This window comes from Phoca vitulina, unplaced genomic scaffold (genome assembly GCF_004348235.1).
Source record: "Phoca vitulina isolate PV1807 unplaced genomic scaffold, GSC_HSeal_1.0 scaffold4, whole genome shotgun sequence".
NCBI classification, from domain to species: Eukaryota; Metazoa; Chordata; class Mammalia; order Carnivora; family Phocidae; genus Phoca; species Phoca vitulina.
Genome location: NW_022589707.1, coordinates 19,673,911 through 19,745,999, shown reverse-complemented (window position 1 = coordinate 19,745,999; position 72,089 = coordinate 19,673,911). Strand labels below are relative to the sequence as shown.

The window sequence follows — 72,089 nt, the reverse complement described above, 5'->3', positions numbered from 1 at the left end:
CGAGCTAAACCCTGCATCATGGTGAATTTATCCATGTGCTGACCCTTGAAGGCTCTGTAAAACTGGCCAAATAGCTGTCCCTGTATACAGCCCCACTTGCCATTATATCTTCTGTCAAGTATCCCAATATCATGAGATTATATAATAGTTTATAATTTAAAGAACACCTTCACATAGGTCATCTCCTTGACATTGAGAAATCTTGCAAAGAAAACAAAACAGGTATGACCTCCATTTTACCATCTGTAAACTGAGAGGCAGAAACCCTAAGTTGGCTAACTTAGTTGCATGGAATTCAAATAAAAGTCTTTTAAGTAAGCATTTATTTGATTAACTTATACAATAATGCTTTCTCATTACATACCATCATTTATGTTTAAGATGATGAATCAGAAGCAGTTAATATCATGCAACAAAGAAGGGTTAAATTGCACCTACTATTATTATAGTTGAAAAGCAAACTAATATATTCTAAATGATGCTTTAAGGTCAAATCATAAATCTCTGCTTAACTATGCATTAATTAGAAAATGTACATAAACATATTTCTGGAATACTGGCTTTATAGAATTTTTGCTTGACTAGGGAAATATATTTCATATTTTCTTCATTTCTAGAGCTCAGTTTGGATGGGAGGCAGCATGGAAAGGAGCCTATGGTCCTGGGTATTACAGTGCACTCTGTCTCTAACCAGCCAGGTTACTTGTGGAGAAGATAATTGATCTTCTATAACCTCAGTCTACAAGTTATTAACATTAAAAGATTGAACTAGATGATTTCATGTTTTTTTCAGGTACAACATTCTCCAACCAAACAGACATACTTTTTTGAACTCTGATTCTGGTTCTCTTGATCTAGGGTTTCGCCTAAATGATAACAAAAAGTGTTTTATTAAATTACCTTGTGGTGGATTGTGTCAATATTCTAGACATATCAAAAGAGCATTTATTTATTTATTTTAGAAAAAGAAACCATATGGAGAAAGAGAATTTGGAGATAGAATAAAAGCATAATTTGGTCTACAATTTCGAAAAGTGGGCAAAAAGGAAGCTCTCAAATAATTCCACTTAAAAGGTTAAAGTCTCTTATAAAAGTGCATTTGGTTCATTACTACATATTGAAAATAAATTATTTAAAATAACTGGGAGAGAAGAAATTTCCAGGCAATTGTCTCCACACTGAGCTTACTTTATACTTCATTAAAATTATGTGGCCCCAGAGAGAGGCCGCAATAGAAATTTTATAGTTTCCTCTTGAAATGCTAAAACTAGCATATGAATTTGTGAGCCAGGAAACCTTGAGAGAATAGAGAAGCAAATCTAGAGGAAAAACAACATTAAGAAATCTGAAATCTTTTTATAATTCCTTGGCACCATATTAGCTCACAAAACACCCACTCAGGCTTATTGTATGCAACAGATACTGTATACGATAGTATTTTTGCAATGAAAGAATATTAAACCTGTTTCTCAAGTCACTAAGCACACTCCTGCTTTAAACCCATAGCTATCCCCAAAGCACGCACATTTTGTTGTACTTTAATTTTTTTCTACCATTAATCGCTTTGCCAATATTTTATCCTAAAGAAGAAGGAAGTGATATAGAGATCACAGTTTCCAACAAAGGAAAGAGAGTAGGGTCATCTTCCTCATTCATCTTCATCCTTTAGCCAATGTTAGCTATGTGTCAGACACTGTTTCATATATATCCTAATTTGATCCTCGCAATGGCCCTAAGTGCTGAGCATAATCATTATCCCCATTTTACATTTAATATACGAGGGGGAAAGGATTCTGATGGGGTTGTGTTTCTAGGAGGTGAACAGGTGAAAGAAGATGGGGGGGCAGCTGCCATAGGAGGATGGGTACCTTTTCTACTTTAGTAAGAGGGAAGAAAAGAGAGTGTGTGCTGTGGTGAGTCACAGAGTTTCAACAGGAATCAAGGCAGTTTGTCTCTGATTACTTCAATTTCTTTGGTTCCTCATTGTAAACTTGGGAAAAGTAAATCCTACCCTTAGTATAAGATTATTTGGAGGATAAAGGGACATTATATTTTTAAAAAACGCTTAAGATGTCTGGCATGGATTAAGGATCAAAATTTATAATAGCTATTATTATTGTTATACATTATTGATGTATATTATATATTGGTAGATAAGTACAGTTATATGTAGTATTATTACCTATAATACTATTACTGTTATTCTTACCACTATTATATCTAAGCTAGTGGCTAAACTATATCTGATATCTACCTGGTAGGTATCTATTGAAAGTCACTTAGAATTATACCTGAAACTAAAGTAACATTGTGTGTCAACTATATTCAAATTAAAAAAAAAAAAATTTAAGCCACTTGGAATAATTTTTTAAAAAAATAAAATCACTTGGAATGAATAAGCCACAATTTATTATGACAAAAACATCTCTAGAGAATAATCAGAAGAAACATACCTATGAATCCTAAAAATGAAGTTTTAAAAAAGAAGCCAATTCCTATCAGTGTCAATCTCAAAAAACCAAGAAATTATATGCACTCAAGTGCATACAATGAAAACAGAGCTACATTTTTTTTTTCTCTTTGAATTCCAAACTAGCTATTGGAATGGACTTGCTGAGTATCTGAACATATGTGTTTCTTCAAAGAGGTAGCTTCAAAGAAAAAAAAATCTGACAATATTCATGTTGGTGTATTTGATTTCATATATTTATAATCAATTAATGTTGTTATCACTTCTTTTTTGTTGTTGAACATTCAAGACTCATTTGGCATGCACAAACATGAAAGTCTTTGCCCTAGAGGCATCTGATGTAAGCTGACCCCCCCCATGATCCTGAGTCCCATCTACTGCACAGACTTCCTTTCTGTGTTTTTCTTTGTTTCTGTGTCCAAGTAGGATACATTGTGGCACTTCCCACAAGGAGCCAAATATGTCCCCTTTTCTCTCTACAGAACAGAGTACTGAATTTCAGTGAGATAGCTTTATCATTCAATTAGTTGTTCCATTGGCCTAACTATTACTATATAAAATAGTTCAGAGTTACAAAATTAATTGCCATCTGGAAAGGGAAAGAACAACCAGTAAATTCCTACATTATCCTCAGTTTAAATGTCACATAAATATATTAATTGTTTACTTAGGTAGCAAATTACACCTTAAGGACAGGTTAAAAAAAAACCCATAAAACCATGTTTCAATTTCATGAGCATATTTGCATTTTGTGGTCTTGCACTTTACTCCCTCAGAGCCATGCTCAGCCAACTTGAAAATAGCTGAGGACATAAATATTATGAAATATGATTTTTAAAATTAGCATTTATTAATTGGAATTGAAGTGTGTCTATATGCCTATACTCCTCTTTGCCTTTGGAAAAATTATGAGATTCATGCTTGCAGAAAAAGGCCTCTGTGTTTTTTACTCAGGGTACTTTTCCTACTCTCCATCCTGTTCCATAGGCTGCAACGCAGATTCTACAAATGAAGAAAAATCTAGTCTTCAAATCTTACTTAATACGTCTTTTTGTTGATTTGTTTGTTGGAACCACAGCTTATTCCCCATTCATGCAAAAAATCTCTAAAATGTAGCCAACAGCTATAACATTAAGGAAAAATTTCTCAAGATAATTTTACTTCAAGTCCTAAGAAAGTAAGCCTTCCATTCCAGGGGTGGGGTCCATCATGGACTAAAGATTTTGGAAGTTGTGTGTCCTATCTCCTGACTCCTTCTGTGGACCTTTCTCTTCCCCAGCATCTCTTAGGTAAAACTTTCTGACTGGAAGGCTTCGAGTCATCCCATAACCTGCTTGTAAACCCTGCCTGAAGCAAGAGATATCCATTAGTTTACCTTCATACTCTTTCCCTAAAAACATATACATCACAGAGTATAATTACCAAACGAAACAGAGTAACTGTCATTCTGTGAGTCCCAATCATGATTATAATTAACATAATTATAATTAATCAGACCAGTTTTATCTGTTGCGAGACTCATGGGCCTTATTCAGTCACAGTTCCTAGCTATACTACTGTCCCTAACTCCTGTACCAACTCCAGCCTATAGTTGGGGTCTTTGGAGATCTGCTTTCTTTTGACAGGTCTGGAACTGGAACTAAAAATCTAAAAACAGATCTTCAGAATGGTGGTGTGCTAGCTGACTCTTGAGAACCAGTCATTATTTTGCCCCACTTTTCTGACTGGAAGCAAGAACTGGACATACATGGAGGCCTGACTCCCAAGGCTACACTTCTATAGCTAGCTTCTGCTGCTGGGTCAGTTCCATTGACCTTGGTACATATGCTTCACTCCAGGTATCACATAGTGTCCTTTCTTTCATGCTTTACCAACCCAGCCTTAGCTAGGGCAGGTGAAGCAGCTACAGGAAGTGTCCCATGGAGCTTGGAAGAAAACCTTCATTTCTTCTCCCATATAAATTACCACAGAATTCCCTCAAAATGGACCAAACAATGAGACCATTACATATGCATGCAAGTTATATAAATTTGAGACACAGAAAACATTTTGTTAGTCAAGATTGTAAGTTTTTAACCTTTGGAGGTTGTTATGAGAACAAGGGTGAAACTTTCCAATTACAATTTATAGCCAGCTACTCTGATTAAATTGATAACACTTAGTTATTATTGCTGCCGTGATTATCTTCACCATCAGTATTTTGTAAACAGGCTGAAATTGAATTGGAAAAGACTATTGCTCTCATGATTCCCCAAAGATGAATGAACACAGGAAAATAAGAAAAAATATGTTCAACTACCAAACTGAAAAATTTAAACCTCAATTTCTAGGGAAAAATGTTTTCTTCAACCATATTCTGATGTGCAAATTACAGTTTAACACTAAAGATGCCATCTGAGGGAAATGTTGGTTTTATATCTTTTTAAAGTAGAAAGTCATCATTATTAGGGGCTCCTGGCAGAGGCATAAAATTATGACTCTTATTTTGTTTTCAAATAATTGTGTAAAGATGTTACAGTAAACTACCCTGCCGTTTTCAAACTGAGGTTTTAAAAGCCTACTCAAAACATAGGGTGTTTTTCTCCCATCTTCCCAGTGCATAGTGATTTCCTCCTCAATGCTGCTTTATCAGTTTTGCCCCATCAAAAGCCTTTTGAACAACTTCCTAACAGTCAAAGGCAAGAAGGATTAATTATCCACTCTGACACCTCAAATTTGCATCCAAGAAGGAATCTGCCAATGGGATGTCAAAAGTATTTATAGGAAAATCCTGACGTTTCTGACAGCTGGTGAAGGAAGATAATTTGGACTAATATAACCTTACTGGAGTCTGGTATGGTTTGGATACATTAATTTAATGAAGTGTTGCGGGGACCAAAGTCGTGTTCCCACAGCGAGCCCTTCCATAGAAGACTTTCTCCATCTGTGCAAAATGAGTTGTTCACTCCAGTTCCGGACTTGATGGACAAATATCAAGACTTTAAGAACTGTCATTTAATTTATAGTTAAATAATAGCCTGTAGACATGTTAAAAGTTGATGAGTCTACACTGCCTGACCTCCTTCCTAAGACCAGGAAAAGGAAAAAAAAAAAGACCAGGAAAGGTTTTCTGGGATAGGAGCTATGGAAGTCCAGCTAGTCTATACACTTAAGAAAAATGGCTTTACTGTTACTATTTAAACTAATGTGTGCAGAAAATAGAATTAATAAAATAAAGTATATCTGGTGCTTATTACAGTATCTAATACAAATAGGCACTGCATAAATGCTATTTATAAAAAAAACCCACACAATAAAAACATAGGGTGGGGGGAAGATAATCAACATTTAAAAAAATTATTTATTTATATGAGAGAGAGAGAGTGAGCAAGCAGGGCAGAGGGAGACAGAGAGAGAGAGAGAGCATTTCCAGCAGGCTCCATGCCTAGCTCAGAGCCTGAAGCAAGGCTGGAGCTCACGACCTGAGATCATGACCTCAGCCGAAATCAAGAGTCTGATGCTTAACTGACTGAGCCACCCAGGCATCCCCACCCTATGTTGTTTTTAAGTAACAGAGAATCAATCTCTACTGTTTCCCTTTCACAGACTCCAATCTATGATCAGCTAAGGGAATGGTATTAACTAATCCAAACAGGGATTAAAATCAAACCTGCATTAACAGATTTGATAGAAAGGAACACAAGAATTCCAGACATACAAAACAAATGAACAAAGAAAAAAAGAGACAAACATAAAAACAGACTCTTCAATACAGAGAATCAACTGGTGGTTGCTAGAGGGGAGGTGGAAGGGGGGATGGGTGAAATCGGTGAAGGGGATTCAGAGCACACTGATCATGATGAGCACTGAGTAACATATAGAATTGTTGAATTACTATACTGTACACCTGAATCTAATATTACACTGTATGTTACCAAGATTGGAATAAAAATAAATAAATACATAAGTAAGTAAGTAGGTAGGTAGGTAAGTAAATGATCGATAGATAGATAGATAGATAGATAGATAAAATAAATCAATGATTGCCAAGGATTCAGGGCAAGAAAAAAAAAAAAGAATTCCAGACATCAAAGAATCTAAACCTTTTCTTAAAACGAAGATGGAATCCTATCCCTTTGAGCAGAATAAGAGAAAACTAGATACGCTTATACAAATACACAAGGCCTTAAACAAGGAGTCTGATGAAATTATATCTAATAAAGGAAGAGGAACACTTTCCTATGACTCAGTGAATGTAAATTGCTACCAGGTGAGTCTATTGCTTTTCTAACTGCTCTCCTAAGGGGCTAACAATGTAAGGAATGACTTCCCAGTGGCCTTAAAAGCAAGAAATCATGGGAAATAATGAATGACCTCAGTGGGAGAAACCAATTTTTTCCCCGGTCATTCATTGTGAATACAGCTGTCCTGGAAGATGACAGGATGACTTCCTTATTGCTCACATATGCAGTACTAAATAGAAGATATTAAGGTCAGACAGGCTCAAGTATCCATAATGGCTTAGGTACTTTATCTCCTAATAGGAAATTCAAGATCTTTTCAGCTAACAGATAAATCCTAGGGAAGGATTATTTAAATTATTGATTTTTTTTTTCTCCTGATGATTTTTAAGGAGGCTTTACTCAGTGAATTGAATGAACTGGGAGTTATATTTACCCCTACTAATTCTATTATCTCAAATATGAAAAAGTTATATTTACCCCTACTAATTCTATTATCTCAATTATGAAAAATGAACTGGGAGTTATATTTACCCCTACTAATTCTATTATCTCAATTATCTCAATTAGTTGCTTTCTCTGTTGCAAGTGTCTGTCATTGCACTCTTTATTTAAACTAAGAATTTTGGAATTCAGTGTAAAGAATATGGAAATACGTGGAGCCAAAATTTTCAATGGTCTCAGTTAAACTTTGTATATTGCTTTTGTACACTGACAGCTAAAATTACAACAGTTAATTGTAGGCGGATCAAGCTAACTGCTCAACACAATAAAATGGCAAGTGATCTTTTAATACCTTCATTTTTATAATAAAAAATAATTGCTTGTGTAACAAGAAGGCGCACCATGGTAGTTAGCCTATAAATCATCTTGCTACCTGGAAAGAAACAGTATATATGAAACAGAACATGGATGTTGAGTTATAGTCAAATTGATATCTTAATATCAAGGGAGAATAATGTCATAATATCTAAGAATTACTGAAGCATGACTATGTTCCTAGCACACTTCCATGCTCTAGAATAATTTGCTTCATCCTCACAGTACTCTATTATTATCAACTTAAGTTTAAGGAAAAAAGGCACAGAGAAATAAAGTAACTTGTTCAAGGTCACATAGCCAGGAAGTTGTAAAGCCAAGACTGAAGTCTAGACTTTCTGAAGCCAGAGACCATAATTTTCATTCATTCATTCATTCTTTCATTCAGCCATCCATACATCCATTTATGTATTTATGCATGTATGTAGGTCTTTACATTGCATTATAATTTATATACAGTGAAATGAACAGATATTAACTACATAGTTGAGTATTAAAAACTGTGTACACCTGGGCAACCACCTGCTCAATCAAGATAAGGAATATTTCCATCACCCCAGAAAGTTCCTTTGTATCCATTTTTAATAATTTCCATACCACCACCTCACCACCAAAGGCAATTACTACTCTAATTTCTAATACCATAGATTAGTCTTGCATGTTTGTAGTCTTCATATAAACGGAATATTATGGTATGTACTATTTGTTTCTGGCTTCTGTCACTCAACATAAAGTCTGTCAGATCCATCCATGTAATAGTTCCTTTTTCTTTGTATTGCTGAGTAGTATTCCATTGTATGGTTATACCTCAATTCCTTTATCCATTTGCTTGTTTCTTTTATTGTGAAGCAGCAGGCTATTGTATGGTTTATACCTCAGTTTGCTTGGTGGTGGAGATCTGAGTTGCTTTCAGGTGTTCAATGTTATAAATAAAGTTGCTATTAACACTCTTGCACAATTTTTTTTGGACATATTTTCTTGTGTGTTGAGTAAATTCTTGCATGTGGAGTCGAATCGCTGGGTAGTGTATGTTTAACTTTGTAAGAAACTATCAAGCTGTTGTCCAAAGTGGCAGTGCCATTTCACACTGCCTGCAGCAGTGTTCTTGAGTCCCGGTTGCTTCACATCCTTATAACATTGGTACAGCAAAGACTGTGCTCTTGCAAAATGAGTCTTCTGAAAACATGGGATGAGATTATACATGAACATAAAAAATTATGTCAAGGAATAATTAGCTAGTGAAAATAGCTGTGGTCACCTAACTTTTACTAAATAACTCATTCCCAATCACTGTTTGACATCTATTGCTTAGTCATCCACAAATTAATCTCTTATCCCTATCTATCAAACATTTCTAGACTGGAGCGCCTGGGTGGCTCAGCCTTTAAGCGTCCGACTCTTGATTTTGGCTCTTGTCGTGATCTCAGGGTGGTGAGATAGAGCCCCAAGTCAGGCTCCGCACTGGGTGCGGAGTCTGCTTGAGATTTGCTCTCTCCCTGTCCCTCTGCCCCTCCCCCTGCTCAGGTGCATGCTCCCTCTCTCTCTCAAAAAAAAAAAAAAAATTCTAGACAAATAATAGAAAAAGAAGAAAATTTATGATCAAGTTATGGAGCACAATTTAGCAGTTATTTCAAAACTACTGACTTGAAGCAGCTGCATAATGATAAAATAAAGCTCAAATCAACTGAGGATTAGAAAATTCATTCTATTAAGTACCAGCATAGATAATCAACCAATATAGCATAAAGATATAGGGGGTAAAATACACATTGGAAAACTTTTGCCTCAGAGGGAGACCTGATATGGATACTGATTATACAAGCAGTTTGGCTAATCATACATTTGACATAAGACAAAACTGTGGGTGTTCAGATGCCCATGAGGCTTTTGGTCATAGGTAATAACCATAATTGTCTCCAACTAGTGTTTGCTTTGAATATACCTAAATAAATGTGGCTAAAACATACACTTTTATAATTCTTTCATAAAGTAAATGACTGACAAATAAAATTTTTTCCTAAAGTCAACCAATTCTACCCTGTAAGAATGATATATAGATTGATAAAATGGTTTTTTAATTATGTCAAAAAACCTTTAGAAAACCACTATGATTTTTCTTTCCAAGGCTCAAAAGAACATAATTCAATCTGGCAGCTAAAATTTTGAAATCAATTTGCAAAAGGCATTTAACTAGCAGTTAATAATCAGTGACAGGCTCTTTGAATCTTCCTAATATCAGTAATAAAAGTTTTTTTCTCTTAATTGACCATATTAAAACATCTTCCTTTTTATAGAAAATAGTTAACATTTTAGTGATCTTGTTAAAAGTGTTTCTATGTTACACACACCAAAATTTCCATAAGAGATTAATAAGTTTTAATGTATTATATATACTCTTACTGTCATTTACTGCAAATTCTCAAGAGTACCAAGGGAATAAAAATCATTGATAGTTTTCTATAACTTCTGATTTTCTAGCATATGCAATTCATATGGGTTATGTAAATAACTTTTAGTATTTATTAATGGTGTTTTAAGAATCAACAGTTTAATTAGCAAAATGGTGTTTCTGACCAACCAAAGAAGTAAGCTTATTTTAAATACCTGACTTGCCTTTTAAATTAGAAAACCTTATTATATTTTCAGTATCCTGGGGCATTCACTGCACCAGCTCACCCTAAGGACTTTGCTAATTAGCCCCCAAAGGTTACAATGATTGAATCTACAACTGCTTACTCAGATGGAACTCCCATTCATCATCCTTCTCATTTTCTCTCAACTGTTTATGTTCTCTTGTGGCCTCATTGACATTTATGGTTTCTATGCAGCCCATAGTTAGCACATATCATGGCAGATGAATTCAGAAAACTTTTCTTTTTAGAATAATCACCATCTCTATCCCATATATGTTTGTGTGAACGAAATACTATGAAGAGATGATGGCACAGACATTAACCTACTTTTGTATTACCTTTCAGTTAGGTCAGCCATCCTTACAAGAGTAGCTGCTAAGTGGTTGTAGTATATTTTTATTTAATTGATGAACGGTCTTCCAGGATATCCCATGTTGAACAATAATGAAGAGTTTAAAAAAATACAAAGCCTATAAAATTTTCATCCATCTTTCCCAAACTAAAAATTCTACTTTTTTTTAATACACTGAAATAGGTGGGAATTTCATTATTTGCTTGCTTGCTCTCCTAGAAACAAAGAAATAGGATTGCAGAGAATTGCTTTAGTCATCTTTGACAAGAGATTGAATGAGCCTAGTGTCCTGTTTATACAGGATGTAACTAGTAGTTCATTGTTTAAATTAACCACATGGGGGTCTTCTGTAAAAATATGTTTATGAAGTTTATCCTTAATGATTCTGATTCTGAATAACTGAAGACCCAAGAATCTGCATTCTTAATAGTCCCCCAGGTGATTTTCACCAGGATGGTTCACAACCATATTTGAAAACGCTGGTTTTATCTGTGGTACTGTCCTCTTTAACAAGACACATGAGCTAACTGGATATAGACAGATACAAGTGGTTGGCTTTGAGAGGTTACTATGATGCCAAGGACAGCATTCTGGATTCTTCCAAACCTCTCTCTATTTCTGATTCACTTTCCCTTTGCCATGCCAAAAATTCACCCTCATCTGTGTCTTAAAGAGGGGAGGTTAAGTGGGAAATGTCTCAGGACATGTGCTAAGTGATCAGGTTAGGAAATAAAAAGAAGCACCCATTTTGTGATAAAGGAGTAGTTATGACAATTGGTGGATACACAGATATACAGTAGGTTTGGGGGAGAGGCGATGAAGATGAAAGAAAGCAGCAAACACCCCCACCTGGACTGGTCTGAATAGAATAGGCAGGGGGTATGGTCAAGGGGAGTCCGGTAGCTGAGACTCCTCAAACTGGGTTGCTGCTCTGCACAGGTAACCAGAAAAATACAATACAAAAGGAGTGAGCTTATTATCACACTTAGCATTTGACCACAATTTGATTTCTCCCAGATCTCACTTGATTTTCAGATGCCAAGACTGCAAAACTATATAGATACCATATCTTTAAAAGATAGAGTGGTAAATCCTTAAAATGACCCCCTGGCCTCCTAGCTGAGTCTGTCACCACCATCCCCTTGATTTTCTTACTTCCAAGTTAATGCACCTGCCATCCAATTAACACCTCATTTAACTATACACCTGAGGCCTTTGCTTCAGCACTCTATTTTGAAACAATTAGCCCTCTACTGAATAGGGTAGTGTGATTATAATTAGGTGGGAGACACAAAGAACAGTGCTATTAAGGCTTTGTGAAAACCCTTAGTGGAAGTGGGGTCACAATAAGAGAAACAAATGAAGTTAGGATAAAGACAACTTTCTTTTAAACTGTGGGATGTTTTGGTGCATAGTATTATTTACATTACTTATATTACTTTTATCAACTCATAGCAGTGAATTTTCTTATATATTACATTCTCTCAAGTATGAGGACCTGTAATATTTTGTTTGAAATTATTATTATATATTTTGGTCAAATGAAAACTTGTAAATAGTTGTACCTCTGAATTTCAATTCTACCTAGAGACAATTGGGATTATTTGTAATGAAAATACTGTAGTATTTTATAAATCTGAGTGATTTTTACATACAAATATGAATTTAATTTTACCTGTAAATTTGTAAAATCTACTAATAAAAAACACATATTTGTATTTTCACAGCTATGTGGATTTTTCTTTATTCTAGATTTTTGTCATATTAAGACTTTCTAGAGCAGTGCTTCTCAAACTTGAAAGTGCATGAAAAATGCCTGGGGCATATCTGTAAAAAGCAGAATCTGGTTTACTAGACATGGAGTGAAGACTTTTAATTTTGCATTCTAGCCAGCTCCTGAGCAATGCTCGTGTTGCTGGTTCAAGGGCCCACTGTGTAGCAAGGTTCTGTCTGGAATATATCTCCTAAGTAGCCAAAATGGGTTTTCATTGAAGAGGAATATTCTTTTCTATTTCAAATGTTATGTTTATGAATTATCACTGGAACACAATGAGACTACATTTCATAGCAGAAACCGATACATTCTAGTCCTTTGAAAGTTCTTTATGACATATGGCATCTTCAGTGGACTTCAATTTTTTTCTGGTACTCTATATAAAAAGGCTTACCACTCTTGCTATTTTAGATGAGAGGCTTAATTAGTATGCATTAAGGAAATACAAGTAACTTGACCACTCATCCTCTCACTCCCAATCTGGAATCATCTCAGTAGTAAAAACCCATAATATATTTATTTGATCATTGAGGTGTAGAAATGAGTGAGGATAGGTTCCTTTCTATGCCCTTAAATCTGCCCTTAAGTCAGCACACAAATATGTCTTTTCTAGAGAAGCAGCAGCTCAAATGAGCTAATTTGTAAAGGGTAAGACACTTAACTTTGTTAACTGGCTGATATAAAAAATGAATAGCAAAAGAGAGAGAAGAGAAAAATAACTCACATGGGGTCACAAAAAAGCAGGGAGGGAAAAAGAGGAAGAGTCAACAATAGAAGCCAAAAGTGAGAGCCAGTGAAACACTGAGGGTTTCTGACCCCATGGGTCCCACATAGATGTGCACATAGGAGGCAGAGGAATGAAAAAACTTATTCCACTTTCCCCATCCTGAGAAATAAAAAACCAAGGGGTGGTGGGAACCGTTTTCTTCAGTGATCAGGAGAGTTTAGGAGCAGAGCTTAAATTTGGTTTGGGAGTGAAACAGACAGCATCTGGGAAGACACAGTTCAAAGGAAACCAAAAAAACACAGGCTTCAGTTGGGGAGAGGCAGGACGTCAGCGAATGGCAGAGGCTTCCCACCTGGAGATAGTAAGAAGGAAGGACCTTGTGCTGGTCATCCCTGGGGCATGTCCACTCTGGATCAGCGTGCCATCACTTCATTCATTCCTGGAAAATCACATCACCGATAAGGTGTAGACTGGGGGTGCAGGAGGTCACATTCGGTCTCACCCAGTCCTGCTCCTCCAGTTTGTAATGCAGTGGACTAGTTCCCCCCAAAGGCTAGTGACTGGTCCAAGGTCAGATTTTAGGCAGAGCTAATTGTGAAACCCAGTTCTCCAGACTCTTAGTCCCTGCTTGTGTCACAACAACAAAACCCACTGAATGGTGCTCTACTTGGGCATAAGATGAAGGTAGAGGAAGGATTAAGAAGAGAGAAGGAAACCCCTCAAGCTCCCCTCACCCCCACACACATGTGTCTTAGTAAGGGACCAGACAGGATGGCCTGACATGGCATGTCATCTTAGTGTAGCCTTCAGTGCTTACAAAGACACTGTGATTAAAGAAATGGAAATACAACAGTTAAGATGAGCTTCTATCAGCTTCTATCATCCTTTTTCTCCCAGATCTCAGTAGATTTTAAACCATTTTACATACTTGTAAGAGTTAGATGTGAATTTATATATGTAAATGAGCTTTGCAATTATCAAGGGTAAAAATTTCCTTTATAGACAAAGATGCCCTTAAATGTATGATCAACATTTTTGACAATAAAGATATGTGTTTCATTTCACAAAACATTCTTACTTTCAGAATGTTGTAAGTGCAACTTAATATATGTACAACTTATGAGAGTTCTAATCAATAATTCAAAAAGCAAAGCCTTGTTTCAATATGCTATAGGACACTGTGTATTAATAAGGGGCATATTTGTTGGTCCCAATATTTGCTTCCCCAAAACAATAAAAAGCTGTATTTATTTGTAACATAATTATAATAGAAAGGCTAAATTAGATGAGGAAAATTTGAGGCAAAATTTTTCCCCAAAAGACAAAAGTAATTATTCTACCAATAGCAATTTATTAAAGGCATATAAATTCAGATATTAAACTCCAAAGTACATTGTAGGCTGCATTTTTTATTCAGTTTGTGAGTTTATTGACTAAGCTTAAGGAAACTGCAAACTTTAGAATTCCTGTTGTTTAACCTATTTAGGGTTGAAGAGTCAAGTTATAGTTAGGCTATCTCTCCATATAGGAATTAAATGTGAGTACTCCTATTTGTGTATAATATCATATATTTTTCCCTCCATTAAATCCTCTGAACAACCAGACCCTCTGAGGCAAAAATTTTTAAGCGACATTGAGTCTTTAACTCAGAGAGTTAAAGTGGCCTTAGGTGACAGAAGTATCCTGGACATTTCCTCATTATACTCATTTGTGAATACTGATAAATATACTGGGATATTCAGTTTACATACTAGTACCAATTGACTCTCACAAATGCCAAATTTTCTTTCCTGTACTAACAGGCAGAAATTGACCATTTAGATTTTTTCCATGAAATAGGCCAGCTGTTGGGAAAGGTCAAATAAAGACACTAATGTTAACAACTAGAAGAACATTTATAAAAGCTAGAAAAGAATAAACCACAAGGTTAAAAGGAGCCAGGCATATTGAGCTTTACCTACAAGCACACAGGAGGTTCATTTATCAATTATATCAACCATTTTTCTGATGCAGCGTTCCATAGGGCAGTGCCATTAAAAAATAAATAATTGTACATTTGTAAAAATCTAGTAACTATGAGATGCAGGATAGTTTAGGGGCTAAAGATGTGCTCTTTGGAATCAGATCTCTGGTTTAAATCCCAGTGCTGTCACCAATCTATGTGACCATGAACAACTTACCAGGCAGAAAATCACAGTACATACCTTATACTATTAATAACCAGAATAATCTTCCCCCAGAAGATGCCCCGAGATAATAAACTATGCTGCTTTAAGCCACTAAGTGTATGGTAATTTGTTGCAGCAGCAATTGGAAAATAATATACAACCTTGTAGGGTAGATGTAGTAAATATATGTAAAGCATTTAGAATGGTGCCCAGAACATGGTAAGTGCTATATGCACATCAGGTATTATTACCATAAATCAAATTATTTCACTTCTGTGCTTAAAAATCTGCTGTCTTCCCGAAATGCTGTGAATGAAATTAATTTGCTGAATTATATCTTCTAAAGTTTGTGTGCTTCAGTTCTGCTGACTTCTCGAAACGTTTCATGCCACCCTCCACCTCACCCACCCCTGCCCAGCCACAGTGACCTTCTTTCAGTCTCTCTAAAAGACAAATGCCTTTGAACCTCAGGATATTTGTAAGGGTTGTTCTCTTAACATGGGGAGCTTTTCCTTCATGCTTATCCCACCTAAATCCTACATACATTTCAAATCTATTAAAATAGCTTGCCTCAAAAAGGCCTTTCCTGAATACAGAAACTCTCTCAGAATATCGTATTCTTAATGGCCATAAGCACATGAAAGATGGTCAGTATTATTCATCATCAGGGAAATGCAAACCAAAAACTGCAATGAAACACCACTAGATAACAACTGGGAGGGTTAAAATAGAAAAGACAGACAATAGCAAGTGTCAAGCAAGGATGGAGAAGAACTGGAACCTTCATATATTGTTGGTGGGATTATAAAATAGTGCAGCCACTTGGAAAACAGTCTGGCAGTTTTTCCAAGTGTTAAACATAGAGTTATGTTTCATAATGTATATAATGTTGTATGCCTGAAAATACTATACTATTGTATGTCAACTATCCTCCAGTTAAAAAAAAATAGTGTGACCAATGATCCAGCAGTTCTACTCCTAGGTAAATACACAAGAGAAATGAAAACATATGTGTATGCAAAAGCCTGTCCATGAATGTTCACAGTGGCACTATTTGTAACAGCCAAAAAGTGTTAACAACCCAAATGTCCATAAACTGACAAATGGACAAACAAATATGGTCTACTCATACAATGGACTATTATTCAGCAATAAAAATGAACAAAGTACTGATATATACTACAACATAAATGAACCTTGAAAATATTATACTAAGTGAGAGAAGCCAGTAACAGAGATGGCACATGGTATAGTTCATTTACAGGAAATACCCAGAACAGACAAATCCATCAAGGCACAAAGTTGATTAGTAGTTGCTAGGGGATGGGGGAGTAGGGACTGGGGAGTGACTGATAATGGGTACTGGAGTTTCTTTTTGGGATGCCAAAAATGGTTCTCGAATTCTGGTGATGGTTGCAAAACTTTGTGACTATACTAAAAAATATTGCATTGTATATTTTAAAAGGGTAAAACTCATAGTATGGGAATTATATCTCCAAAAAGCTGTTATTTTATTTTATTTTATTTTAGATTTAAAGAATACTGCATTCTCTATCATGGTAGCAACTACCATAATTTGAAATCACTGTAAGTTCTAAAAAGCCAGAAACATATCTGGTTTTTCTTTCTTTTTTTTTTTTTAAAGATTTATTTGACAGAGAGTGAGAGACAGGGAGAGAGGGAACGGGAGTGGGAGAGGGAGAAGCAGGCTTCCCGCGGAGCAGGGAGCCCGATGTGGGACTCGATCCCAGGACCCTGGGATCATGACCTGAACCGAAGGCAGACGCTTAACGACTGAGCCACCCAGGCGCCCCTGGTTTTTCTTCATTGCTATGTTGTACTCCCTCTGCTGCTTATCATGCCAGGTATGTGGCAAATGTTCAATATTTGCTAAGAAGTGAAAAGGATTCTGATTGGTATGTGTAAATGACAACAGCAATGATGATGACATATGGAAAACTGCCATCAGTTGTGCCTAAACAAGGCAACTAAAGCTAACCTTGAAAACCAGCTCTGTTTCTAGTTTTCTTTTCTTTAATTTTTTATTGTTATGTTAATCACCATACATTACATCATTAGTTTTAGATGTTGTGTTCCATGATTCATTGTTTGTGCATAACACCCAGTGCTCCATGCAGAACGTGCCCTCTCTAATACCCATCACCAGGCTAACCCATCCTCCCACCCCCCTCCCCTCTAGAACCCTCAGTTTGTTTTTCAGAGTCCATCATCTCTCATGGTTCGTCTCCCCCTCCGATTTCCCCCCCTTCATTCTTCCCCTCCTGCTATCTTCTTTTTTTTTTTCTTCTAGTTTTCTTTTAAATCAAGTTCACTTGCTGTTATCCGACTCCCATAGTAACCGAGCTTATCCACAATATTCATTTCGGAACTAGCTTCAGAGAAGCATAGAATGTCATTTTTGGTCAGAGAATAATATAGGGCATCAGCATCCTCATGATGCCACTGATGAGTACATTAGAGCCTCAATCTTCTGGCATGTTTCCTGTCTTACAGAGCACAGACATGGATGGGTCTTTGCTGTTCATCAAGATATCCTTTGTCTTTTCTCATATTTACTCATTCAACATGTGTTTCATGCACCCTTTCTCCAGGTGATAAAAATATAAAAATTAAAACCACCAGATATGCCCTCAAGAAACAAACAAACAAACAAAAGTCATAGGGAGAGAGATAGAGGATTGAGATAGTTTTTTTTTTTTTTTTAATTTTTTTTAGAGATTTTTTATTTATTTTTTGACAGAGAGAGACACAGCGAGAGAGGGAACACAAGTAGGGGCAGTGGGAGAGGGAGAAGCAGGCTTCCTGCCGTGCAGGGAGCCCCATGCGGGGCTCAATCCCAGGACCCTGGGATCATGACCTGAGCCACCCAGGCACCCCAAGATCAGTTTTGTAAGAGAGTGTCCTATTGGAATGTGGAAGGAAACACTCTAAGAAGAGAACTGCCTTGGTAGTTTTGCTACATCTGCCATGTAATTCCAACCAAGCACAATATCCAATACCATTCATCTATGATTTAAGACATTTTATTAAAGTCCTACTATTTGCCAGGCACTGTTCTGCTGGGGATATGGCAACAAAGAAAAATGACAAAAATTCCTGCCCCCATTGAGTTTACACCGCAGTAGTGGAAAGTGAGTCAAAAAAGTTAAGTAAAATAGGGGCGCCTGGGTGGCTCAGTTGGTTAAGCGACTGCCTTTGGCTCAGGTCATGATCCTGGAGTCCCAGGATCGAGTCCCGCATCAGGCTCCCTGCTCAGCAGGGAGTCTGCTTCTCCCTCTGACCCTCCCCACTCTCATGCTCTCTCTATCTCATTCTCTCTCTCAAATAAATAAATAAAATCTTTAAAAAAAAAAAGTTAAGTAAAATAAATAGTATTCCAGATGATAATAAATGCTGAGGAAGAAATTCAGCAGGAGCGGGAGGTAGGGAGGGTGGGCATACAAATTTGAATGGATGGTCAAGAAAGACTTCAATGGGAAGGGGATATTCAACAGGCAAAGACGTGAAGAAAGTGAGCTGGTGGGCATGGTGAACTAGCTGGGGGAACACTACAGGCAGAGGGAAAAAAAAAACAACCAGAACAAAGTCCTGAGGTGGAAGTGTTCTGGTGTGTTGAAGAAACATCAAAGAGGCCCAGGTGACACATGTAAAGTGAGCAAGAGGGACCTAAGTAGGGGAATAGGGTGCAAAAGTTAAGGAGGGGATTGAATCTCACAGGACACTCACTTTTACTTTGAAAAAGACAGGAAGCACTGAAACATTTCAGAGTGAGTAGATCTGTTACCTTTCTGTTATTTGTAACAGATCATATTGTTGTACTGAAAACAGGTATATGGAGGAGGGAAATAATGAGGGTTGAAGCAGGGAGACAATGTTGGGAGACTGCTGCAGTGATCCAGGTGGGTTATGGTCCAGGTGACTTGGACCAGGGTGATAGCAATAGAAGTGATATAAAGTGATGAGGTTAGGGGTGTAATGTGAACCTGGATCCAAGGGGATTTGCTGATTAAGAGGATGGGGAAGTTACTGGTCATCTTAACAAGACAAATTTCAGGGGCATGGAAGGAACAAATGCCTATTCACAGCAGGTTTAAGAGAGATGGGGAGGAAAGGAGTTGGATGCAGATTATAGACAACATTTCTGAACCGTTCTGTTTTAAAATGACAGTAGATGGACAGGAAGTGGGGTCAAGAGAAGGTTATTTGTTTTTTAACAAGGAGAAATAATAGCAATTTTTATATTAATGGGAGTGATATAGCAGAGAGGAAAAACTAGTATGAGAGAAAGGGATAGCCAAAGCAACTGAGGAGATGGGAGAGGGTGGGAGCTTGTACAACAGAAACAGTTGTTCCATTAGGAGCATCGGCAGTGAATCCACAGTCATGAAGACAGAGGGTATAGGCTGTGATGATCTAGGTGAGTAGAAAGGGTCTTATAGTTTTGGGAAGTTGTCTTCTTTTTTTTTCCCTGTTAAGTCATGAAATAGAAAGTAAGGTTTTCAGTAGAGAGTGAGGGTGGTGGAAACAGAGTTGGCCATGTGGGGAAAAAGGTGAGGGTAAAAAGTAGGCAATCATCTAGGAGAGAAAGAGAAAAAGAACTCAAATATCCAGGTGTAAGTGTGGGAGTGACTGAGGTTGTGTGAAGGACATTACTGATGGACAGGAAGTCCAGGAATAAGAGGCCAGAATATCATATATAGATATACTGAAATCAGTCAACAAGAATCATAATAGGGAAAGTATTACAAAAGAGAATAAGCTAGAGCTGAAATCTTCAAGTTTTACTAGACTGTTTGGCTTAAGTTTAAGCCTCTGTTTTCATTTTTATTGAACACTCAGTCACAGTTTCAAAAATGTTTATCTTTTACCCATTATTTCCTTGCTTTATCTTCCTTTAAACAATTAAGAATGGGAATTTACAGCTAGCCTGTGACTAGTACGTCTATGTGAATTTTTAAAATTATAAAGCACATAGTGAATATAAGCATATACCTACAATGAATCCAAACTTGAAATAGTCACTCAATGATTTATATCTAGAAAATTTTCTATTGCGTAGAAGAGAAAAAAATACCAATTTTATTTCTTTTATACATAGTTTTAGAGAAAAGAAAGTTTTAAAAAGATGTGGCTGGTAAATGTGTGCAAATTTAAAATGTTGCAATGATTGAGTTCAATGACTCTAGCTGGCGAATGTCTAGCCAGAGAAGAATGTTAAGCAAAACAGTCAAAAAACAATCATAAGTGAAATCCATCACAGACCCATCACTTCACATTCATCCATTAATCTTCAGCAAGATGCCACCTGTGAATCACATGAATTTCTGGATGTGGGAGGGCATCATCTATAATACCCAGTGTTAATAGATAACCGTCAGACCCGTGCTCAGTTGCTTACTGGTGATGGTGATTGATCTGTTCTTATAGAAAGACAAAGACTTATGAATTTTGGACCCCATTTTGAAGCAGGGTTCTACATGCTGCCCCATCAGTCACCTACAGAATATTAATCAAACTCTAGCTATTTTTAGTTTCAGATGGTTCAGTCCTTTCCAGACTGGATACTGGGGAAGTGATGTATAAGATTAATGAGGGACCTAAGTTGATATTGGAGGGCTAAAAGCTAAACAGCTGAACTGTTTGGGCTATATCTCAAATTGTAAGCCTATTCCCTCACATGAGAAACACAAACCAAATACGGTAATATTTATTAACATTTGAGGACCCCAGTGACCAAAAGAATTCAAATGTCTTCTTTGTAAGTGATCTCAAATTAAAGCATGGAAAATTGTACATACTGTGAAATTTTCAGCACTCATTTTTAGTTCATACATAGCAATCACTCTAAATTTGTTTAAAGGTAAGTGTTTTCATTTGCTATTTTTAGAAAAAGAACTTTAATGTGAAAGAAATGAGGGCCATTTTAAGATATGGATATTAAAAGAACCAAGTAAAAATTCAACTTAAGGAAAAACAAGAGGTTTGAGGAAAAGGAAGTTTGATGAACAAAATAAATATGTGTGCATGGGTGAGGACAGGCATAGAGTGGTTTACAAAATTTAGGGCAGCATGACCCACCACCAATCATTTCCATCTGCACTGTAGAAAAAAACTCCATAAAGAAAATCACCCAATGTTCTAACAAAATCTCAGTAAAATTGATGCAGTAAAGTGACCATCATGAATAACACATTTCTCCAGTTATGTGTGAGAAGGCTGAAGTTATCCCATGAGTGCTATATGATGTTATACATTTGTGGTTAAGTAACCCATCTTAGCCAATTTGAGTGGCTATAACAAATTACCATAGACTGGGTTGCTTAAACTACATTTATTTCTCACAGTTCTGGAGGATGCAAGTCTGAGATCATGGTGCCAGTATGATCAGGTTCTGGTAAGGTCTCTCACTTGGGTTGCAGATGACTGACTTCTCATTGTATCCTAACATGGTAGAAAGATGAGTGAGCTAGCTCTCTGGCTTCATCTTATCAGGGCATAATTCCATTCATGAGGTCTCCTCCTTTATCACTTAATTATCTCTCAAAGTCCCTACCTCCAAACACCATCACAATGGGGATTAGATTTCAATAAACGGACACAAATCTTCAGTCTATAACACAGGTGTTGACTCATGAGAAAAATAGGGACAAAGATATATTGGAACCAAAGAGAAAATCAGAGTAAAAGTGTGAATTAGAACAAAGCCACTGGAGCAAGAACATTGATATTTATGTATCCATATAGTGGATGAAGAGGAACTGAGTGAACCAAGAAGGAACTGCTAGAAGAACTGCTTTTGGAATTTGACCCTGGGTTGAAGGATAAGGAAAGAACTGATTATGTTGTTCTTCATGTAGAATCCAGGGTGAGGAGCAACTAGTTCGGTTTTGTTTTGTTTTGCTTTTTATCAAAGCTGAGCTTACAGGTGCAGAAATAATAGTATTATTTTAAATTAGCTGTTATAGGGGTGCCTGGGTGGCTCAGTTGTTAAGCGCCTGCCTTCAGCTCAGGTCATGATCCCAGGGTCTTGGGATGGAGCCCCGCATCCTCCTTCCCTCCTGCCTTCAGCAGGAAGCCTGCTTCTCCCTCTCCCACTCCCCCTGCTTGTGTTCCCTCTCTCACTGTCTCTCTCTGTCAAAAAATGAATAAAATCTTAATAAATAAATAAATAAATAGGCTGTTATACCGAAAACCCAGTCAGAAAAGGGCCTTAATTTTCCACCAAACACTGGTAGTTACGAGAAACAGACAAGTCGAACAGAGAAAGAAACATGTAATAATCAATAATTCGGAAATCTAGTTGATCTTTGCAACAGTACTATCAGTCTATACGCTTGCCTACCTTCATACACTTTGAATACTAACATTTTCCCCACTGATTCTCTCCTACTCATGAAAAGCTAAATATATGACCTTCTGAAGACACTCCTGGGTGGTTGGTAAGAGAAGTTGAGATGGAATATGAAAAACTATTATTGAGCCAACCTATTGTCCAACTGCCCTGTGCTGTCCCGCCGTCCCTCAAAACTTCCTAGTATCATCATTCTGGATACATGACATAATCATAGTTCCTTATCTCTTTGAGGTTAGGAATGGCTATATGACTTTTTTTTAATAGAATGCAGGTGGAGGTGATATGTGTCACCTCTGGGCAGGAGCATTTAATTGCCATTGGAGACTTTTCAGAATTCTCTTCATGGCTCCTGCAATCATGGAAGCATATGTTGATATTGAGATGCAAAGCTGAGCTGTCATGTGGAGGACAGGTGCCTGGAAGGTTACCCGAGGTACAGTGCACTCTGTTTGAACAAGATTTAAACCTTTGTTTTTAGGCCACTGACATTTGGGGGTTGTTTATTACTGAAGAATATCCTAGCCTATCCAGATTAATACAAGCTCCAACCTCCCCAAAGACTCAGAATAAACCAATGAAACACCTTAACTCTTTGGTATCAAGCTGGCAGACAATTATGTTGGCAGGTAGCTTTATGTTAGAAGACTCATTTGCAACTCTATCACTGAAGTTTACAAGACTGCCTTTTAGTATTTTTTTATTAAAATACAACCCTCAGTGCAGCTATATACTGAAAATTGTGTGCCAAATAAATTTAATTATGAAACAACTACCCTATTGACTACATTCCATATACGCACTCACCTCTACTTGCTAGGCTGCCTTTGAATTGCAAGTCCTTTAAAGGAATGCTGATTTAGCCTAAGACCCTAAGATTTCTTCCACATCCTTTAATTTAGATATAAAATAGGACTGTGTTTTATTTTCAGCCTTTTATTCATTTCATAGGACTTCTTTCTAAATACTTTTGCTATAGATCTGGGTCAGAAAGATAAATGAGCAAGGTAGTAAATATTTTCAGTTTTGTGGGCTCTCTGATCTCTGTTACAATTTCTCAATTTTGTCATGGTAGCAGAAAAGTTCCCACAGACAACACAATAAGTGAATGTGCCTATTCACAAAAATTTACAATGGGCTGGTTTTGGCCCACAGATAACAGTTTGCTTTAGGTGTTACTTCCATTTAAGTCACATCCATATAATTCCATATTATCAGCTACTATTATAGCTTATTTTGGGAATATATTAATTAAATCACCATGCCATCTGACAACTCATCTGATACTCTACACAATCATGAAATAAAATACATACCCTATTTATGCTCTAGGCTTAATATCCTTTTTTAAAAAAATAATTTCTTACAATACTAGTTCTGGAGGGCTAGATGCAAAAAAAGAAACTAAATGTTCTATCTTTGTAGGATATTCATAAGCCCATTTTTGCCCAGTATTATATTTTAAATGGACATCTTTTATGGAAACATCTATTTTTTGCTTCAAACAAATACCAAGAGATAAAAATCTTGGTGAGATAAAAGAGAGAAAGAGATGATAGTAGCCAGTGCAGAACAGAATGGATCTGTAAAACTGTTTTCAGAAAATGAAATCATGACTGACATGATCTAACATCTCTCCCTCAGGAAGACACTAGCCCATACCAATTTAGGTCTGTGTTTATTAGTTCAAAATAAAACATCTCTGAAATAGCCGCATATACAGGAGACTGTTGGAAAGAAGAGGAAAGGAAGAGAAAGAAAAAAAATGCATATATCTGAATCTCCTAGAAGGTAAACAAAATAGTTTTACTCTTTTTCATTTCAATCTCATGTTAATTTCTTTTAATGCAATATATATATATTTTAAGTTTTTATTCAAATTCCAGTTAACATACAGTGCACTATTAGTTTCAGATGTGCAATATAGTGATTCAACACTTCCACACAACACCGGATGCTCATCACAGCGAGTGCACTCCTTAATCCCCATCATCTGTTTCTCCCATCCCCCACCCACCTCTCCTCATAACCATGTTTGTTCTCTATAGTTAAGAGTCTGTTTCTTGGTTTGCCTCCCTTTCTCTCTTTTTTTTTTTTCCCTTTTAATGCAATGTATTTTGAATTACTGGGGCAAAGAAGCAAACAAGGAAGCCAGCTATGGCAAATGAATTCAAGCACAAAGTTATTTAAAGAGATGAATTACGATAAGACCCAAGGCTATTTTTGTTTCCTGCTTCAAATAGCATGTGTATGGGGGGAAAATATATATATGTGACACAGTAGTGCAGTGTCTCAATGAGCTCATTAGAACACTAATTAAAATCAATTTTATTGGCTTATAAAAGATATATGAATGAACTTTGTCTTTTAATGTATTTGGTTCGTTCGTTCCTATATAAACCCCTGAATATACCCGTCAGTTGGTTTCTAAAGAAACTGGGATAAGTCAAGCTCCACTTGACTGCTTCATTGCTCACTTAGGATATAACCAAGGACAAGATCTTCTTCAAAGGGAGGAAAATAGATTGATGCAGACTGGAATGGTTCAAGCATGAAATGGATTGTAATGTGCCCCTGTATCCCAACAAAAAATGGAAGTGCTTCTGTGTTCAGGGTGCTTTCCTGCAGTGTACGAGCCACGGAGCTGGAGATGTCACCAAGCCTGAGCAGCACTGAATACTGAAAACAGACCGGCCGAGAGATTTGTACACAGACAGACTTTGGATAAAAGCTGGCTCACCTACTACAAACTACAGGAGCTTGTGCAAAATATTTAATCTTTAAAAATTTTGGCTCTCCGCTGTGAATTGTGCAAGACTGTTGAATCACAGATCTGTACCTCTGAAACAAATAATGCAATATATGTTAAGGAAAAAAAAAAAAGAAGATAGCAGGAGGGGAAGAATGAAGGGGGGGAAATCGGAGGGGGAGACGAACCATGAGAGACGATGGACTCTGAAAAACAAACTGAGGGTTCTAGAGGGGAGGGGGGTGGGAGGATGGGTTAGCCTGGTGATGGGTATTAAAGAGGGCACGTACTGCATAGAGCACTGGGTGTTATGCACAAACAATGAATCATGGAACACTACATCAAAAACTAATGATGTAATGTATGGTGATTAACATAACAATAAAAATTTTAAAAAAAGAAAGAAAGAAACAGATGCCTGCCTCAGTGGAAAGCTGGACCTGAAAAAAAAAAAAAAAGTTTTGGCTCTCTCAACTATTAGGCTGAGCTATATTAACTGCCAATATTTGGCTATTTTAAATCTACAAAACTGGCAATTTCATGATTCATCATCTGCATCTACATCATTCTATGGCTGTGATTAAATAAAATGTTTCTAGAAACTTATAGGTGCCGTATGAATGCATTTATAATTTTTTTTACTTCCTCTAAGAAAAGTGATTGATTAGCAGGTATTATTTAATAATAGTTGCAATTCATTTTACTTAATAGATTTATATACACAAATTAATAATTGATAAGTTCATATTTGTCACTAAAGAAACATAAATTGCATTCTAGAATAATTGATTTATTTGTGTATATACTCTGTGGTCCTGGGACCCTAAAGTTTATTTCATTATTGGTAGAGTCTTTGCCAGTAGTCATGTCATCAAGTTGGACATGTTCTGTGCAATAACATGCTCTCCTGACATAGTCTTAAGACACCTGTTTGATACCTTTCTTATTCCAGGTTAGTATGCATTTGTAAAGTTAATTTAATGATACTGGCAAGCTCTGGTAAGATGTTGCAGCAGTGATTTCACTTGTGACCTCCATCTGCATGAATAAACCTCCAGGTATAGAGCAGAACTCCATTATTAATTGAAATGGGATCTGTTTCTTACACATACATTCAGCTCCAGCCACGCTCAGTTGTACAACACTGAAATGCGCAGATGTTTGCTTTAAAAAAAATACACATTCATAAAATTATTTAATTCTTTAACTGAGGGCATATTTGCACAGCATTATAAAACCTGGGAATTTTAGTCAAGTATCCATTTCATATATCTTAAGTTTGAATTAATCCAAGGTGAAGAGTTGAGTGTTCTTATGGGGAGAAGATTGAAGCAGGACAGCAGAAAATGGTCACTAAGTCTCTAGGGTAATTAAGGAATCTCTAATGAGTACTTTTAGAACTGAAGAAACAAATAACAATCCATAATTAATAATGAGATGTGACAGGTTTGCTGATAATGTTTATAATTATTATTAAACCACGAAAGGCACCTGACACCCATTGGAATGTAGCAAGTGTTTTGTGGTTGCAATGCATCTCCTACTCAAATTTTTCAAAATGATTTTTAAATACTCTATTAGGTTAAAAACCCTCAAGAAAACCATTTACAGTCAGAAGGACACGTCACCCTTCTCCTCCTTTATATCTGGAGTTTACTGAAGGTGACATCAGTGGGAGAGGCTATATACCTCCATGGTTTCAATTATACTCTGCAAACTAGAGAATGTTAAATATTTTATTAGTCTTTCATCTTCAATTATTTCACAGGTTGCAGACAGTTGTGGAAATTACTGGAGATAAAATATGAACACTGGTGAATTTTCTGGAGAGTCAAGATCCATTGGAAACTAGGCTGAAACCAAAAATCTTGGCCAAATTTTAGAAGAAGGCAAATGTTGGGACACTGGGGTGGCTCAGTCGGTTAAGCGTCTGCCTTCAGCTCAGGTCGTGATCTCAGGGTCCTGGGCAAGCCCCGCATTCAGCTCTCTACTCAGGAGCGAGTCTGCTTCTCCCTCTCACTCTCCCTCTGTGCTATTTCTTTCTCTCTCAAATAAATAAAATCTTAAAAAAATTGTTTATATAAAAGACAAATGTTCCTTGACAAAATTTTCCATCAGATAGCCTCTTACTGTGTCCTTGTGAGCTTTGCCCACTTCCTACAGTCCCATGGTCCTTCTCATGCTTTAAGCAGCCATGGTCCAAAATACAAAATAGGTTACTTTCGTATCCATTTTTAATTTTACAGATTATTTCACAATTATTTTATAGTTTACAATAATGGTAACTAATAGAGTAACACTCACTATTAGTAATAATTACATTTTATCTTCAGGAGAAAGTCCAAAAGAGTCACTAATGATGTAAGTTTTAAGTATCCTAATGCCGATAGAAGATATTTACTGGTAGATATCTTGAGAAATTTTCAAAGCATCCTAGTGACATAGTCCTATGTTTCTGCCTTACGTAACATCACTCCTGTTACAAATCAATCAAGAAGCATTAATTCTGTGCCCAGTACTAAGGTAGATGTTGTGGAGCATTACAGCATGAGATAAAGTTCTTCTGAAAAATATCTGACTTTTTTTAGCCTTCTAGGTATCGCAGTGTCATTGGAGAATGCCTGGCTGCTGGAGGAAAATTGCCCAGAAGCCAAAAATTGCAACTTGCAAAAATCTAACCAGAGTACAATGGGAGCCTTTGGTGTGAACCCCTGAATAAAGATCTAGCAGAGATCTTATTCAGAAAGCAGAAGTTCCCCAGAAGAGCTTTGCATAGAGAAGCACAACAAAAAAAAGAAGGAAACAAGTGTCACAAAAGAAAAACCTGGACTTTACAACCACGTCTCTTTTACTGAATATCTTGTGGAATAAGCATTTGAGGAGATCTGGGGGGTGGGGAGAGAATTCAGTTTTCCTCCTTCGAAGAACCATGTGCAGGCACCCCGTTCAGCCCGCATCTCTGAGGGTAGTTTAGCCTGATAGTCTAAGGCCTAAGGAATAAGGACAACAGGGAAAGTCCTTCATTACTTGAGAAAAACCCCTCCCAATGCCACCTTCTCCCTCACACCTCCCATCTATAACTAAATTCATGCTCAAATGACCAGCAGTGCACGGCAGCACGAGTGGGAAAATAATGTAGAAACTGCAGCAACCCGTGGAGTATACAACTGTGAGTGAAGTGAACTTACTTACTGGCAATGAGGTTATAGACTGATGGCCTTTGGAACAGGGATGACAAACCGCCCATGGGACAAATTTAACTGACAAATGGGTTTTAAATGGGTTTATTTTCTCAGAACATGTAATTGAAAGCAGACAGAGTCTTCTAACAGAATATAAAAATTGTATCTTCCCAGACAGCGAATTTAAGGCTTAAATGTCTGCCTTTGCAATCATTACTTTCACAATATTCATTTTAAACCACCATATCCTTAGCTTATTCTAAGAGGGAAAAACATGAATGTTAAAATATTAAGTGTTAATGCCCGGTTTATCTCTAAGCATTATGTGACTTGAATCCTTAAAAACTTTGTTTGAATTATACGGTAAAGAATCCTGTCAGTAGAACTTTGGATAACTTTTTTTTCATCTTCCTCAGTTAGCTTGGAAAGAAAAAAAAAATATTGTACTATATTGTAAGTAGTAAAAATAGTTTCAAGTTAAGCTTAAAATCATGGTCCATGGAAAATCACTGGGGGAGGGGGGTGTTAGAGAAGAAACAATCTGCACGGGGAAACAAAAACTACGGACACTAAGGAGGTCTTTTTGTTTTGTTTTGCAATATTTTACAAATATGTCTTCTGAAATACATTGGAGGTAATTTTACACTTTTATTATGAAGATTTAAAAAATACCTGCACTACTTCTCTTTTCAAAATATTATAGTTTGATTCTCTAGTGTAATTAAAAACAGTTGAAGACCAGTAATCTCTGATGTTAATAATAATCCCTTTTACTCCTAACTATGTTTTCCTCTCATTATTTCCTTACACTGCCTTGTTAATTATCACTTTCTACAGTTTAAAAGTTTTTCCCTAGGGAATATAAAACAAGAGGAGGAAGAATTTAGCTTGAAAGTATAATTCTTTATTTTTCTTTTTCCAAACAATGTTGACCTAATTTTATGACACCCACTTTGCAAATTATAACAGAACCTAGTTCCTTAATTACCTGAAATATCAGAAGGAAGTATACTAATAAGGTTCAGTCTCTGGCACTATATTCTTCATATATTATATCCGTATCCTCAACTTATTTGATTGCTTTAATTAAACTGAATTTATGAAAAATGGCTGTATGAAACGAAATATAATGGCCATTCTTAGAAAACATCTATATCAGTATCTTTTATTTGGTATCCATTCCTTTCTCCTTTGAATGTTAGTGATGTCTTCTCCCTGAGGTTCTTTGTGTTTTCTCATGCTAGAAGTGAAAAGAATCTCCTTCCATCTCTGAGGTTGCATAACATGATAAACATGCCCTATTCTGCAATAAGACAGAATAGCCTCATTGGTTTAGAATTTTTCTGGGTCCTGATGTTAGCAAAACTTTTAAGAGTAGGATGGATAGCAAGCTTGGGCAATACTTTAAGCTCAAGTGACCTGCATGCCATTTATTTACCCAGCAGGTGTATCGCCCAAAGGTAAGATCTGATTGGGTCCAGGTTGCCTTACTCAATTCTGGGGTGTCCTTCCTGGGAAAGTTTATGCTAGGTCAATTCAGTGGTGATATACTTCTGTTATATCAGTACTGTACTATTTAGGTTTACCTTTGTGACAATCCTTAGTTTGTTGCTAGATAGCTGAACTAATTTATTCCCTACAGGTTTCAGAAATCATGTATAACATACCAAAATGAATCATTTGGAATATATATATATATATATTTATATATTATATATATATATATAAAATGTTAGGATTCCTCAGGTGAAAATAATAAAATATCCACCACCTTGGTCTTAACCCAGTGAGACAGGAATCAAATTTCAGGCCTACAGACCTGTAACAGAATAAATTCATATTGTTTAAGTCATTAAACTTATGGTAATCTGCTACAATAGACACAGAATACTAATGCACTGAATTAGGACACGTGGATTGGACAAATTTAGACCCACTGCTGAACATGTCACAGCGGCAAGGGAAATGCTATGAGCTGGCTGACTGAGGCAAAATTAAGTAACCAAACAAATTATTCTGGAGAGAAAGATGGGGTAAGAATCAATGAGCCTACCTTTGGAGCTGGGAGAAGCAATCCACATGATTTGTGACTGTCTCACAATAAAGAATAAATGTGGATGAGAAGTCTAGAATACGTTCTTTAGTACACTTACCTCAGAAGGCATGCGAAACTGGCAGGTACTTTCAAGACTCGATGGTCTGTTCAGCCAAAGGTCATTCAGAAAAGTGGTTTCTTCTTTTCTTTCTAAGAGGGGCATGGATTAATTTTTCTTCCATGTCTTACAACTTCTCTTGATCAATGTATTTTTAATGTCTGAGGAGGCTGTAATCTGTCACAGGGTCTGTCTGAAATGAGGTGAATGATGTTTCATGCTTGGAGACTGCTTGCTCAATGCCTAATGGAGGAAAGAATGATTCAGTGGAAGAAAAATGAGGCTGAGACACAAGTATTACCAAGTGTTTATGGGAGGACAATGTTTTTATTACTTAGAACAATATAAGATCATAAACGCATGAAAAAATATTACAGCAACCTGTTTAAATTTATTATGTAATTCTTGTTCACTGAGGTATTTCAAGAATTCTTTAAATGTGTATTAACAAAGACCTATTCTCTTAACTTTTTATGCTTATTTTCATTTCTGGCATAAAGTAAATGCTCCATAAATATTTGCTGCCATCAATGCTATTTTATCTATATAATGAGTATCTACAGTATATGAGATGACTCATTTCTTCCTGAGTCATCAGGAAGAACTCTGAGATATGAGGAAGACTATTTCCCTCTAAAGGTAAAATTAATGTCAGCCCCAAATAGGAAGCAATAGATCATTTCCTAGACATGTGGGAACAGTAAATTTGGCTAGAAACAGAATACAATTTAATCAGTGAAGTTAACACAGAGGTATACAGAAGTAAATTCTTTCAGCTTATCTACCACTTTCCAAAGAAGAGGGAATCAAAATTGTGAGGGACATGGTCATTTCAGTCATGAAAGGCATTTGCCCGGGCATCTTCATGGCCTAGAGGAGCTAGCCTTCTGGACCTGTCATTTCCCTTTAATCACCAAGTAACTATGTGGTTACTAATGCAAATCCTCAGGTTCTTTGATCTTAAGACATAGCACCATAGATAGAGGATATGAGAATATGTTTATATGGCCCCAAATAAACAAATTAATTGATATTCTTATCACATCTAGGCCAGTGAGCTTGTCATCCTAATCAAATTGTCCTAAGTAATACTGAAAGAGTTCAAGGCCAAAAAAAAAAAAAAAGAATTCGAACTTAGGCAAATTCAACTCTATAGGGTCTCTTACCTCATGCCAACTTCACACCTCAACAAGCCTTTGGCCTTTCTATTAAAAAACTCTACAATTCATTAAATAAACCTTGGAAATGCAGCCTAATGGTTTCTATGGAAAAGTGTGTATAAAGTTATAAATAATTTATAAAAATGTAAACCTTTTTGGAATACTTTAAAAGGCAGGGATTGTCTACATATATTCTATTGTTTTAGGGCTGAATGTTACTTTTCATATTCTAATTTTTATAAAACATGGTAAACTATGGATAGTGGCTATGCCTCTGTATTTTTCATAATAGTTCACTAATCATACTACCTAACCATGGTTCTCAGTCGGGCACCACTCCACAGTTTCCCAGAGACATGTGTAAATATGGGAGGTGGGGATGAAAAGAGAGGAGGTTTCTCTTGTCAAAACTATTAAGAGACTGTGGTATCTAGGTCCTGAAGGGTCAGGTATAGTCAACCTGCTGCAACATTGGGATAATCACACCTGAGAAAGAACAACAAAAAACTGTCTTGTCTCAAGTGCCAACTGTATTTCTGTTGAGAAACATTGCTCCTAGCTTCTTAGGATATAAGAATTGATTGTGACTTTCTGAGGTTATGATTTAAAACAGAAAGACACTGAGTGCATTTCCTGCTGCTAGATCAGGAAACAGTATCACCAGTCTGACTTTTTACTCCCATATCATTTTATACAGCAGTGTGTGTGTGTGGGGGGGGGGCATGGGTGTGGGTGTGGGTATAGCTGGCTTTGCATGGGTTTCTTTACTCTTTCAAAGGTTCTAACAATAAAAAATATTTTCTCTCCTTTTTCAGTGGCCAAAGCCTGATGACACAGTGTTTGGGTCTGTAGGAAATGAAAATCTTGTAAACTTGTAAAGTTAATTTGATCAATCAAAGCAGCCAAGTCAGATAGCTCACCTTGGTGACAAGGCATTGCAGAACCGAAAACAAAGTCCCAGTCCTCATTCAGCCTGGCATGGATCAGTCATTCACTTAACACTTATAATTATTCAGTAACACTTCTTTCCACTAGACTTAATCATCCAAAGGTGACCATACAGGGGGAACCTCTGATCACCCATGCATTTTCTCAACCAGATTACAAAGACCAGCATTATATGCACGCTTTGCTGATGTAGAGATAGTTTGAGATACAAACAGGGGCTGATCAAATATCAGAGCAGAGCTGACCATTTACACAAAGGCATTCATTCCAGAGACAGATGCAGCTGGGGCTCACAAGCCTACCCTAGACAAAGACTCTTCAGCTAAAATCCTTTATGAGTGAGGTTTAAACAATCACACAATCAGTTGGCATTACAGCATCCAATCTTTTTAAACTTGGTGACCAAAGATCAGTCCCAACCAGTGAACTTTCTAATTGTTGCAAATATCATGTAAATGCCTGGCTTGTCCTGCCCCAAGTTTTTTAGGAGATAAAAGTTAATTCAGAAACAAAGTTCTATGGAGGTCAAGGAAGGCTTCTAAAGAAACATTATTGAGATTTTTTAATCTCTTGCCAAAACGAAGAAAAGAAAAAGTTAGATTTCTGTCCAACAATCTCAAAATCAGCAAGACAAAGAAAAATAATCCAACCCCCAAAGGCAACAAAAGGCCCATTTACTATCTGACACCCTGGGTGGACTTTGAAGCCACACTTCTCCAACAATCACTGTATTATGTCCATAGAATAATGCCAACCTATTAATGTGGGGTTTGTTCAATCAATTTGGAATTCAAATCAGAGTAAATCAGGATAGAAGGCTGCCCTAACACCAAGTCACTAAGGCTAATCAAATATAGAGACAAAAAACAAACAAATAAAAAAGTCTTCATTCCAGGAGTAATAAAGGCAAGATTACAACTTAAAGAACTTGCCCACATTAGCCTAATTATATGGTACAAAAGCATATTTTCAAAATAAAAGAAAACGTGACCTTCATGACTTTCAGGGACTCAAATGTGATTTGTGGTGTCCCTCATGTCCTCATGCTATTTCACAAAAGAACATATTCATCTTTACAAACTGTTCTTAAAATTTTTAGGCTTTAAACTTGAAATGCCAATGTGACAGAAACAAGCTGTAAGATATTTTAAATATCTACATGTCTAAAACTTGCTTTTATACAGAAACATGGAATGTGTTTTTAGAATGAGTAAAGCACATCCCAACATAATTTCTCCATTACCAAAATGCTTCATGACTTAGGTCACTGTACCATGCCTTGGAAGCACTAGTAATCAGAGCCCACTTAATTGGTAAACAGAATTAGAACAATAAAATATTCAGGAATAAAAGTCATTAGAGGAAGAAGTAGATAGAAAAATATGATTATGTCATTTATATAAACTACTTTGAAATCACAAGCCCTTCTAGACATTTCAAATGTTTTCTCTCTCCATCTCCTTCTCCCTCTCTCTCTCTCTCAGAGACACTATTCCCTTAAACTTCCAAATTCCGTCTGAGACAAACTTTCACATTTTATCAAGTTCAAAATAGTTTATTTGATTACGGAAAAGAAATCCTAGTTGGCCTAGATTTCTAAATACATTATCAAAACAAATACAAATAAAAGAAATATTACAAGAGACCATTTTTCTTAAAATTCAGGAAAATAAATTATGATTAAATAGAAAAATTTTAAATGTGTACGGTTATGCTTAAATTCAGGGTATATAAAAATCACATGTCTGTCATACAGCAAGGCATTCAGTGCAGAAGGTTTCTATGGATTTCACAGAATGTATTACATATGAGTTATTTATATTTCTTAAAAATTCAAGAAAAATATGTTTAATTTAGTTTGTAGAATTGACAACAATTGGACTAGCAGGAAATGGAAATGTCATTTAATAGCTATGTGATTGATTAAAGTATTATTAGTTCAAGAGGATGCTCACTTTGAGATTGATTAAAGTATACTATTTTTTTTTAATCACTCTTTAAGTTCTGAGCATTTGAGCCACAAGACTTCTAATCCTCTACAAATGTATAGAATGCACCAAAATTCCAGGAACCAAAGATCTCATAACTGTGATAGTAAATAATAATTGTCTTCTACTTATACCAATACAATCTCTTCAGTCAGATTTATTATTATCCTATTTCAGATTGCAATATTTGGGGTACAAGTGTGGAAACACAACTCAGCAAAATGAAATGAAAAATCAAGACTGAGAATTGTGAGGCTGTTACATTCAAATATATAGGAAGTCAGTTTTCTAATAACCATGATAGGTGGTCTTCTAGGAACCATACAAGGGCAGTCTAACATTGACGAAGTGAAGTTACTCTAGCTACATACAACAGAAACCCATTGCTGGGGCACCTGGGTGCCTCAGGTGTTAAGCGTCTGCCTTCGGCTCAGGTCATGATCCCAGGGTCCTGCGATGGAGCCCCGCATCGGGTTTCCTGCTCGGCGGGAAGCCTGCTTCTCCCTCTCCGCTCCCCCTGCCTGTGTTCCCTCTCTTGATGTGTCTCTCTCTCTCTCAGATGAATAAATAAAATCTTTAAAAAAAAAAAAAAGAAAACCCATTGTAGATGAACAGCAATTTGTTTCATACAAATTCTGTCCTCATGCTACTTCACGCTTGCCTTGGCTTTTTGCATGCCAACCTTCCTTAGGTTGCCAACCTTCCTTTGCATGCCAACCAGCCATTCTTAGCTCTTGAACTTGCTCTGTTTTGTCTCCACAAAGAACCTTAATAAAGTACAGCGGTCTCCCCTTATCCACAGGAGATACGTTCCAAGACTCCCAGTGGATGCTTGAAATCACAGCATATATATATATATATACACTACATACTGAACCCTATATATACTGTTTCTCCCTAGGCATACACACCTATAATAAAGTTTAATTTATAAGTTAGGCACAGTAAGACATTAACAGCAATAATGAAACGTAACAGTTATAACAATTTACTATAATAAAAGTTAGGTGAATGTGCTCTCGCGCATACTTGCAAAATATCTCACTGTGCTACACTCACCCTTCTTCGAGGATGATGTGAGATGATAAAATGCCTACGTGAGGAGAGGAAGTGAGGCGAATGACGTGCGCACTCTGACGCAGCGTTAGGCTACTATTGAGCTTCCGCTGATTCGTCAGAAGGAAGATCATCTACTTCCGGAGTGCAGTTGACCGAGGAACCAAACTCCGAAAGTCCGGAAAGCCAAGCGGCTGGTAAGCGGAACTAATAGAGCAAAACTGCCCTCTGCCTGGGCTCATCACCCTCCAGTCCTTTTCTAGCGCTTCCTCCAGGAAATGTTCTTGGATATTACCACTAGGTCAGTTTCCCCTATGATATACTCTCAGAGCACTTTTCTTTCCGAGCTTTTCTTTCTAAGCATTACTCACGCTTTCAGTAAATATTTGATTGAGGAAATAATGTTTAATGCCTGAAGGTGCTGCCATAGTGTAAACTCCAAAAGGGCCCGAACTGTATCTAATTCATATACTGTTAGGTCTCTAGGATTTAGCACAATGTTGGGCAGTGCAGTGTTTAACTGGATGCAGGGAGTGAATGAGGGAAGGAATGAAACGGGAAGAATATTAAAGTGACTTTTTAGATACTTGGACTCAATAACTTTAGGGTGGAGAATTTTGAAGATTCCATTGTAGCACCCAGATGTTATAATTTGTCTAGAACATATACTGTGTACATGGCCATAACTATGTATCTAATATCACTTGATTAATGCTGGACTGCTAATTTTACAGTTTGAACCATCTTATGAAAAACCTTACTTTCTTTTTTTTTTTTTTAAAGATTTTTTAATTTATTTATTTGAGAGAGAGAGAATGAGAGAGCAAGCACATGAGGGGGGGAGGGTCAGAGGGAGAAGCAGACTTCCTGCCGAGCAGGGAGCCCGATGCGGGACTCGATCCAGGGACTCCAGGATCATGACCTGAGCTGAAGGCAGTCGCTTAACCAACTGAGCCACCCAGGCGCCCAAAAACCTTACTTTCTTCCTTTTTCTTTTGCTGCTGCTTCTTAACTCACAGCCCTGGTTTTCCATCTGTTTTTGCTAAACTGTGTTTTCTGCATATTCTTTCAGTTTAAAGATTTATTTATTCTTTCATTGAGTAAGTATTGAACACCTACTTTGTGTTATCCAAATTAACACAAATGAAATAGTGTTTCATAGATTGTTTTAAGTGTATCAGTTAAGTAGAAAAGAATTATTTTTTATAATTCCTGGAAGGAGATCTCCTAATCTTAGAATTCCAATACTAAATCGATACTTAACCAGGGTCAAATTACATGACTTGCTGTGTCAGTTAACTTTTCAGAGAATCCATTCTGTATACATAAAGAAAGAGCTGGGTAATATCAGAAGTTTGAGATCATTTTGAGCTCTAAAGTAATGTAATTCCAGTCTATTACATAAGCCCTATGTTGGGTAATTTCAAATTAAAAAACTGACAGCATAAGTAGCAAAGCACAACAGGTATTCAGTAAATACTCTTCAATTGCCCATTCACTAAAAGACCAGGCCAAAGAAAATATAGCATGTATTTTTCTACTCTCAGAAAGAGGCCATTCAAATACGTTTTTATATCTTTTGAATAATAGTTGCATATTTTATCAAGAATATACAGAAAAATAACTTGAATTTTAAGGGCTGATATAAAAGCAGACATAGAAATAAACCAAAATATCTAAATTGTGGGGGAAAAAAGGAGGAAGGGAATACTCATAAAACATGATTGTGAAATTGTAGAAACTTTAACATGTTTTTTTTCTCCCTCTTTATGAAAAAGTTTAGCCATAATCAGATATGCTGGGAACACTCTTCCTAGAAAGAGAACATAGAAAGCTGAACCAACAGAACGTAATTAAAGAGTACTTTAAAATTGGAGATGAATTCAAATGATCAGGAAGAGGCTTTAAACTGTTACCTTGGAGAATCCTTGAAGACTAGAAAAGCCCAACTATTTTTAAAATGAGGGGCAAAGTTTGCAGAAGAAAATTTCCTGAATATCTTATCTGAGTATCTTAAATGTTTCTTAGAGGAACCAAGCTCCCTGACAAACATTTTCTAGTTCAGGACCAGGTGTGATTATAGGGGAGAAGTTGCTACACCTGCTGCTAATTAACACATAGTATTTGAGTGCGGGATAGAAGGAGGGTAGGGCCTCTCCTGTGAACACAGGACATGTGGCATGCCAAAGACATAAGGCTGATATAACTGCTTGCTCACTGATATGAGCTTTAGGAATATGGACTAGTCTGCAGGAGTGTAAGTCTGTGTTTTGAATATCTGATGGTAACGGCATCTTCTGTCGTGTCAGGCCAGCTCTTCATCTCGGTAGTCCTGAAATGGAACATTCTGGTTGACACAGTGTGAGTATTGCTAAGTAACTATGGAGGTGAGGAAAAATGAAGTGTGTGGTTTTTTTTGAAGTTCATAGTACTGCTAGGAACTGTAGCACATAATAATATTGATATGTATTGACAATATTGATATAATAATAGTGGCTAATACTCAGTGAGTGCTTACTCTATGAAAGACACTGTTTCAGATATGTATTAATTCATCTACTCAATATTATGGGTCCCTAGAACTATCAAACATGAGAGAATATTCATATACTTATAATTCAGTCACAAGTTCTTAGAAATTCTAAGGAATTGTACAAGGCTAAAATGAACAAAGGAGGAGTCATCACAGTTATTTAGAACATCTAAGGCAATTTTTGTCCAAGTGAGGTCCCTAAGAGAAGCACCTGGGTGCTTAGCCCACCATAGACTTAATCAGATTTTGATCCCATGGCTCAGAATTAACTTGGAAAAGAGATGGTGTCTCATGTGGTAAATAATGGACCCAAGACTTTTCACACAATCAGGGAACTTTTTGAGTATGAAATATTCAGAGTCTGAAACAGAAATCCCTGTATGAATAAAGTCTATAAGACTCAGAGAGGTAAAGGATTTGAATATAATCATTGCCATACACATCATGAAAATGAATTAGTAATTTAAATTCTTCCCACAATTAAAAGCTTCAACCAAGATGACCTTGCTCATGAGTCCCATTGAATATTTAAGGAGAAATAATAGCAACTCCTCAAAAGTTCTTTCATAAAATTAAGAATGGAACATTTCCCAGCTCACTTTCTGAAGCCAGTATTACTCAGATAATAAAATCAGACAAGGACATCATAAGGAAAAACATACAAACTATAGACCAATATTTCTCAAAAATAGGAAAGAAGGAACAAATAAGTCACTGGCACTTAAATCCTCCTCTGATTTTGCTTTCAGGAACCCCATCTAAGATGATAGCAATGCTCCAAATTTAAAAGAACCAAGAAAGAGGGGAGGGATTAGGAAGGAAATTCTATAAGGGAAACTCCTATAAAGGACATTACTGGGGATAATTGGGAAATTTGAAAATGTACTGAATATTAGGAAATATGACTGTTTCAGTGTTTAATTTCTTGGCTGTGATAATGATGCTGAGTTCAGCAGGAGAATGTTCTTGGTCTTAGGAGATACACGAAGTGTTTACGGGTGAAGCAGCACTAATATCTGTAACTTATTTTCAAACAATAAGGAAAAAATAGAGAAAAAATAAAGCAAGCACAGAAACTGTTAATAATTTGTGATTCCAGGTGAATAGCGAACTTGTGTGTTCACTGTTGTTGTCTTTTGATTTTTCTGTTGGTTCATCTTTTTAAAAAATAAAATTGATTAGAGAAGTGCAAAACCCATGGATATGACTATGCACCTATTACAGTGGCTAAAATTTTTAAAAATTAAAAACTAGCAAGTACTGTTGACAATATGGAGAAAGTGGAGCTCTCATACATTGTTGGTGAGAGGGCAAAATGGTATAGCAACTTTGGCAAACAGTTGGTTGTTTCTCATAGTTAAAAAATGGACTTACCAAGTGACCCAAAATTTCTAGCTGTTTACCAGAGACACAGAAACTTACGTTCACATAAAAACCTATACATCAATGTTAATAGTGACTTTATTCATAATCACCAAAAACTGGAAACAATGCAGATGTCCCTCAATTGGGAAAGAGAGGGATACACTGTGATACATCCATACAATGGAATATTACTTAGCAATAAAAAGAAACAAACTACAGATACACACAACAACATGGGTGAATATCCCATATATTATGCTAAGTTAAAAAAGCCAGAGTCAAAGGCTATGTATGGTATAATTCCATTTATAGGACAGTCTGCAAAAGGTAAAGTGTAAGGACAGAAAACAGATTAATAGGTGGCCTGGGGGTGAAATAAGGAGTTGGCAACAAAGACACATGGAGGAACTTCCTAGAATGATAGAACTGTTCAGTACTTTTTAGTGGTGGTTACATAACAATGTGCTCAGGACTATACGCGAAAGGTGGTGAATTTACTGTATATTTTAATAAAAATTTTGTATTAATTTTAAAATTAAGTAAGTAAATGTTATTTAAAAGGTCATGTCACTCCTCTCTCCAAAATCATGGAATGGAGCCTTAACAGGCATAAACAGCAGTCATTGCAATAGCTTCCCAGGCCCTACATCATCTGGCATCCTTTTAGCTCTCTGATCTCATCTGGTACTTCTCTTCTCCTCCCTCCAATTGTTCCAGCCACATTGGCCACTTTACATTCCTGAAACCTATCAAAAGTGTTCCTGCCTCAGAGCTTTTGTACCCTCTGCCCTTCCCCCAAATAGCTATGTAACTTGTTTACTCCAATGTTACCTTTACAGTAAAGTCTTCTTTATAACCTCAGCTTATACTGTTACTCCTTTTCTTCATGTTACTTTTCACTATCAAACATACTGTATATTGTACTTTTAAATTTATTTGGTCCAGTTTCTACAGCACATGCACCCACAACAGTGTTTAACATATAGTAGTACTCACTATTGGTTGAATAAGTGAGTTGAGATACAATGAAACAGCCATTACTTAACGAATGCTCTACACTCAGTATCACTTGCATACTTTTTATAACACGCTAAAATCAATCTTACCATAATTATTAAAGAAGTGGACCTTTATTCTAATTCTACTTTTATGAGAAAAAAAAGCAAATAATGAGGGAAAAGAGTTATTAAGAATGTATTTGTAAAAACAAGTATCAGCATTTCCTTAGAATAAACACAAATTCATCATTCATTCAACATAAATCACTTAGATCTAAAATCACTTAGATCTGATATGGAACAATAAGCATTTGATCTTCCTCTGTGAAGCCTTCGTTCTTACCTCCTTCCAACTGCTGGGTCCTCAAAGTCTGTTCACCTTCAGCTTCTCACCAACCTCTCCATGTTTCATGTACACTGCAATTAGCACATTAAATTTTATTTGCTTATAAATATGCCCCTTTCGGCAAATAAACTACTTGATGGCAGGAATCTTAAGGTTAAGAGAAGTTAAATTATGTGTTCTAACTACCTTGCCTAGCACCAGGCACAAAGAAGTTTAATAAAGGTTCATCAAGTTAAATATGAGTTGATTTTTGAAGTCATAGATTTGAAGCCTTCAGAATTGTGAATCATCCAAGAAATGCTAAATTGATTATGCTATCCAGTTGTAGATACAGGTGTAGATATTTTGAAAAGAGTTTTGCTGACTATCCTGAAACTACTGAATTGATTTTGTTCATGAACTCAAACACTATCTGTAGAGATATCTGGCCAATCAAAATTTTATCAGACTTAATCTAGGTGTGTGTTTCTCTTTTTAAGGAAACTTTGAGGAGGGGAAGACATGGGACAGAATCTCGATTAGAGAAAAGTAGAGCATAAAAGGGTAACAATGAAAAAAAAAATACGCTGCAGGAATTCTTATGAGAAAGCAATGAGCAAGGCTATGGAGAAAACTTCCAAACCACTTTACACTTGGGACAACTTCATTGGAATTATCAAAGTTTCTACTTTGACAGAGATAGGATTCAGTAAGAAGGTGTAGGTTTCAACTACTGAAAAGTCAAAAGTCAAGGATAAAAGAAAAAAAGAAATTTGAGTCCCAACTGCCCTCATTTTGGTTCAACCTTTATAATAGCTTCCTAATTGGTTTTTCACTTTTAGACTCTCCCCAACAGCCTGTTGAAACTGTTTTCAAATTGATCTTCCTTTTACAGAGTTGCAATGATGTTTCTCCAATGCTCAAAAACCATTAAAACCAAGCCACATTTCCTGAAGGACTCCATCTAAACATCTTTCAAAACATGACCCTTTTATAATATGGTCTCAATGCATATTTTCATCAGCATATTGCACGAGGCTTCTTTTTTTTTTTTATTATGTTATGTTAATCACCATACATTACATCATTAGTTTTTGATGTAGTGTTCCATGATTCATTGTTTGCGTATAACACCCAGTGCTCCATGCAGTACGTGCCCTCTTTAATACCCATCACCAGGCTAATCCATCCCCCCACGCGCTTCCCCTCCTCTAGAACCCTGTTTGTTTTTCAGAGTCCATAGTCTCTCATGGTTTGTCTCTCCCTCCGATTTCCCCGCCTTCAATCTTCCCCTCCTGCTATGCCCACATAGTACAGGAGCCAAAATAGACTATTCATTTATTCTTCAGTCATACCCCATAAGTCCTCCCTCTATTCCTTTGTTCAATTGGCTCCCTCCTCCTGGAGTGTCCACTCCTCACACTACCTTTTATCAACCTTCTCAATGGACTAACCATCCAGTTATCTTACACAGCCTTTCACAATCTCCTCAATTCTGATGGCTCTCTCTCTCTTCTCTGATCCATCGTGGGACATTACATCTCCCTAAAAGGTCCCAGATTATACCATTGTTGTTTACACATTTATCTTATTCCTGCCTTCTTATCCCACTCCTGCCTGGTTTTATAAAGTCTGACACTAAGCTCTCGTTACTTTTATTTACTACAGGTAATTTCACGGAACGTTTTCTACATCATGTGCTCAGTCAATGTTTTATGATTTATAAAGTTGACTAAATATCATGAGAGACACTGTGGAATCACAATTGTTGATATGCTCAGCAGCCCAAACCGAGTTTAGGCATCCTCGAGAAGTTTTCCAGAGATCTATTACAGGGATCCTAGAGGCAGGCATCCTACACAACTGCTGGAACTTAAACTCCTGAGGGGAATCAAATAATTCAAAAGGAGAGGGTTAGTTTTTTTGTTGGAAGCTTATGGAATATCAATTTAAAGGTAGTATTTGAATATTCAAGTGTTCTAATCAAGATATATATTTTATTATTCCACTACTGTACTTTCATTCCTTTAAAGAAATTAAGTCACACAGATTTAACCAAGTTTGTTTTTTAAAAGGAGAAAAGTTAGAATTCAGAGTGCTTCAAAGGTCAATGTTCAGAGGAAATTAGATAAATACATGGTGTTTTAGTCCTTGATTCTGCTCATATCGTAATGGGAAAACTTGTAGCTCTACATGATGCTTCAGAGATAAATAATAGTAACTCTGCTGTCTACTCATATTTTATAAATATTTGGAAGTAATCTTACATCTGTATCTGAATATTAAAAATACAATTTTGTCTGAACATACAACATAGTTTTATATGAATCATGCACATAAAATAGTACTATTAGAAAAACTGCTTTGTAACATGATTACCTGCTTTAAAGGAAAATAGAATTTTAAAACAATAAGGCTGATTTTAAATTGTGCGTAGAACCAGTAATTGTGTATTTAAGGCAATTAAAAGATTTATTGAATCTTGGTTAAAAGTAGATTGACAATGACATTAAAGAATAAAGTATAATTTATTTGGTGCTACTTTGTGAATGCTTCTTAATATCTCACGATACCATATACAATATACTTCCAATCACAACTCAAACATAAAATAACCTACAAAAGCACATGGCTATAATCAATATACACTGATTATATTTTTAAAAGAAAGAAAGTTAGCAATTAATTAAGGTGCAGTAACTTTTTTCAAATAAAATATTAGCACCATACCAGATAAAATGACCTAAAACTACTGGCCTCCTCATATTTCTTAAATAACTAAATATAAACATTTTTTTTTCAAAGCACAAATATTAATTTGCAGAATCAGTTCTATAGTAGTTAATATTTCTCTCTTTTGTTGCATTTTTTCCCCCAGGAGGGAAAAATATGAAGTAAAAACTTTCACAGGATCTGAAAATCAAATAAATCTAACCAAACAAAAGGTTGTCCTTCAGCAATGAGTTCCCACAGAAGCAAACGTGGACATTTCCCGGCGTATGGTACTAAAAGGTGAGAGTTCAAGTTCTGTGGTATATTCGTTGTCATTGTCATCGCTGGTCACTGTTGAAGACTTCTGAATGCACTCATCACAGCAACAGCAACAGCACTCCATAAAGGCCCGACTGAAGGGTTTGCAAAGACAGAAGAGGAGGACAGGGGTGACACAGGACTTAAAGAACAAAAGGAACTGGCTGATGATATAAAGCAAGTCCATTGTCTGCTGAGAAACCCCTGTAGCCATGTAGGCAGTAACAATGTTGCAGATATTTTCAGGAATAATGCAAAATCCATATAAAATGGTCAGAGCCACTACTGTACAGTTCATCTGGCTTTCTAGCTGAATCTGTCGTTTATTCCCCCGGGTACAGGCTTTCTCTGCTTTGCGGATTTTCCTTGCAGTCACCAAAGAGCAGGTGATGGTGAAAAGTGTGGGCAAACAGAAGTAACAGCCAAAGTACCACCACAGTCTTGCACTGTCATAGGTAAGGGCTAAAACGTAGATGGTGTCCGGTAAATCTGGGGAGACCTTGATAACACAGCGTTCCGCAGGAGCTTGGCCACTAAACCCCAGATCCTCCTTGCTCAGCTGGCGGAGAACAACTTCCGGAAGCGCCAACAGTAGGGCACCAACCCATATAACAGCAAGCTTGGCAGTTGTCGAAGAACAGTTCTCGATCATTTCATAGTACATCTGCACGTTGGTGGCTGCCCGGAAGCGGTCTATACACAGAGCACATAAGGTGAAGGTAGTGACTCCGAGGGAAGCAACCTGTGGGAGGAACACGGAACACATTTATTCTGGGTGATCTCTAAAAGATCAGAACACTAGGCAGTAAATACAGATCGGCAAAACAGGACAAAAAAAAAAAAAAAATTTCCTGGAATGAGGCATGGGTAACTGGGTTGGTGTCTTTAGCTGAATTATTGTAAGATAAAAATAGGAGGGGAAAATAAAGAAATGCAGTGGTTCAAGGGTCATGGAGTCAAAAAATTTTACAGCTGAAAGGATCCATAAGGATCAGCTAGTCCAATACCACTTTATTTTAGAAAAGAGCAGAGACACCTCAAGAATTTCAGTCACCACGAAAATGCCGGCCACCAGAAGATCCAGGTAAGGAGTAAGGATAGTTGAGTGCATCCCATTTTCATTACTGAAAAGGATAGTCATGTTTTCCAGTGTGTGGGTCAATAGCATGCCTCACACACAGCAAACATTCAAGAGCTTATTAATTCCAACAAATGAGTAAAGATCTCCAATTTCTCCTAAATGCAAAGTATTTTAATATTATTTTCAAATACATACACTTGTGGAAAACAAGAAAGGGAAATTCTCCAGGGGTCAAAATCAATGAAAAAACAAATGCCAAACAGGTCAGTGACCCCTCCCCCTCCATGTTGCATGCTTGCCCTAGGGACATCTGCCAATCCTGATGAGAGTTTCAAGTTGGTTTTAACTAGGTGGTGGGGCAGGTGCCCAAGTACACAGAGGCAGGAAACAAAGCTAGAGCCAGTGTACGTGGGGATTAGGTCAAAGATCCCCTTATGAATTGGGAACTCCCCGAATAGTGACATCTTCATGGGTATGAAGAGGAAAAATAGAAGGAAATAGTAGAGAAACGTGTCAACCTTATTTGATTTGGATCTAGGTGAACTGGAGATAAAAAAAAAAAGAGCAAATTCTAACCAGGAGCTCAAATTTACACTGGCCTAAGGCCAGAATTCACACCATCCATGTGGCTCAGAAAAAAACCAAATTACAATTTTAAATTGTCCCAGGCACCTGGTAGAAGAAAACACAAAACCTCTTTGGAAGAATGCACCAGACCACAGAAATCCACAGATAAAATCTGAGGGAACATGGATTCACAATTAAAAATCACAATATGCAAGAGACAATCCACCACTATGAATTTATGTTGCCCAAAGAAGCAACTTACTGGATCAGGTAGGCATAAAATAAGTACAGTTATCATGAATTAAGTACATTTATCAAATTTAAGGTTATATGAGATACTGAAGGAATATCAAAAGATGGGAGATAGAAAACATAACCATGAAAATATGCAAAAAGGAGCCAGAAACAATGTCTAGATGTACCAGCCACAGGAAAATTTCAGATCAGAAAACCCTTTGACGCCGACCACACAGAGCACTGCATGCAAACTCTTATATGCATATGGTCCAGACACCTAAATAAATCAACTAAAGGTTAAGAACCAAAAACATGTACATATTTTTTTTCACACAGAGAATATAAATGCATGTTCCTAATGTAAACATACTATCATTCAGTAGCCTGTAAAATATTTACAAACATCCTACACACTCTCTAATGTGTACACAAACACGTATTCACCACAAGCATACATTTATTGCTATGGACTCTGGCCCAAGCACTCTGCTAGATACTGGGGATATACAACAAGAAACAATTCCTCCCCTTAAGGAGGTCATAGTCAACCAAAAGGGGGAAGGTAGTTCTCAAAGGCACAAGATAAACACAGTAATCATCTGGGAGCATCAAATTTACTCAACTATTTACAGGAAATTGAAATAATTTAATTTTTAATAAATGTAGTCATTATTTATATATTTAAATAAAGACAATGAGGATAGAAGGTAAAACGTTCATGAGGTTTAAGATGAAACAGGAGACGAAAACTCTGTAGGTGGGAAGGATGTTTTGGGGTGTACCCTAGGCTCTCGGATATGTGCACTCACTCTCCTCTGTCTGCTAGTGGGAATGTTCAAGAAGCACAGCTATAGGTCATGCCTTGGCAAAGGGGCAAGGAAACAGATTTATATATATATATATAATGTTCCTGTCTAATTTGTTAGAACTCAAAGGGATCATGTTGAAAAAAGGAAAACCATTTGTCATAACAATTTTGACACTCAACACATTAGTTGTTTATCTGCTACATTCAAGCTGTCACTCTTCCCAGAATGATGGCAACTTGCCTTATGGATTCTATGAGAGTTCCAATGTCAAATACTCTCCCCTTTTTTACACGCTAAACATTAGTCAGTGTCTACTGGTTCCACTATGGAAAATAAGGACATCGCATCCATGCCCTGACTATTCTCATAACTCTTAGTGGAGACAGTCTGAAAATGAGATATAATGAGGGCTTAAGTGTATGAAAAGCAAAACTGAAGAAAAAGTATGATTCATAATCTAGATCAGGGCAGATCAAGACGACATGGTTGAGCTTATAACCACGATTCTTGTACAAAATCTTCAGAAAGTTTCCCATAAATACCAGTATAAGAAATAACCATCCAATATGACTGTCATAAAAAGTCAACTCTCCATACACCTTTTTATTTTTTCTTAAAGATTTTTATTTATTTATTTATTAGAGAGAGAGCACGAGTGGGGAGGAGGGGCAGAGGGAGAGGGAGAAGCAGACTCCCCACTGAGCAGGGAGCCCAATGCAGGACTCGATCCCAGGACCCCAGGATCAATGACCTGAGCCAAAGGCAGATGCTTAACTGACTGAGCCACCCAGGCACCCTCCATACACCTTTTTAAAATTAACTTTCAAATTAACAAATGGTTCACCTTGATGGAAATTTATTTTGCCTCTATGCCAGAGATTCAAAATAATTCTAAAATTGAGGTCCACACTATGCAACTGTCTTAAGATCAGATTATTACTTTTCTTAATGTCAGTAATTGCCACACTTTGCATGGAAATCTGAGGACTGGCTATTTTCTAAAAGTCTGCATCAAAAGTATTATTTAGAAATTGCAGTATTTTATTTTATGGGTTTTTGAAACTTCACTTTATATATTTTTCAAATATTTTGATTCATTTCTCTATAAGAATGTAAAACAAAACAAAAAAATCCTCAAACTATCAAATGTACACAAATCCTCAGCAAGACTTTCTGTGCCATCTTCACTAACGCAAATCTTTGTCGCGTGTCCCTGTCGCCCACATATCCAGAGTCAGTCCACAAATAACAAAGCTACAGAGCAGTGCATTCTCTTAAAATTATGAATAACATTTCTACTGACAAAACAGACAAAATACTAGAGAGTCTGATGAGAGGCAATCTCTTAGAGGCTTGGCACATCCATTTCTTGGTAGTTTTCGATCATTATTTACAAAGAACACACAACACTCAAGAGATAGCATCTTCTCCTCCAATTAATCTCCTTAATTTTAAACACAGAGATTTAAAATCTGGACCAGGGGTGCCTGGGTGGTTCAGTCGGTGAAGCGTCTGCCTTCGGCTCAGGTCATGATCCCAGGGTCCTGGGATTGAGCCCACACTGGGCTCCCTGATCAGTGGGGATCCTGCTTCTCCCTCTGCCCCTCCCCCTGCTCGTGCTCTCTCTTTCAAATATATAAATAAAATAAAATCTTTAAAAAAATAAAATCTGGACCAATTTGCACAAGAGCTAGCATTTGCATACCTACCTCCCTCCCAGTCTGTTACAAAGCATTTCATGAGAGAGAATAGCCAATGAATGCAGGTGGACATGTATTAAGACAGGTGTGTTAGACTGCCTCTCCTTAGATAGTTATAAACCGTGCTGCACATCCACTTTTAATTAGAAGACGTTTGCTGCTTCAAAAAGCAAAAAATGTTTTCTAGGTTCTGTATATTTCCTTGCACATGGTAACAAAAGCTGGGGCAAATTTTAAGCAAGATTTACATGTTCTCCAACTTTCGCTCAGGAATTCTACATTGTACTTTATCTGAAGATGCTTAGTTCTTCAGCCGTGTTCCCCAAAGCTTTCGGACTGAGCACCAAATGCGTTTGAAAGAATGTATTTGATCTGTAGTCCTCTTGACGAATCACAGATTGAGGGAAGCTTCCTAGGTTTCCTACACACATTGCAGGTACCCAGCTTCCTGTTGTCCAATCGTACTTCTCTCTGATCGTGTTCTCCTCAATTAGGAGCCAGCTGAAGCAGGAAGGTCACAAGTGCTGGGGCCTCCGAGGAAAACGCTACCCCAAATGCAGATAGCGCTTACTACATAGTTGCCAACAGCAACCGCCCGAAGGCCAGTCCTGGGTACCTCCTCCCTCCTGCAGTGTTATTACTTCAGGTAGGTTTCTGTAAATTCACTTCTGCACTTGATTTTATGATGTGAAAGAGAAAGAAAGGTACAAAGCTCCCGCTCAGTAGTTTCCCAAATTATTTATAGAAGGCTTTAAACATTTGTCAAGAATCAACCTCAGAAATTAATTGATAAAAATCATCTGGATCATGGGTGGTGGGCTAATTTCCGCTTTCTCTGACATAAAATCTAACCATGCAATTAAGATTGCTAAACATTGGGGTAACATGAAAAGATTTCAGTCACAATTTTTAAATATATGTGTTTACTTACAGCTCATTGGAAATTCTACCAAGATGAATGGTGCAATGACATGTAATTATAAAACTGTGTCATAAATGCTGGATCTTCTGCATTTAATGACCATATCTGATTGCTAAAATTCAACGTCACTAAGAAATTTGCTCTTGGGAGTAAAACTGGTACGGGGTAGTTTCTTTTTTTGAAGCAACATCCAGAGAGATGGAATGAGTAAGATACAATCTCCTATTAATTAAACTGCAATGGGAGAAATAATTAACGTCAACAAAAGCAGAACTGTAAACACTTCTAATGGACAAGACTATTAATTTTGAGAATCGAGATCAGAGGAAAGCTGACAGCAGAAATTTTTAACTATTTGGGAAAATGAGATATGGAGTGTTTTGAGGGTGGTTGGCATCAAAGTGCACAAGCAAAGAGAATCAAAATAAACAACTCTATAAAGCTTTCTTTCATACAGCAATGTTCTGCCCATCTCTGTATCCCAGAGGAACAACAGCACAGCGCCTTCAGCCCCTACCCAGCCCATGTGCAGGGCAGCGAGGCTTCTGGCAGCTCAGCGACCTGCAGCATCGCGTCAAGGCAGGGGACAGGCACAGAGTCGAGACCTGAGGACTCAGGTGGGAAAGCAGCAGCCGAGGTGCCAAAGCATTCTTCCCACTGTTCAAGTTCTCATTCGGTACAAACATCAGGCCATGAGAAAACCGGAGCCGCCATGTTCACTTCATACTACATTAAATTTGAGTTCACCCAAAATGATAGGAACAAAGAACACACGGACGCTTTACGAAAAACAGTTAGGATCCCGGCAGGAAGATCCTGAGCTATTGTCTTAGCTGTTGCTCCATTTCTCAGAAGCTTACTGCAGACAGACAAATAAGAAATCTTTTTTTTTTTAAGTATTGTGTTTTTATTTTTTTAGAGAGAGAGAGAGAAAGAGAGAGATGGTGGGGGGAGGGGCAGAGGGAGAGGGAGAGAGAGAATCTCAAGCAGTCTCCATGCCCAGCGCGGAGCCCAATGCAAGGTTGCATCTCACGACCCTGAGATCATGATCTGAGCCAAAATCAAGAGTTGGATGCTTTAACTGACAGAGCCACCCAGGTGCCCCCTAAGAAACCATTTTGAATGAGAGTAAGCTATGAAGGTACAACTTTTATCAAATAAATGGTACCTTTTGCTAAACTTTCTGATATAAATCAGTGATAACAATGATGGGGGGAAAAAGACCCATGTACTTCCAAACAAAATTTCTTTCATATGAAATTGAGTCAACATGCTTCAGTACAGTGAAGTGACTGAAATATCCTGATTTTTATAAAATAGGGAAATTTCTAACCAAAGCCATGACAACTGTACTCTAGCCTAACTTATATTTTACCTCAAAAAGATGTTTAAGTACGTCTATTTCTGTGCTGTCCTTTGTATACAAGTAACTCACAAAACAAGGGCATTATTGTTAAGAAAACCCATTCATTTGGACCATGAATGATAATCTATTATAAGTCTGTGGTTACAGGCCTAACAATCAGGCAGGAAAAAAGCAGGAGGAGCACAGGGTAGAGTTTCCTTTGAAACTCTAAATGGCTTGAGCTTGTCTGCCTTTGGCTTCCTCTTGCATTTTCCATAATCCTTACCCTTGCCGCACTTCAGGGCAACTTCTCCAGGAAAGAGGCACTTCTTTGATCACCAGTGGGGAGAGCATGTTTATCAGAGCCTCTGCTGTGAATAAGACGGCCTTTATCAAAAGGTCTTCCTTTCAGAATGCATGCAAGTCATGATACTAGGGTGGTAATACACTTCCATTAGTGTTTCCAAACCAAAACAGAGTGAGTGGGAGAGATCTGCCTCACCCCTTACAAACACGCATGGATCTCTAAAATGAAATAAAGCCATTTACAGCCGCTCTTCCACAAAGAGAAGACTTCTTCCCTTTATCAAAATTACTGAGATTTAATCTGACACACCCACATCTCACAAATATCCATTTACTTCAATGATACCCAACATATTTCATCTATACTTGATTCCCAATGCCGGAAAAACACTGAAGGCATCAGCTGTCATTATAGTCTCATTCTCCACCTTCCTCCCTCTTGCTTAAGCTTGGTAACATTCTCTTCCTTATTTTAAAAACAATTGAGACTATTTAAAAGCTAACATAGCACTCCCAAACGTGTGTTGATTTTATAAATCTTTCTTTACTTTTACAGTCCGACCTTGACATAAAGTTTCCTACCAATTGTGACATGTGACCTCTGTAGCACAGTATATTTCTTTCGCAGTTAAAAAAAAAAATTACTACAACTTGTCTAAAACATTGTAATTTGGTTATAAGTATGTCAATGCTCATTAGTATAAAAAATACCAATCAGCAAGATTAACATCATTTGTCCTAAGAGGGATGAAATCAACAGATCTTAAGGAATCTATTTAGTCTCAATAATTAGTATTTATCCCAAGCCCAAGCAGTTGTTGGTATTATTGTAATGTTTCTAATCAATCTTAAAGTGACCTGGAATCCTGGAATTTCTGTTGTTCACCTAGGGGTTCTGATGAGTTTCCAAAGAACAATAATAAATTTTCACCAGTTTTCCTTTGTTCTTAACGACATTAGTTTACATGACAGTAAACCTAAACTAAAAACACATTCCTCATCCATTTGTGGTTGGGTAATTATGATTTGAATGACACCAAGAAACAATATTTTAAGACAAAATTTCTCTGCTCTTAACCAAAATCCCACCCTTGGTAGTCTATTAAGGAAGTACTTTTTCTTCATAAATCCTCCTATAAAAGACATGTATCTCTAAATCTCACATCTTGCTGTAAATGAATTAACAGATGCTTTTCCCATACATGAGAGATAGGAACCAAGAAGACAATGAAGATAGGAGAAAAGGCCCTCGGAGGTGGAGTGATGAGCAGGAAGTAAAAAATGGCAAACCTGAGCAGTCACAGACCTAATGAAAATGACTCATTCCAGTCCTGGATCAAATCAGTGACCTTGGCCTTGTTAATGCTATAACCATTCAAGTGTGCTGGCAACTAACATTAAAAACTATCATAAATTCACAAACCAAAAGTATTCTGTCTCAGGAACAAGCCTTGCACTGTGATTATATCCTGTGTTTTATAGAAGTTTTATGGAAAGTATGTATACCTACTTTTCAAATAGACCCCATATTTGAGGTTGCAGCAACCCCATTCTCCAGTCTACCTTGAAATTTTAGATGAGATCATCTCCTCTGGCACAAAGAATACCATTCTAATGAGGATACTTAAGAGTTAGTCTTGGCAACAAGGTTGTGTTAATTATTGGACTTTGGCAGGTCAATTCTTGGGAAGTAAAAGGACCAGAGGATCCCCAGAGGGTGGGAGCAGAAGTGCAATGCCAGAGACAAATCTCACTGCAGAGCAGCCTGCCCATCCCTTTCTGCACATAGTCCACACCCCAGACACAGATCCGTGTGCTTCCAATGTGACACTGTTAAATCTAGTAAAGAGCTAGTAAAGGTGGAAACATTCTATCAAGGTCCCTGCAGGGTAAGGGTAAAAGGCAAGGTAGATAGACCCCCACCTACTCAGCCTAGGAATCATAAACCCAGATCTATTTTGCTTTTCCAGACATACTTGCTTCCTTTTTGCTGTTGAAGGATGCTTTGTTGATATAACCAGATACCTTGGCAGTCCTTGGGAACTCAGGATAAGTCCTCACTCTGATTCTGTGCTTGAAAGATTAATTCAATTTTGAGAAAGTCCATTCTTTATGCTTCCCTTTCTATAACAGGGTCTAAGGGATCTATAATAGGGTCTAACATATCTCCCTTCTCAGCTTTTCTTCCTAGGTTCTCTAAGATCAAATTATTTTTTTTTAAGATTTTATTTATTTATTTGACAGAGAGAGAGAGAGCACAAGCAGGGGGAGCAGCAGAGGGAGAGGGAGAAGCAGGTTCCCCACTGAGCAGAGAGCCTGACACGGGACTCCATCCCAGGACCCTGGGATCAGGACTTGAGCCAAAGGCAGATGCTTAACCGACTGAGCCACCCAGGCGCCCCTCTAAGGTCAAATTAAGTAATAGGTACATTTTTGAGATTTTCAGAAGAAAGGGACTCAATTTAATGTACTATTATTACACTGTTAAATGAACCAATCATTTAAGTAAAATTTTAAAATTTGATTTACCTAATTCCTTATGGGTAATAAGGACTAATAATTCCAAAGCAGAGACGGTTATCTCAGGCATTGTATTCTAAATAATAATTTAGAATTCTGTATTCCAAATGAAAATTTCTAGGGCTGTCCTATCTGCCAAATTATCTTGCCAATGATTCTTATGGGCTTCCTATCCCACAAAAGATTGAGAAAACAAGAAAGCAAGAATTAAAAGATTTTTGTATTTGTATCTTTTCACCAGGGATCTAGGCTGTGTAGAATTTATGAAGACTAATAATAAGAATATGATAGAAAAAGAATTAGAGTGAGCACAGTTTTCACTTGAATTTGTCCATCTTTGGTCCTAAGTAAGTACAACTGTGAGCTGACTCATTCCAGGACCCATTCCTGACCTTCCATAATACCTTGTTTTAACCTCTAGTATAGTGCTCATTACACTGTAGAACGTTACTTTAAAAGCAGTAATGCAGATGTTACTCATTTCTGGAAACTTTCCCCCCTTTTCTCCCACTCCTTCTACTCCCATCCCCACCTATTATCATACCCAATACAGTAGGAAAGCTCAATAAATGTTTGATGAATAAATGGACAGTGAGTAAATGAATGAATGATGACATATGTGGAAAAGGATTATAGAAAATAATGAATTATTCAAACTGTTCTTTAATCAGGTATTGGGTACTGCTGTTTTATATATAATCCTTCCAGGCTGAATGCCAACAAGTATCTCTAGAAGGGAAGTAAAGAAAAATCCATTTCTGTGTGTACTTCACTGACAAGCTTTAGAAAAGAATGGCATTCTCAGTATAATCACTAGTTAAGGAAATTATTTAAATTTCACACTTGAATATCATAAACTTCTATTTCTTTTTTTTAATTTAATTTTATTATGTTATGTTAGTTACATACATCATTAGTTTTTGATGTAGTGATCCACGATTCATTGTTTTTGTATAACACCCAGTGCTCCATGTAGTACGTGCCCTCCTTAATACCCATCACTGGGCTAACCAATCGCCCCACCCCCCTCCCCTCTAAAACCCTCAGTTTGTTTCTCAGAGTCCATAGTCTCTCATGGTTCATCCCTCCCTCCGATTTCCGCCCCCCTTCATTTTGCCCTTCCTTCTCCTAATGTCCTCCATGCTATTCCTTATGTTCCACAAATAAGTGAAACCATATGATAATTGACTTTCTTTGCATAGTACTAGAAGTCCTAGTAACAGTAATCAGACAACAAAAAGAAATAAAAGGTATTCAAATTGGCAAAGAAGAAGTCAAACTCTCTCTTTTCGCAGATGACATGATACTTTATGTGGAAAACCCAAAAGACTCCACCCCCAAATTACATTACAACGCATACAGCAATTCAGTAATGTGGCAGGATACAAAATCAATGCACAGAAATCAGTTGCTTTCTTATACACTAACAATGCAACTGTAGAAAGAGAAATTAAAGAAACAATTCCATTTACAATAGCACCAAAAACCATAAGATATCTCAGAATAAACCTAACCAAAGAGGTAAAGGATCTATACTCCAGGAACTACAGAACACTCATGAAAGAAATTGAAGAAGACACAAAAAGATGGAAAGACATTCCATGCTCATGGATCAGAAGAATAAACATTGTTAAAATGTCTATGCTACCCAGAGCAATCTATACCTTCAATGTCATCCTGATCAAAATTCCAATGACATTTTTCAAAGTGCTGGAACACTTTGGAACACTTTAGGAACAATCCTAAAATTTGCACAGAATCAGAAAAAAACCCGAATCACCAAGGAAATGTTGAAAAAGAAAAACAAAGTTGGGGGCATCATGTTGCCTGATTTCAAGCTATATTACAAAGCAGTGATCACCAAGAGAGCATGGTACTGGCACAAAAACAGACATATAGACCAATGGAACAGAATAGAGAGCCCAGATATGGACCCTCAACTCTATGGTCAAATAATCTTCGACAAAGCAGGAAAAAAATATGCAATGGAAAAAAGACAGTCTCTTCAATAAATGGTGCTGGGAAAATTGGACAGCCACATGCAAAAGAATGAAACTCGACCATTCTCTAACACCATACACAAAGATAAACTCAAAATGGATGAAAGACCTCAATGTGAAACAGGAATCCATCAAAATCCTAGAGGAGAACATAGGCAATAACCTCTTTGACATTGGCCCCAGCAACTTCTTTCAAGATACATCTCCAAAAGCTAGTGAAACAAAAGCAAAAATGAACTTTTGGGACTTCATCAAGATAAAAAGCTTCTGCACAGCAAAGGAAACAGTCAACAAAACAAAGAGGCAACCCACAGAATGGGAGAAGATATTTGCAAATGACACTACAGATAAAGGGCTGGTATCCAAGATCTATAAAGAACTTCTCAAACTCAACACCCAAAAAACAAATAGTCAAGTCAAAAAATGGGCAGAAGACATGAAAAGACACTTCTCTGAAGAAGCCATACAGATGGCTAACAGACACATGAAAAAATGTTCATCATCATTAGCCATCAGGGAAATTCAAATCAAACCACATTGGGATACCACCTTACATCAGGTAGAATGGCAAAAATCGACAGGGCAAGAAACAACAAATGTTGGAGAGGCTGTGGAGAAAGGGGAACCCTCTTACACTGTTGGTGGGAATGCAAGTTGGTACAGCCACTTTGGAAAACAGTGTGGAGGTGCCTCAAAAAATTAAAAATAGAGCTACCCTATGACCCAGCAATTGCACTCCTGGGTATTTACCCCAAAGACACAGATGTAGTGAAAAGAAGGGACATATGCACCCCAATGTTCATAGCAGCAATGTCCGCAATAGCCACACTGTGGAAAGAGCCGAGATGCCCTTCAACAGATGAATGGATAAAGAAAATGTGGTCCATATATACAATGGAATATTATTCAACCATCAGAAAGGTTGAATACCCAACTTCTACATCAACATGGATGGGACTGGAGGAATTATGCTAAATAAAACTTCTATTTCTTATATAGAACCCAAATTCAGTAAACTTTGCCATACACTGTTCATAAATGGCATTATAAATAAGAGCTCATTCTATAACTTTTTAAATCCTTTCTGCAAAAGTCATCAGCTAAATATTTTTACTTGCATGGGAATGCAGGAAATGATTATAAAGGGATTAATGGGAAGTCATAAAATATTTGTTGAGTACCATTCGCACACACTGAGTTTATTTTCCCTGAGAATATTATTATTAGTGACTTTCAAATTGCTCATAAAACTGTATGTTTCCACTTAAAAGTCCATCAGAATACCTAATGGCTAATCTACAACTCAAGCAAATTTACCATGTGTCATGATAAATGTGCTCTTACTTGAATGTAGGGGTTCCAAGGAAATCTTTGTGGCATCGCATACCTGTATGGTAAATCATCTTCAGCTTCCAGGACCCTTCCTTTCTTACCTGTCAGTGCTAACTACAATCTAAGGCAATTAAAGAGCCATTTGTTTCACTCAGTTTAAAACGAGTATTTCTAAAGCCATTGGAGAATCTGGTTCTTTTCATCACAAAACACTGTAGATCTTTCCCAAATCATCTCTGGTCCAGAGGCCCTGGTAAGATGCATTCCCTTTATCCATCCTCCACCCTGATGCAGGAATCTTGTATCCCAGTAAAATAAAAATACAGTTAGGAGTGCCCGGGTGGCTCAGTTGGTTAAGCAAAGGACTCGATTTCGGCTCAGGTCATGATCTCAGGGTTGTGAGATCGAGCCCTGCCTCAGGCTTCGTGCTGGGTGTGGAGCCTGCTTAAGATTCTCTCTCTCCTTCTCCCTCGAGCCCCTCCCTCATTCAAAACTTCCAATTAATGTCCAAACAGAAATACATATTTAGCAGTGGATCTGAATCAGATGATACACTGACTCTGGTTGGCTTTCATCAAGTAATGAGCAAAGATCTGTTCCAGTTGCCACATTCAGTGCCTGAATTATTTGGCTTTAATCATTTGTTAGATCCTTAAAGGAATAGTGTGATAGGGAACTCCTATGCCAATCTCCTATTGCAGTCCACACCCAGACCTCCATATCTATCCATCTCTCTCCCTCCCTCTCCCCTACCCCTCTTTCCACATACAACTATCACTTTGAGTATAGTTCTGGTTTTTTTGTTTGTTTGTTTTTTCTGGTGACTATCTGATAAACCAGTTGAAAATGATGTGTCTGTTAGGATGGCCACCATCCACTCAGATTCTCTTCTCTCCTATCCCGTTTTCCTACCATTCCATCTGCCCTTGATCCTTAAGGGACTTACCACTGGGCTACAAAGGCATCAGAATCCTGGAATAGAAAGAGAGAAGTTATCAACTACAACATTTCCCAGTATATTCCCACTCATAGCAACATTAAATATGATAAAACTACTTTCTAGCAACAGACCCTGGAAGCTGGCTACTCTCCCCAAGGCTTATGCCAACAAATTGAAATAAAACAAGAGTTGAATGTAAATTACAAAGATATGTAATTTCTGCTGAAGAAACGCCTCCTAGTTTTCTACACAAACCCAACTCTCCCCAAATTCCACTATCTCCTTAAGATTATGCTAATACTCAAGTTGTAGGGGGAAAAAAAAGAACTATGGTAGAAGAAAAGAAGGCAGAGGGAAAGATAGGAGAGAAAATTGAGAAATTTCTTAAGATTAATAAAATTAACTGTGGTGTAGCTATTATGAAAATAGAATGGAGATTACTCAAAATTTAAAGGGGTGCCTGGGTGGCTCAGTCAGTTAAGCATCTGCCTTTGGCTCAGGTCATGATCCCAGGTTCCTGGGATCATGCCCCACATTGGGCTCCCTGTTCAGCAGAGAGCCTGCTTCTCCCTCTCCCTCTACTGCTCCCCCTGCTTGTGCTCTCTCTCTCTCTGTCAAATAAATAAATAAAATCTTCAAAAATTAAAAATAGAATTATCATATGATCTAGCAATTCTACTTTTGGGTATTTATCTAATGAACATGAAAACACTAACTTGAAAAGATATATGCAACCCTATGTTCACTGCAGCATGATTTGCAATAGCCAAGGAAACAACCCAAGTGTCTACCCATTCAACCCAATGGATGAATGAATGGATGAAAAAAATGTGGTGTACATATACACATATACACACACATATATATGCACTGGAATATTATTCAGCCATAAAAAAGAATGAAATCTTGCCATTTGTAACAACATAGATGGACCTCGAGGCATTTTGCTAGATGAAATAAATCAGACAGGAAAGACGTATACCACCTGATCTCACTTATACGTGGAATCTAAAAACAACAACAACAACAAAACCACATACACACACAACAAAAAACCTAAAACAAAAAACCTAAGCTCATAGATACAGAGAAGAGATTGGTAGTTGCTAGAGGCTGGGGGTTCTTGAAGGGTATCAAAAGATACAAGCTTCCAGTTATAAAATAAGTCATGGGGATGTAATGCACAACATGGTGACTACAGTTAATACTGTATTGCATATTTGGAAGTTGTTAAGAAAGAAAGTAAATTATAAAAGTTTTCATCATAAGAAAAAAAAATGTAACCTATGTAAGGTGACAGATACTAACTAGAGTTATTGTAGTGATCATTTCACGATTATACAGATATCGAATCATAGGGGGAAGATTTTTGAGAAAGTTTAAACAAATATACTTATTTATAGTGTCTTTTACCAGTCTAAAACACTTTGTGATTTTTAAGAATATAAAAATGTAACCTACATAGCTTAATTTGATCACTAAAATAATCATCTTTGACACATTAAAAAGTGCAATTGACTCAGATGATTGCAGTTTTTAAAAATTTAATGAGCTACCAACTCTGGAACTTACTGTTAATTTATGAGAAGCAAGATGAAACTTAAGAATATAAAAAGCTATAAATTTCATCATATAGCAAATGATGTTAACTGGGTTAATTTTTACCTACCTATTGGGTAGAAAAATTTTTTTTTAAAAGATGCCAAGAAGGGACGCCTGGGTGGCTCAGTCGGTTAAGCGTCTGCCTTCAGCTCAGGTCATGATCCCAGAGTCCTGGGATCGAGTCCTGCATTGGGCTCCCTGCTCAGCGGGGAGCCTACTTCTCCCTCTCCCTCTGCCTGCCGCTCTGCCTACTTGTGCTCTCTACCTCTCTGTCAAATAAATAAAATCTTTCAAAAAAAATAAAAGATGCCAAGGAGCAGACATAAAAAGGAAACACTCATTGGACATTCTTGCCTCGTAGATGTTTGTCTAATAAGCAAACTTGAGATGAGTCTGGCTTCCACGGACGAGGTATATATGCTTAGGATGATCATTTCTCCTCTCTGGGCCTCATGTTTCATCTTTAAAGTCAGGGGGTTGGATCAGAGTGCCATCTGGTTCTAATTTAACCTGATAATTCAAAAGCCACTGTGGTGCAGGCTATGGCTCCCCACCCAGATTGCCTCCCCACAAAATTCCTTCAGGTATGCAGGGCTGATTCCCCCTAGTACTGGTGGTTGGTGGCTCTCAGCTGCATCCCCCTCTAGGAATTGCCCTTTAGAGAGATCCACCCAGATCGAGGTTATGCCCCCGCTTCCTGGGAGCAACTTCCATCCAGTGACTGGTCCCTTAGGAGACAGAAAGTCCGGGCTGTCTTGCCTCATTCAGGACACCAGGCAAGGTCCTCCAGCCCGGGAGCTCCTGTGGTGTCAGCCAAGGTCTCCGGCATCTGGATCACAGTTCAACTTCTCCCTCTGCCCAGTCCTGCCTCCTTCATTCCCTACTAGGTGTTGAACCTGAGCGCATGCCCCAGTAAACTTCCTGCAAAGCAAATCTCCACATTTGGGTCTGTTCTTTCGGGAACCTGACATGGAACAGGCACTCAATCTCTCTTACTTCTGTGAAAATAATAGTGCCTCCTAGAGGCAGAAATGTTTTATTTTGAAATTTGGACTGTATTTCCTGTTCTCGTCATCAGAAATTATAGAGCTGATAACTACTATCCAATAATTATTTTCACAAAACATACTAACGAATTATAAAATTATTTCAGAAGAATAGGATAGGAATGTAGAAACACTACTTAAGAAACTTAAGATTTTCATTCATTACTTTAACAGTAAAAAGTCTAATTTTTAAAGAAACAAAATGAGTAAATTTTTTTTTTCTAACCTTTGCTTCTCTGGGGAAAATAAAGCCTAGTACTAATAACTAAAAAAAAAAAAATAGGTCTATAAAGAAGGGGGGGAATACAGAGAGAAAAAAATAACAACAGTTGTTTTAATAATAAAAAAGGTAAAAAATATTCTTAAGGAGCAGAGAATTAAGTTTAAAAATGAAATAAAAATGAAAACATACATTTTAAAAAAATCCTCAGAGTTAAGAGAGAAAGAAAAGACATACTCGATAAATACCATCACTCAAAACTCAGAGGTCTCATAAACTAACGAAAGTTTTTATATTCTTTTCTGAATTTGGATGGGATTCCTTTCTTTTAAAGTTTTTTTTTTAAGAACTGGGTAACTTCTTTTTTTCTTTTTTCCCCAGTTTCTTTTCTTTCTTTTTTTTTTTTTTGTTCTCTTTATATTGTTTTTTCCTCTAATGTATAAAGACTTCCATCATGCCCAGTACATTTTAGACAAGCCAATACACTTCTCCGTTACTGGGGGTAATTCTCCTGTTCACTTTATAGTTTACTTTTGTCTCATTCTTGCATATGTCAATTTCTTCTGCATTATTCCAGCAGAGAAATCATAAATCTTGACCTTGAAAAGGCAATTGATAGACACATTTCTCTTACATAAATTCAACTACCTCCCCTGCAATTCAAAAATGAACTATCTACCAAATAAATTAGATATTTCAGAGCTACTTGGCGCCTGGCAACAAGAGAAACCTTAGGCCTTGGTAAAGTAGCAACAGCTGATTTAACCAGCATGGAATGATTCTGCATCTGATCCCTGCCAGGATAACAGAGGGTCTTATTTACTGTCTCTTCCCTTGGTTCTTCTAAGTAGGTACTGTTTTCTGTTTACTTATCCCCTAGCTTTAGGCCCTGGAACAATGTTGAACATAGTGTCATTGGCTCTGGTGCCAGACAGGATCAGGGGCTCTGGAATATTTACAGTTTCCCTTCTTCTGCTTCCATAAATGAAATGGGCAGTTTGAATGGAGGAAATCAAGGGCCAGCTGGCTAAAAACACAACTGGCTACAAAGCACTTGGGCTCCTTCCAAGAGCTGGTGTTTAAACAGAGGCCATTTAAAGAGCAAATTCCAACTACCATAATAACGGTTCAGGACACTAGCTGTAAGATGAAACAATAAAATTTTACTCAGCAATATTTTTGTTTCCAAAGTTTGGAAACTATTATATGCCCCCTTCTTCTTAAGAAATTTTTCTAGTCTTAGTCAATCCTTTAAAATAGCCAATCCATTATATACTAACAAATGACAAGTATATATTATATACTTAGTACATACATAGTATATATATATATATATATATATTTATACACACACACACACACACACACACATACATATACATATATATGAATTCTGTGCCAGGATGGCCAAAGTGTTATTTTTGCCTAAGCTCATTCATACAAAATAAATAAAACTGTTAAGAAATTGAGAAGGAAAAGGAGAGAAATAAGAAATGACATAGAATTTAGATGGGATGGCATGGCAGACAGCCAAAGGACACTTAAACTAATTTGGGAGGTTATTAATACATCATGAAGCCAACTGACAAAGGCAGATTTCCTTTGTCAAATAAAATAGTATTTCCATTTTGATATTTAAGAAAAATTCAACAATCCTCATGGGGAAAAATCATGTTGGAGTACTACTCAATAAACAATACATGGTTTTTTGTTGTTGTTGCTGAGTTCTGGTAATGACAACCACAGAGTGGCTATTTATTAACCCTAGAATCTCTGATAGGTGCCACATCAGAAATATATATAAATGCCATATTCAGTGAGATAAATTTAAAATGTAAACAATTCTATACATGATGAGATCACAATTATTTCACAATCCAGGAGCAGATGAGTTTGAAGGTGAGCGAACAAAGCTGCCTCTCTTTCTCAATGATTGACATGAGAAATGGAGGAGGGACCCAGAAAAAAAGTAAAGGGGTTCAGCAGCTAGGTACGTGCATGGCGCAGCTGTTCTGATGCTATAAATCCCAGAAATGGGTAAAGCCAGTAGTTTGAGACCCCCTGGAAGCCATTACCTCTATATAGGGCACAATCTTGCAAGAGAAGTCCTCCAGCAGCCACTTCTTCGTCAGCTCGTGAAAGATGACGAGCGGAAGGCAGAAGAAGATGATGAGAAAGTCCCAGAAGGCCAGGTTGGCCAAGAGGGAATTGGAGATGCTCCGCATGTAGTAGTTGTGACACACGATGCACATCACTGCCAGGTTGCCAATGATGCCAGTCCCGAAGATCACCACAGACAAACACATGACTGCATAGGCTCCGTATGACTCCTGGGTCAGCGGGTAGAAGGGGTTCTTTAGTCGCAAGCGCCGGTTTGTGCTGTTCCCCTGGCGGGAACCCCCGCGTTCGTGGACCCCTTCACCTGAGGACCCATTCTGGGCCAGCGCCCTGCCAGGGGGTGCGATCGTCCGCCCTTCGTGCCCCGACGGTCCACTGACCATCTTGGGTGAGGTGTCGTGGTGGGAACCCTGGAGTTTCCCGCCTCTCCTTGGCCAGTAATAAAGGTCGCTGGCTCCGGGTTCTGTCCTCACACTCTGCTCCTGACCGTGCTCAGAAATGCCAGCGCCTCTGGGACCCTTCTCTTTCCCCTCTGAGGTCTGCAGGAAGAGTTGGAGAGCCGGGAGGTTCCCTCTCCCCAAAGTTCCAGGGGGCTCCTGACCCCGGGCACCTTTCCACCTCCAGGCTCCAGATGGCCTGGCTGGAGGTCCCGAGGGTTCTGCGGCCGACGCCTCCGCCCCTCTTCCCGCACCTGGGTCACCGCCCCGGGTGGCCCTTAGGTCCCACAAGGGCGCCGCGCGCACCGCTGCCCCCTGCTCCTCCTCCTTGTGCGCACGGGTTCTCAGAAGGTCTCCTGCAGAATTTCCCAGTCCCCACGCGTCCCTACTGCGACGCTGGCTCAGTGCAGGTGAACAGTTTTCCCCGAGGCAAGTTTCGTTCCTGGGCGAAAGAGCGGACCCGAGAGCAGGAGAGGCAGAAACCTTGAGCAGTAGCAGAAGCAGCAACCGCAAGGTGCGGGCGAGAGGCGCGCCCGGGGCCCGCATGGCTCGGTGAGGGCGTACCCAGCAGCCGCGGCTCCTGGTTAGAACCGACACCTGCTGCCTAAGTTGCTGCTGAGAGTTAAGCACATGTCACAACTCACCCCCGCCCCGGCAGTGGGGGACGGGAGATTACGGGGAGGTTGGGGGATGGGTCTTGGGTCACAAACCCTCCCCCTCTACAATCCTTCCTCTTTTGGCTTCCCGTGCATTTCTCAGCCAAATCCAACCCGAGCGCTGCGTATCCCCAAGGTTCAGAGAGGGAATCGCTGCTCCCGGTGGCTGACCTTGAAAAGTTGCAACCAACACCTGACTGTTGATTAATGTTGCGACTGGGAAAAGCCCGGACCAAGCCCCACGTTCCTCCCTGCCTTTGGGCGGTTGCCTTCTTGGTAACAGTTGCTCTGCCTATTTACATCCTTCCCATAGCGCCTTATCCAGTTCATAACAGTTGCTCTGCCTTTTTACACCCTTTCAATACCGCTTTATCCAGTTGTAAGCCGAGGTCGCTAAAGGGAGAGAAAAACAAGTTGCCCTTCTTCACATGACTGGCAGCCACAACCCCGCTCCCGGCTCGCTGGAAACGGGTAGCAAACAGCCAGACGCCGCGCAGATGCACCGGGAAACTCTTGCCCCACCTAACCCCAGCGACTTGTGAGGCTACTGCTGCCGAGGAGAAGCGGGATTCCAAACCCGCGGCCACTGTCAAAGTTGCTTCTCCTCCAGCTCAAAGTTGACCAGGGGGCGGCGCGGGCTGCTGGGCGGCGTGTCCTCGCGGACAAGGGAATCGGTGGTGGGGGTGGGGAGGGCGAACGCTGCTCCTCGGTGGACGGTGCCGGCGGCCGAAGGAGCTTGTTGCTGCGACAGCAGGCGCAACCCGGGCGGAGAGTCTGGTGCCTGGAACCGCCGCGGGCGAGGCGGTGCATGGCCGGAAAGGGGGAGGTGGCCCGGCCTCTCCCCGCCGCTCCAGTCGCTACGCGCGCGGGGGAAACCCAGCGCTCGGCTCCTTGCCTCCTCCCCCTCTTCTGCCTCCTCCGAGAGAGGCTGGTTTGTGGGGAGACTGGATTCCCTGGTGGGTTACGACTCACTAAACCCACACACGTTTCATTCAAGCCCTTTGTAGCGGCTTTCGCTCGTAGGAGCTGGAAGCCGAGAGGGAACAAGGGCGGAGGCGCGGAGCTAGAGATGGGCGGGACGCGTTAATTCCCCAGATGTCGGAACCAGCTTGACAGGTCCCAGAGACCCGTGCTTTCGCTTCCAATCCGCCGCGGCGGGTGCGCATGCCCAGGCCTTGGCCCCGAGGGAGTAGTAAGGTGAACCGCTCACCTCCTTTGGTATTCCCAAGAGCTGAGACTCGAGAGAAAGGAAGCTCAGAGGTCTCAGTCGTAGAGAATGAGCAGTTCGACAGTGGGACGAGGAGTGAAAATGATTAGGATGAACCATTACCTTTAACACTGAGTTAGGAAGCATGCTGACAGGGGTTACTTAGAACGCTCAGAGTACAAAGAAAGTAGTTTTGTTTGATGAACTACTGGGAAATGACAGGTGGGAGGAAATTAACTTGAACAGAACTGCCAGTATGGCTGACCATGCCTTTCCAACCTTTACAATAAACCCTCCACTCCTGCTACAGTTGTTCAGGGTATAGTTAATAAGGCAAATATAATATAAAATAGACAAATTGATTAAAAGAGAAAGCGATAGAGGAAGATATAAATGTATTTTGAAATTTAAAAAGGCAAAATATAGAAAAACAGGAGAAAATACAATGAAAAATATGATGCCAATTGTGGCAGGTATAGAATAATGGCCCTCCAAAAGATGTCCACATCCTAATTCCTAATACCTGTGAAAATTTTACCTTATTTGGCAAAAGGGACTTTGCAGATGTGATTCAGTTAAAGATCTTGAGATGGGAAGAGTATCATGAATTATCATTCAGGTGGGTCCACTGAAATCACAAGGGTCCTTACAAGAGGGAGGTAGGAGGGTCAGAGTATTGTGGGGCAGTAAGCCAAGTAATGCTGCCAATCTCTGGAAACTGGAAAAGTCCCTGACTGCTCATTTTAGACTTCTGACCTCCAGAACTATAAAATAATGAATTTGTGTTGTTTTAAGCCACTAAGTTTGTAGTAATTTGTTACAGCAGCAATAATAAACTAATATGCCAATTAATCTGAAAATGTAGACAGCAGCAACAATTTTATTGAAAAATATTAACTACCAAAAATAGCTCAAGAAGAATTTTTTAGAAACCTAAAGATAACCATAACATTAAAGAAATCAAGTCATTCATCATTTCCTACCTATCAGAAAACACTAGACATTATCAAATCCTAAGGAGTAATTATACTTTATATGAAATGTTCCATAGCTACCCAATTAACTTTATGAAGTCGGAATAACCTTAATATCAAAATCAGACAATGACAGAAAAAGAAAAAAAAGGGCTAATAGCACTCATTTATACATTTACTCATTTACATAAAATAATTATCTCAAGTACATTAGTCCATTAAACAAATATTCTGCTCATGTTATATACAGAAGAGCAGTGAACAAAATAAAGGTCTGCTCCCTCTGAATTTATATTCTCTTGGGGGAGACAGATAATAAACAAATAAATATATAATATGTCAGATGATGATAAGTGCTATAGAGAGAAGAATGGAGAGTAAGGAAATAGAGTAATGGATGGGGGAAATCTGTTCTTTTATAAGCATGGCAGTGAAAGCCTTTCTAATAAGGTGATTTTTGAATACTTACATATAATCCAATAATCCCAAATAAAAGCCTGACAGATTCAACACCATCTTTTTTTTTAATATGGCATAAAATAGGGCTTATCCCAGAAATGTCAGGATAGCTTAATATTTAGAGTATTTTTTAATAATTTATGAAATCAAGCAATTTATGAAATTAAGGACAAAGACATATTAATCTCAACGGATGCAGAAGAAGCATTTGATTAAATGCAATCATCATTCATTATTAAAACTATTAGCAAACTAGAAATAGAAAAAAAGCTTCTTTAATATAACATGTTAATTTAAAAATAAAGCAAACATTAATGTCAAAATAACAGAAACATTCCCTTTAAAATGAAAACAAGACATCGATCACCTCTTCTATAATCAGCACTGTACTGAAAATACTTACCAATGAAATAAGACAAGGAAAAGAAATAGTTATAGTAAAGAAGTACAATTGGTGTTATTTGTAGATTAGATAAACCCATATACAAAATTTAAAGTGAATTAACATTTACATAGCTACCAGTTGTAACTTACCAGATATCAAGACTCATATAACTATAGTAACAAAAATAGCATGACATTGGTGCAGGGAGGACCAAAAAGACAAATGAAATAGAACAGAAAACAGGGAAGCATGCATAAACTTATGTGAGAATTTGATATAGCAAGAGAACTGCCATTACAAATGGATGGTTGAACTCGACAATAAATGGTACTGAAAAAAATTGACAATCCATAGAGGAAAAAATAAAGTTGTATTTCTTTCTTCATACTATATATAAAATATATTTCAGATTAAAGATCTCAATATGAAAACTAAGTATTTAACACATTGAGAAGAAAATATAGGAAAATGTCATTATGACATAAGAGTGGAAAAGGTTTCACAAGATTGAGGAAGAAAAAGTATAAAAGATAAAAATGATAAATATGATTTTCTTAAAGTTTACATTTCTGAACCAACAAGGAAACCATCAGCAAAGTTAAAATCAAGCCACAAAGTGGAAGCTGGCTGTGGTACAGAAGAAGGAGTAAGATCTAGTGCTGCCTACCAGTGAAAGTGGGTCTTTTAAAGACATAAAACATGCTATGGTACAGGTTTATAACTGCCCACTAGAAATACCTTATAGAAAGCTGAATTATTATTACATAAGTGATCATAACAAAATGATATAATTTCTATGAATTTGCATGCACATTGGTAAAACTCCTGAGAGGGCTTTCCAAGGTGACCCCCCCCCCCCCCACAGCAGTATCCTTGTTTTGGGACATAGTTATTAAAGTTTTGTTCTGGGACTAAGAGGAACAAATATGGGAACACTCACGCATGTTGTGGTCTTGAGGTTCTTCTCTACCATTTTATCATTTTCTCTCAAATAATCCACATTCCACAGAGATCTTTGGAATTTACTTTTTGGTCTGCAATGGGACAAAAAGACTGGCTTCCAATATCTACAAAAACACCTGCAAATATAAGAAAAAAAGGTTAATTTTAAAAAGATGGACAAAGGATGAGATCAGGAATTTCACAGAGGAGGAAACTCAAACGACCATTAAAAATGTGGAAATATGGTCAATTTAATAGAGAACTGCAAATTATAATAACAATGGAATGCCATTTTACCTCTACTAGACTATAAAAGAGAATGTCAATATCCAACTGTCTGAGAGGATAGGAAAAAATGAGAGCTGACATAACCTGCTCTCGGAAGAGAGAGTAATTTGTCAATACCTTAAAAAGTTGATGATGTTTATACCTTGTGAACATGAAATACTACCCATAAGAATAAGCCCTAGAGGAGCTCTTGCATGTGGGCATAAGGACATCTTTACACTTGTTTTTAAGAATAAAAAGAATGGAAACATTGCAAATGTCAATCAATATAGGAATGGAAAAATTAATTGTAGTATATTTACAAAAAGGACAAACTAGATTTACACATATCAACAAGGCTGAATCTCAGAAATATAAATGTCAGGGGGAAAAAAGCAAGATTCGATTGACGTCAACTATACTATGCTGCCATTTATGTAACTCTCAGAAAGAACACAAAACACTATGGTAAACCATACATGATATACCCTAAAAGTAGAAAATATATAGAAGGAAAAAATACACATCAACTTCAGGATATTAGTTACCTCTGGGGATAGAGGGATGGGAATGGAATGAGAGAGAGCTTCTACTCTAACTGTAATATTTTGTATTTTGTTTCTTTAAAAAAAATTCAGGAGGGGGTAATCTGAGTTAATTATGGAACAAGAAAAAAGTAGTTGCTAAAATAAAACCAGAGATATTGCCTCCCCTCTTACCTCATTAGTTTGAAGTTTGGGTTTACAGAAGTAAGCTATTTTTATATCCTTTTAGTCTAGATCACAATAACATGTCACCTTTACCCAGAAAGGAATCCAAACTCAATAGGGACAAACCTTTTGCAGCCCTCCCAGAAACCCACTGTAACTTACACAGGCTTGCCCTAAGGAGGGCATCATTTTCAGGGTGGAAGCTGCAGAAGAACTAAGGTATCCAGCTTGGGGAGTTGCTAAGGAAAATCCTGGAGGAGGGGCTGCCATTGCCTGTCTGAGAGGATACCTCCTTATTCATAACCTGAACAATAGTGCCTTTCTATTAGGATGGCGGGCATACTCTGGCTCCTTAAGTCAGGGCTTGTTGTGGCCATGAATAAGACTATAGAGAGCTCCCAGCCACCCTGCTGGAGCCTGGGACAATGTAAATCATTTATCTTCTTGGAAACCATTTTCTTATCTGTAAAACAATGATATTCACACCTGCTCTCAGCTCTGCCCATTCAAGTCATTATGATGATGAGGCAAACACGAAAAAACTTCATAAATTGTACAATATTCATCTTTGTTCCTTTTAGTATTCAACTATTGGTTGCTATTAGCAAAATTTAAATGACATCAAGAACACAGAAGCCGTGAAGGAGATCATGCTTGATAAATGAAAGTCTGAAGTAATAGATTTATTTTATAAGAAAATGGAGAAAGGGGCACTTGGGTGACACAGTCCGTTAAGCATCCAAATCTTAGTTTCATCTCAGGTCGTGATCTCAGGGACCTGAGACTGAGCCCCTAGCCGGGCTCTGCGCTCACCGTGGAGTCTGCTTAGGACTGTCTCTCCCTCTGCTACTCCTCCCACTCCCTCTATTGATTGATATAAATCAATCAATAAAAAAAAAAGAAAATTGAGAAGACATTCACTTCAAAAACAAATGTCATTGAAATCTTTTTTCAAAGCTCATCTCACCTGTAACTATAGTTTTTGAAATAGGAATAGTCACAACTCATCTATTTCTGTAGATTCTACTATAGAAATATAGATCAGAAAATATGTTGGGTAATTATTGTCTGGTTTACATCAGAGATCATTTATCTGGACAAGAACTGATGTGAGGGGCACCTGGGTGGCTCAGTCGTTAAGCGTCTGCCTTTGGCTCAGGTCACGATCCCAGGGTCCTAGGATCGAGCCCCGCATCGGGCTCCCTGCTCCGCAGGAGGCCTGCTTCTCTCTCTCCCACTCCCCCTGCTTGTGTTCCCTCTCTTGCTGTGTCTCTCTCTGTCAAATAAATAAATAAATAAATAAATAAATAAATAAATAAAAAAGAACTGATTTGAACATAGATTTTTCTGTGTCAGCATTCTACAGGGTTTATACTATATAATAATGATTTTTTTATATATACAAAACAGAACACGTAAGCTATTACCTATCTCGGCATTTCTGTACAACCTATTACACTGTGTTTAGTGTTTGGTGTGCTGAAGTTAAGACACATTACAAAAATCAGAGAAATGACTATTTCAACTTTTAAGATACATCACTGAACATAGGAAGTTTTCCCCAGCATCCAATTCACTTCTCAAATAATATTTTTTTCCTTTTGGCTTCAGAGAATTCAAAAGGACCATTTTTCTAAAAGAAATTGTAACATGCAACCAATGGATTATTATTTTCTGAGATTCAAAATATGTCTTTTTTTTTACAGTTTGTCGTGGCAAACCCTGTCCCTAAGTTACTAAATGTTAGTTTGGTAATTTTTCTTGACTACCTACTCTATCCTTCCATTTGCCACATATGAAAGCCTAATTAGAATTAATGGAAAAAAATGTACTGTTTGGGATAAAACACTAATATGACTATATCTATCTTAAAAATAAAACATCAATGTTAAAAGTATTTAAAATTTTAAATGAAACAACAATAATTAAAATGGTCCTTTATTTGTGCCAGAAAAAAATACATAGCTGTTGGGTGGCATAAAATCTGTTTAAACCACTACATTATATTGCATAGCTAAATCTGTTTTTTTTTTTAATTGGGAAGAAACTTGAATGCAGAAAGGGATAAAATTAAGGATTAATTAATGCATATATAATCAAACATTCTAACCTTTCACATCTCTTTACCACAGTAAATGTTTTATCAAATACAACCCACCCTTGGAGGAAAATCCATTGAGAAGCAATGATACTTAGTTGGCACTGAGCCAATAATGATACCCCAGGAGACCAGAGAACCTCAGGCTTTAGTCCCTCATAACTTCTCAAATTATATATTTTCCCTAGCAATTATATGACTTTGGTTTTACTCCTCTAAATAATCATAGGAAGCAGAACTTTTCAACACTCATCCAAAGAAAATGTAATATTATAAAGATATATATTTTACTTCCTTCTTCTATTGTTTGGATCCAAGCTGTATATTGCATCAGTAAGATTCCTTTTAAGACTCTCCAAAACAAATTGCCCTATTCTACTGTTTCTCCATCTCTGACTAAGCAGCATTCTTTAAATCAGTTTTCTGTGTAATGTTGATACTGAATAATACTCAAGTATAAAAGCAAATCAAGCCAAGCTTTTAATGCTACAGAAGCATCGTCTTTGTTTAAAATACTAGTAAATTTGACCAGAATGCAGAGCCAATAAGGAAGATCATGCATTTCTATATGAGAAGTGAAAAGCTGAGATAGTTAGAAGGATTTCAAAAGAGAATACATCATTGAGTTGGCTGTCTTTCAGCAACCTTTTAAATTTTAGCTCCAGCAAAGAAATCAATTCAGGGGATACATCTAAGCCTTGAGTCTTGGCACTTGTAGCAATTATTTTCTTGATTAGTAGTTGAAATATAAATGGTTCTAAAACAAGGTTTGCTTTGTGAGAGTCATAAAACTCTACCCTAAAGATTGGTCAACAAAAGGGAAACAATAAACCTTTCCAGTATAATCTTTCTGCTTTGTTTGTATTCCCTTTTTTTAGAAGATCTCCTTTAAAGATTTTTATTTTTAAGTAATCTCTATACCCAACATGGGGCTCAAACTCACAACTCTGAGATCAAGAGTCTCATGCTCTACAGACCAAGCCAGCCATGTGCCCCTAGAAGATCTCCTTTATATTCCTTTTTTAACTTAGTATGTGGAGAGGGTATGACTGGATATAATCACTACAATAAATTGATCTGATAATACAAACATATTGAATGGTCAAATTAATAAAATGTTAAGATTTGGCCCAAGGTAATTAAATTTGTACTTGAGATTACTAGTTCTTTAGTGTTTGCATTTTCAG

General features: G+C 37.6%; 1 protein-coding gene across 1 annotated transcript; it reads right to left on the bottom strand.

The window, feature by feature from the left end:
• Positions 1-43,501: 43,501 nt before the first annotated feature.
• GPR37 (G protein-coupled receptor 37) lies at positions 43,502-64,922 on the bottom strand. The gene is made up of 2 exons (XM_032401652.1): positions 62,725-64,922; positions 43,502-44,764 (listed from the first exon to the last, which is right to left on the bottom strand). Exons 1-2 carry the CDS (start codon positions 63,748-63,750, stop codon positions 43,946-43,948), a joined length of 1,845 nt encoding a protein of 614 aa, XP_032257543.1. The 5' UTR covers positions 63,751-64,922; the 3' UTR covers positions 43,502-43,945.
• Positions 64,923-72,089: the final 7,167 nt, after the last annotated feature.

Bases quoted from the DNA above. Each gene is read 5' to 3' on its own strand.
- GPR37 (XM_032401652.1), bottom strand. From the start codon at position 63,750: ATGCGGGCCCCGGGCGCGCCTCTCGCCCGCACCTTGCGGTTGCTGCTT. The intron at 44,765-62,724 runs GTAATGGCTTCC...TTCCTCCCACAG, and splicing joins AGATTGTGCCCTATATAGAG to GTTGCTTCCCTCGGAGTCAC.